This window comes from Ictalurus punctatus, chromosome 9, assembly GCF_001660625.3.
Source record: "Ictalurus punctatus breed USDA103 chromosome 9, Coco_2.0, whole genome shotgun sequence".
NCBI classification, from domain to species: Eukaryota; Metazoa; Chordata; class Actinopteri; order Siluriformes; family Ictaluridae; genus Ictalurus; species Ictalurus punctatus.
Window position 1 is genome coordinate 11,077,690 of NC_030424.2, and position 72,089 is coordinate 11,149,778.

The 72,089-nt window shown below is 39.9% G+C and overlaps 2 long non-coding RNA genes across 3 annotated transcripts; both read left to right on the forward strand.

Moving 5' to 3' along the window:
* The first annotated feature begins 24,944 nt into the window (after positions 1 to 24,944).
* On the forward strand, positions 24,945 to 27,417 carry LOC108269664 (uncharacterized). Its single transcript, XR_001813509.3, has 4 exons — positions 24,945 to 25,086; positions 25,165 to 25,244; positions 26,633 to 26,812; positions 26,893 to 27,417. It is a non-coding gene; the product is annotated as an uncharacterized LOC108269664 (long non-coding RNA).
* Positions 27,418 to 28,349: 932 nt separating this feature from the next.
* On the forward strand, positions 28,350 to 38,173 carry LOC128633610 (uncharacterized). Of its 2 annotated transcripts, none has more exons than XR_008397053.1 (3): positions 28,350 to 28,743; positions 32,968 to 36,075; positions 37,411 to 38,173. It is a non-coding gene; the product is annotated as an uncharacterized LOC128633610 (long non-coding RNA). The 2 variants fall into 2 exon arrangements; XR_008397054.1 differs by having other exon boundaries at positions 32,968 to 33,065.
* Positions 38,174 to 72,089: the final 33,916 nt, after the last annotated feature.

Consider the following 72,089-nt stretch of genomic DNA (forward strand, 5'->3'; position numbering starts at 1 on the left):
GGTAGCAAGACAAAAGCCTTTATTAACCAAAAAATAAATAAAAACACCTCCAATCTCCCAAAACCATGTGGAATAATGTGTTATGGTCCGATGAGACAAAGTTTAACTTTTGGGCCATAATACCAAGATATATCTTTTGCACAAAGACACCCCCCACACACAAAAACAAAAAAACAAAACAGCACATCACCAAAAGAACACCATCCCCATGGGGAAACATGATTGTGGCAGCATCATACTTTGGGGCTGTTTTTCTTCAGCTGGAACTGGGGCTTTAATAAGGGTGGAGGGAATAATGAATATTTCTAAATAGCAGTCGATTTTGCCGCAAAACCTGAAGGCTAAAACACTTAAGATAAAGAAGACTTTCACCTTCCAGCATAACAACAACCCAAAAGCAAACCTCCAAATCAATAAAGGAATGGCTTCAGCAAAACAAGTTGAAGGTTTTGGAATGGCCCAGACCTAAATCCCATAGTCCAGACCTAAATCCACTCAACAATGTGTGTGATGACCTGAAGAGTGCTATGCACAAGAGTTGCCCAGCCAGTTTAACAGTGATAGAATGTTTTTGCAAGTAAGAATGGCTAATTATTGCCAAGTCAAGATGTCAAACTGATTGACTCTTACCCAAAAAGAGTGAATGATGTGATAATATCTAAAGGTGCCTGAACTAAGTATTAGTTTAATAGTGTGCACACTTATGCAACCAGGTTAATGTATATTTTTTATTTGTCATTTATTCCATTAAAATGATTCTTATTGTTTTTCACTTTAAAGGTAGAAAATAAAGGTAGAAAATGCTGACATGAGTTATCTTGGTTTCATTCTGTACATGCAATTTCAACAGGGGTGTGTAAACTTTTTATATCTACTGTATACCAAAGTGACAAATATAGCAATATTTTACAAATATGCTAAATGATAGCACCTTTTATATTGACTTAGCAAAAAACATCTTACGTAATGATTTTATCCTGATCAGGGGATCTGGAACTGATATGTGTGCAGGGGACCATGTGCATGCACACACACACACACACACACACACACACACACACACACACACACACACACACACACACACACACACACACACACACAAACACACACAAACATTCATACCTACTGTACTGACAATTGAATATGGCTAATCCAAATACTGCCATGTTTTTGGCAAGAAACCAGAAAACCCGGAGCAACCCACACAGAGAACATGCACAAAAAAAACCCACTTGCTTTATTATATGACATGATTGGTTGGCATGGGGTATGCCTGTGGGTTTGAATAGCTGACACTTTGTGCTGCCTATATAAGCACTTCAGAGAAAACAGTTTAAAGTCATTTCCTTGAGAGTGAACTTTGCTCTTTTGTTTATGCATTTGCAACTCCCTTTTTGCCAAAGTTACTTGCTTGTGATTTACTGTCATAATATTTTCTGTACAATCAAATGGCTGAAAGGGCTAAATTAATTTGATAGGATGTCCCAAAGTTTCATCACACACTGTGAAGCAAAAAAATAAAAATAAAAATAAAAGGTTGCATATACTATAGCAGTTACACTTAATATAACCATATTGGAAGGTAACAGTCACTTAGTCTTCATATAATGAGTTATTTTCAACTGCAGGGTGAACAAAAGCGAGAATAAATGGCTGTTTTCAAATCCAGCCAACTTCAATTGATTTCCCCTTTAAACTGAACTGTAATTTTGAAACAGCCATAAGGCAAGTGATGGTTTAGAGAATTGCCCTGACAATGTTTCTAAGATTTTGCTCCTAAGACATCTCGATACTCCTTCGACTGTTATCCAAAGCATTTTACAAGTGAGGCAGAGTGCAATCGAAATTAGTAACCTTGAGAGAGAATTCTGGTGATTGGATGCTCTGTGACAGCAGTAGCACCAACCAAACTCTGCATTCTCTGTAGATCCCCACATGCGAGTGGAAACATTCGTCAGATTCTGTGTATTCTCCTGTTGGATTCAAGCCAGTTTCCTCCCTTTCTACACTGATGTACACTAGGAGTGTAACACAGTGATTTGGTTCTGTTCACTGCTCCAAATATCTATCTCTGTATCTGTAGTTGGATTTAAATATGAAGTAGGTGTGGCCTCAATCTGAAGGCAATTTTGCCACCTGCCAATTCCAATCCACTAGCCAAATTTCATCAAATATATACAGAGATAGAAAAAAGTATTTGTATCCCCTGCTGATCTTGTACGTTTGCCCACTGACAAAAAAATGATCAGTCTATAATTTTAATGGTAGTTTTATTTGAACAGTGAGAGACAGAATAACAACAAAAAAATCCAGAAAAATGCATGTCAAAAATATTATAAATTGATTTACATTTTAATGAGGGAAATAAGTATTTGACCCCTCTGCAAAACATGACTTAGTACTTGGTGGCAAAACCCTTGTTGGCAATCACAGAGGTCAGATGTTTCTTGTAGTTGGCCACCAGGTTTGCACACATCTCAGGAGGAATTTTGTCCCACTCCTCTTTGCAGATCTTCTCCAAGTCATTAAGGTTTTGAGGCTGACGTTTGGCAACTTGAACTTTCAGCTCCCTCCACAGATTTTCTATGGGATTAAGGTCCTGGCTAGGCCACTCCAGGACCTTAATGTGCTTCTTCTTGAGCCACTCCTTTGTTGCCTCGGCCGTGTGTTTTGGGTCATTGTCATGCTGGAATACCCATCCACGACCCATTTTCAATGCCCTGGCTGAGGGAAGGAGGTTCTCACCCAAGATTTGCCGGTACATGGCCCCGTCCATCATCCCTTTGATGCGGTGAAGTTGTCCTGTCCCCTTAGCAGAAAAACACCCCCAAAGCATAATGTTTCCACCTCCATGTTTGACGGTGGGGATGGTGTTCTTGGGGTCACAGGCCGCATTCCTCCTCCTCCAAACACGGCGAGTTGAGTTGATGCCAAAGAGCTCCCTTTTGGTCTCATCTGACCACAACACTTTCACCCAGTTGCCCTCTGAATCATTCAGATGTTCATTGGCAAACTTCAGACGGCATGTATATGTGCTTTCTTGAGCAGGGGGACCTTGCGGGCACTACAGGATTTCAGTCCTTCACAGCATAGTGTGTTACCAATTGTTTTCTTGGTGACTATGGTCCCAGCTGCCTTGAGATCATTGACAAGATCCTCCCGTGTAGTCCTGGGCTGATTCCTCACTGTTCTCATGATCATTGCAACTCCACGAGGTGAGATCTTGCATGGAGCCCCAGGCCGAGGGAGATTGACAGTTCTTTTGTGTTTCTTCCATTTGCGAATAATCGCACCAACTGTTGTCACCTTCTCACCAAGCTGTTGGCAATGGTCTTGTAGCCCAATCCAGACTTGTGTAGGTCTACAATCTTGTCCTGACATCCTTGGAGAGCTCTTTGGTCTTGGCCATGGTGGAGAGTTTGGAATCTGATTGATTGATTGCTTCTGTGGACAGGTGTCTTTTATACAGGTAACAAACTGAGATTAGGAGCACTCCCTTTAAGAGTGTGCTCCTAATCTCAACTCGTTATCTGTATAAAAGACACCTGGGAGCCAGAAATCTTTCTGCTTGAGAGGGGGTCATATACTTATTTCCCTCATTAAAAGGCAAATCAATTTATAACATTTTTGACATGCGTTTTTCTGGATTTTCTTGTTGTTATTCTGTCTCTCGCTGTTCAAATAAACCTACCATTAAAATTATCGACTAATCATTTCTTTGTCAGTGGGCAAACGTACAAAATCAGCAGGGGATCAAATACTTTTTTCCCTCACTGTAAGACAGCTACCAACTGTGGTGGGTGAAGGCTAACACAAGCATTATCTGCCCTCTTCCGCATAAATGAGCTCACAGACTTCCAGGATTGGCTAGTTGCAGTGGAGAGAGAGAGAGTATGCCATCCTTCCCACCCAGAGAGCACAACTGACATTTTCATTCAGAATTTGCTGGTATACTTCAGAATTCATTGTTGCCAATGATGGCAACAATGTCCAACAATGATGGCAGCTGTGTCCTGGCCCTGATGCAGCAAAATAGCCCAAACCATGATACTATCACCACCATGTTTCACAGGCATATTGCTGGAATAGTGTGTTTTCCTTTCTCTATACATAATGTTCCTCATTTAAATCAAACAGATCTATTTTGGTCTCATCCATCCACAAAACATTTTTCCAATAGCCTGTTCTTTTTGGAGCAGTGGCTTTCTCTTTGTAACCCTGCCATGCTCACCACTGTTGTTCAGTGTTCTCCTAATGGTGGACTCATGATCATCAACATGAGCCAGTGTGAGAGAAGCCTTTAGTTGCTTAGAAGAAGGAGTGCTGTGGCTCAGGTGGTAAAGTGGGTTGTCCTCTAATCATAGAGTTGGTGGTTTGAGTCCCGGCCCACATGTCTCCACATAACGAAGTGACCTTTGGCAAGACACTGAACCCCAAGCTGCTCCCGATGGCAAGTTAGCGCCTTGCATGGCAGCTCTGCTACCACTGGTGTGTGTGTGTGAATGGGTGAATGAGACACAGCGCAATGTGCTTTGGATAAAAGCACCATATAAGTGCAGACCATTTACCAAGTTACTCTGGGTTCCTTTGTGACCTCGAAGACTATTACACATCTTGCTCCTGGAATGAGCTTTGTTGGTCAACCTCTCCTGGGGAGGGTAACAATGGTCTTGTTCCATTTGTATAAGATCTGTCGGACTGTGGACTGGTGGAGTCCAAACTCTTTAGAGATGGTTTTGTAACTTTTTCCAGCCTGATGAACATTAACAAATCTTTTTCTGCAGTCCTCAGAAATCCCCTTTGTTTGTGCCATTATGCACTTCCACAAACATGTGTTGTGAAGATCAGGCTCAGATAGATCCCTGTTCTTTAAATAAAACAGGGTGCTCATGGGGATAACATGGGTAGAAATGCCAGCACTGTCAGCATTGTGTGTTAATTCTGGCTCGGACAGTTCAACCTCAGCTACATCATTCATAGTTCATACGTGATTGCTGTTGAATATAGACTCACAGTTATTATATTTGTTTGTACCTGCTAGCGATATGTGCATACCAGAAAAGGATTAGAGACTACAATTCCCATCAGCCACTGCACCTCAACTAATCATGTCACATGACTATCTGCACCCGATTCACATTTGGGGTTAATGATCACTTGTACATAAGCCAAGATTGCATTGTACACATTGTCTTTTGTTTGTCTTATTTTGCTGTTGGTTCCTGTTGCTGCATTATGGTCATTGGTTGTTGTTTATTTCCTAGCCTTAGTGTTTTTGCCACTAGTTCTATAGTTCCCGTTTTGCTTTGATTAATATTAAACTATCTGCACTTGCATCCCTCTTTGCCTCCATTACCCACCGCCCTGGAGAATCTTCAGCCTGATAAACGTAACTGAATGAGTGAGTGAGTTACATGCCTGGTCTGTGAGGTGTTTCATATATATAAAGAAATCAGGATACTGTGTCAAATTCACATAAGGAACATTTCAGCAAGATTTGATTTGGGAATTATAGGCAATTTATATAATTTCTCTGGCTTGTTGAGTGTCTCTCATGCATGATACAAAGTTCTATCAGTCTTATAAAATGATTGCAAGAAGCAGCGGATCAAGTGAACGCACATGCTAATGGTAAATAAAATGAAGGATTGATGACAAACACTCAAGTTCAGTGTATCCCTGACACAACATCTTAATGATACAAGTTGTTCATGACAGTCATGTAGCCCACTCATAAATTATTCCCTCAAGGCCAGAGTGTATCTGTATGTATTTGTCCATTTGGGATCTTTGTGAGACAGGTCTGCAGTGGAAGGTATGTGTTTAGATAAAGCTATAAAGTGGCTCATAAATTGTGTATGGATTCCTTTACTGATGTGCACACGTGGACTGATGTCTTGTTCAAGGCGACTCATGGGCTGTGGGAGATTCACAGAGCAATTTTGTAACCAGCATTTTTCAAACACACTCTCAGGCCACTGCATGAAGAGTGAGCATCGCTTCAGCAGTAAATAAAAAATGTGAGATGTCAGTGGGCCCCCATCAGCATACATACACTCTTATTTGTGACCCTGGATTGCATTTTGCATTATGCTGCCCTTACTGAACACCAGCATCAGTGATCTCTCTTTATTACTCAGTTAGTTCTCTCTGTGCATAATCTAGTCAATAATGTTTCACTAGTTGCTGGATGTCGATGAGTCAGGGTGGTGGAAAAAACAATGCCGCAGATGGTAGAGAAGGCACAAAAATGTACCTTGATAGCTTGAAAGTATCAGACTACATGAAGTCAATTCTACAGTGAACTACACAAGAGTACACTGGGAAAAGTCTTTTTTTATTATTATTTCTTTTCTTTTGATTTAATTCTTTAATGCACACTTTGTTCAGTGGTGCATGCCAGCTCAAAGAGGCCAATATAGAGGTCGGAGTAGAACCTAGTAGAAAAAACTCTGAGATAATGCTGTAGACATCGCATCCTTCATCCATCATTAAGCTATAAGGAGTTGTGACAATGCATACACTTGATCTAACTCTAATTACATTGTTTTTGAGCCAGCGAACTGTGATGAGTGATGTATATTTACCTCCTCAAAACAGCAAACTGTATAGTCAGTGTTATAGATTTACCAGCTAATATGTCTATATTTTTTTAATCTAAAGCAAATACACGGCAGAACTCATTTAAAGGTAAGACATTTGCTTAACTTGCAGTTAAGGAGACTGCCTCGAGTTCAAGAGCAGGAATTCCAAGTTTTTCTCATTGGAAGTCAGAAATTACGAAGAATAACCTGTAATCGAATGCAGCAACAGTTTCAGAATCAATAGTCTCAGCTGAGCTATTAGCTCTTCCACATTTTAACAATTGGTATGTCCTTAAATAGTGCAATATGACACACTTTTATTATTTTGCACATTTATTATTTATATGATTTCATTGATTTATTTATGTTTTGTTGTTAACAGTAGCCCAGTTGACTACTTTTATGAATTATTGATTGACTCAGTGGTCGAGCAATCACTACCCTGTACAAGGGTTAATTATTTACAGTACAGGATTACTTATTTGCTGTAGAAAGACTGTGACTTGAATGTATGCATGCTATTTTTTCTCCATTCCCAGGTGCTTGATCTGAGATGAGACATGCTCAACTCTGATTCAGAAAAATATGTATATGGTGCAGATATTATTTGGAAGCAGAAGCTGCCTGGAATACAAACCTCCTGATGCTTATTCAAATGTCTAGCATGTGCGTACATGTGTGCTGTGCACTTTACTATTTATGAAAAAGCTCTCTCCTCCCATCTCTTTGTGTGAGAGTCTTAAGTGACATTCCTTCTGCCAAATCTACAGTTTTACTGACACTCCTAACAAAGGTAAACAAATCCACTGAGCTCTGCCAAGACCATATCTGCATGACACATTTGCATGTTCACATCTGGACTCTGGTCTATTTAATGGGCTAGTTCCCTGTGTACTACTCATCTCATTCTCTGCTCCACCTGAAACGTTTTGTACCAATCTCAGCTTACACTCAACATTCAAATGAGAGATGGGTACCTGGGCTAGCTTCGTACGGATTATAGAAGCTTTTGGTTATGGCAGATGGAAGGCTTCCTCTGTTTGTTTTTTTTGGGGGTAATGTTTTGGTGTTTGTTTATTTTTTATTTATTTTTTTAAATAATTTTTTTGGGGGTGGGGCGGGGTGTATGATGATCTTCAATTATCCAGAACAAGACTGCTCTTTTGTTTACACACTTGAAACCCCCTTACTGTCAAGGTTATTTGCTTGTGATTTACTGGAATAATATTTTCTGTACATTTCAAATGGCTGAGAGGGTTGACTGAATTTTATAGAACATCCCCAAGTTCTAGCACACGCTGTGGTTCAAAACATCAGAGCAAAAAAGGTTGCATATATTATAGCAGTTGCACTTAATATGACCTTATTAGAAGTTTACAGTCACTTAGTCTTCATATAAGGGGTTATTTTCAACTGCTGGGTGAATAAAGGCAAGAATAAATGACTGTTGTTTTCAAATACAGGCAACTTTCAATGGTTTCACATTTATACTGCTACTGCACTGTAATTTTGAAACAGCCATAAGGCAAGCAATAGTTTATAGCACTGCACTGGCAATCACTCCAGCTCCTTAGATTTGAGGCTTACTTTGGTGTATAGAAAAAACACAGGAATTATTTTTAATCCTTTTGCCAGATACTTTTATCCAAAGCTTTTCATAAGGGAGGCAAAAAACATTCCTATTCCAATATTAGACTTACGTGTACATATATATCTCACATAAGTGAGTACACCCCTCACATTTTTGTAAATATTTGTGTAACAGTGTAAATTTGCTGTCCCCTCAAAATAACTCAACACACAGCCATTAATGTCTAAACTGCTGGCAACAAAAGTGAGTACACCACTAAGTGAAAATGTCCAAATTAGGCCAAAAATGTCAAAATTTTGTGTGACCACCATTACTTTTCAGCACTGCCTTAACCCTCTTGGGCATGGAGTTCACCAGAGCTTCACAGGTTGCCACTGGAGTCCTCTTCCATTCCTCCATGACGACATCGAGGAGCTGGTGGATGTTAGAGACATTGTTCTCCTCCACCTTCCGTTTGAGGATGCCCCACAGATGCTCAATAGGGTTTAGGTCTGGAGACATGCTTGGCCAGTCCATCACCTTCACCCTCAGCTCCTTTATCAAGGCAATGGTCATCTTGGAGGTGTGTTTGGGGTCATTATCATGCTGGAATACTGCATACTGCTCATGCTCTGCTTCAGTATGTCACAGTACATGTTGGCATTCATGGTAGATGTGGTAGTGGTTGAAGTGTAGACCTTCAGCATTAATTCAAGGGTTTTTTGTTTGTTTGTTTGTTTTTCAGATTCCATGGTCCACATGCCCTAGTTACACAGTCAGGATGTGAAGTCCTCCCTGTTACGCCATGGCCAGCAGAGGGCACTGTGGCTCGGCTCCTGACAAGTCATGTGACATTGTTTTTGTTTGCTCGCGTCCGGATTGAGCATTTCGTAGTAAGTGACTTTAATTTGCCCCAGGTGTCCATGCTTTGAGTTAATCATGTTCTTTATTTAAATGCCTGGGTGACGGAGCACGTCGCTCAGTATTATATCGTGTTTTTAGTTGATCCTGGTTAGTATTGTTTGGATCAGTAGTCTCGTTTGTTTTCCATGCCTCGAATTTTCTTGTTTCCTGGTGAAGACCGCGTTTACTTTAATCGTGAGTTTTGTGTCTAATAAAGACTGTGACCTGCACCTGCATCCGCCTCCAGTCTACATTTCGTAACAGAATACTGAGCCCAAAATGCGGAAGCAGCAGTTAGCCATGAGCGCCGCCGAAGAGGCCAGGATTTGGGCGCTTTACCATTCGTCCCTGGAGAAGAGCAAACAGCTCGAAGAGGAAATTGCTCAGTGCAAAGCCGAGCTGCTCGCCACGTTGTCCCTCGCGCCATTTACCCCGTCCCCGCCGCCGAAGAGCAACGCCGTGCAACGCAGCCAACAAAGTGACTTGAGCATCTGGGGCTTCCCATGGCAGGGGAACTGTACAGTGCCACGCAGCCAGCAGAGTGACATGAGCATCTGGGGCTTCCCACTGCAGGGGAATTGCACCAAGCTGCGCAGTCCAGAGGTGAAGGCTGCCCCAGAAATTTTTTTTGGGGGGGCAACGAGGACAGCAAAGCTCCAGCCTGAGGCCTACGGGGAGGTCTCAGCTGTGGAGCTCCCACCTGAGGTCAACATGGCGACCTCAGAGCAACAGCTTGAGGCGGCTGAGGAGGCCGTCCCGCTGCCCTGCCCGGCTGAGGAGGTCGTCACGCTGCCCTGCACAGCCGAGGAAGCTGTCCTTATGTCCAGCCCAGCCGAGGAGGCTATCCCGCTGCCCTGCACAGCTGGGGATGCCGCCCAGCCCTCCAGTCCTGCTGGGGATGCCACCCAGCCCTCCAGTCCCGCTGGGGACGCCGCCCAGCCCTCAAGTTTCAGAGCCACTGGGGACGCCGCCCAGCATTCCAGAGCCGCCAGGGGCAGTGCCCCAACTTTCAACACCGGTGGGGGTGCTGCTCCACCCCTCTGCTGCCCGACGGAGGCTGCCTCGCTTTCCGTGGCAGCGAGAGACAGCTTGCACAGGGGCCCAGGACCCCCGTTGGAGGGGGGTTTCTTGATGCTCCGGGACGAGCACCCTTTGGAGGGGGGTTCTGTTACGCCATGGCCAGCAGAGGGCACTGTGGCTCGGCTCCTGACGAGTCACGTGACATTGTTTTTGTTTGCTCGCGTCCGGATTGAGCATTTCGTAGTAAGTGACTTTAATTTGCCCCAGGGGTCCATGCTTTGAGTTAATCATGTTCTTTATTTAAATGCCTGGGTGACTGAGCACTTCGCTCAGTATTATATCGTGTCTTTAGTTGATCCTGTTTAGTATTGTTTGGATCAGTAGTTTCGTTTGTTTTCCATGCCTCGAATGTTCTCGTTTCCCGGTGAAGACCGCGTTTACTTTAATAGTGAGTTTTGTGTCTAATAAAGACTGTGACCTGCACTTGCATCCGCCTCCAGTCTACGTTTCGTAACACTCCCCACATCATCGCTATCATTATGGTGAAGGAAAAAGCTCACCGGAAACAAGCATTTGTGCAGTCTGAATCTCCCACCCAGAGAAAATAACACCTGAAGATGAAAGACTAAACACCACAGTCATGGATTCTAAAGCCAATACTAAGGTGAAGTTGAGCAAAGACAAGTTTCAGGCTTGTTGGATAAAAATATATCCATGACTAGCAAAACTGATGGAAGATCATCTGGGTCTATAGGGGGAACAGAGAGCTCCATCAACTCCATATCTGGGAACCCATGTGAGTAACGTGGCAACTTCTACATTGTCTTCAAGTTCTCCCTCACCACACTATTGCTATACTCTCTCCACTGGCTTCCTGTAGCTGCCCGCATCAGATTTAAAACACAGATGCTTACCAACAAAGTCAAAAATGGACCAGCACCCACTTATCTCAAAAAAACACTTATCACACCCTGCACTGCACCACGCTCCCTCCGACCCTCTAGCACTGCTTGACTGGAAGCCATCCATCAAGACTCTTCTCTGTTCTGGTACCTAGGTGGTGGAACTTCCCTTAGATGTCCAAACAGCTGAGTCACCCTCAGTCTTTCTGAAGTACTTAAATTAGCACTTTAAAAAATTGTGTTGTCTGTCTGCTTTTCTTTCTATATTACCTCCCAACAGAGTTTTTAGACTAATGGTATTCTTAGTTAGTGACCTAGTGAACCAGTATCAGGATGTATTTATTGATAGAGACTTCAAAGCACTTCTGCAACTTGCTCTGGATAAGGGTGTCTGCCAAATGCCATAAATGTTAACTTCTACTAAGCTGGAAGTACCACAACACCTCATAGCTCTCGCTTTACCTGAGAATGATGGCTAGCCTGAAAAATACAAAGGTTTTCTCATGCATTGTGCCATCATGTTTGCTAGTTCATCCACACACTTCTCTAGGGCTGTGAATCAAATTGGCCAAGTGCTCACGCTGTTAATGAGTAGACCGCTTACCTGGGCCAGAAATACCTTTGACATCATGACACTAAACCAAACCTACACTGGCTTCAAAAGAGAGTTTTGCAATGATTTTGATCATCCCTAATCTGGAAAGGATGGTAGGGAAAGACTATTTTTGCTCAAGCAAGGTAGACAATCAACTGATTATGCACTCACATTTTGCATGCTTGCAGCAGAAATCAGATGGAATGAACCAGTGGTGAAAAGGTTTTCTGACGAGGCCTCAATGACACACTCCAAGCAAGTTGGACACCTCTGTGAGTGGGGTCAGTGCCATATTGTCCCAGTGGCAAGTTAACCCAGCAAATGTATATCCATATGCTTTCTTTTCTAGGGAGGTGACCCCTGCACAGAGATAATACGACACAGAAAACCGGGAACTGCTAGCCATCAAGACTGCCTTGGAGAAATAGCAAATTTGATTGAAGGGAGCAAAGTTTCCCTTCCTCATGTTCACAAGAACCCAGAGTATGTAAAGTCAGCAAAATGGCTGAATCAGGTGAGCACTTTTCTTAACCAGATTTTTCACATTAACATATAGAACTGCCCTAAGAATGGTAAAGCTCATTCCTTGTCCAGAATCTTAAACATGGGGGAGGCTGACTCTGTCATGAAATGACTGTCATTTCACCACCGAGCTGACAAAGGCACCCTCCCCCGAATTATAACTGTCTTTTTTGTTGTCATTGTCATTTCTTGTTCAAACATGGGCTCTAGCCACCATGTGAAGCTCCATCAATGTTCAATCTGAGCCCCATCAATCTGAGCCATGCTATTGTGGAGAGATTTACAGTGTCCTTATCTAGCCTTGTCTTTGCTTTAGCCTTGACCTCCAGATGTGTTAGCCGAGCTGATCTTTTGTGTACTCAACCTGCCTTGCCTTTTGAACAGTTTTCTGGACTGTGTTTTGGGTTGTTTTCGGTTCAAACAGAGAAAATCTCAGAACACAATGTATTTTGACCCTGAACATTCTTGCTGTGTTTAATAAACTTCTTGCACATGGATCCATACAGGGTGTCTGAGTGCCCAGTGTTATAGGCATATTCACAAATCTAATTATTCTACTAGAGATGCTATAACTCTGGAGATAGCCATAGTTTACTGTTGTTATCAGAAGAAATAATTAGTGTGGATGAATCAATGAATTTCACTAGCATTAGAGGCAATATTGTGTACTATAAAACCTACCTATAAGAGATTTTTGTCCTTAGGCAACCTTGGTAGAATCTGTATAATCGTGTTGTTATACAGTCTTAACTAGTATGTAGACCCTAAAGGGGTGTTGTCTCCATACTCTTCGATCTTTATGTTTTTTTCAGTGTAGAACCCAACATCAAATATTACTAATGAAATATATTCAAAACCGATGTCTGGGGCCGATATTTCTTTATCATAAATTTGATGTTTGTAGTGTGAAAATTTACAAGAACGCAACTCTTACTCAGAACTTACACTGAATGAATATAATGTTTAATTTTAGAACATAAAACATAAAGTGCTTGAACAAAGACTGTGGGAAAAATATATTGACCACAGTCATCATCTGAAGGTGTATGCAAGAATGAGTGAACAAAATTGTATGGCCCAATGAATTGTGCTTTTTGCCTATTGTGTTGTTCAACCTCTTACCTACCCTCTCACTGTGGAAGTGAACGCATTCCAAAGTCATTCCCATGTTTCTCACAAACATCAAAAAACACATTTGACTGGATTTACTCAACATGTGGTCCACATTTCTACCAATCCAATAGTGCTGTGGGTGAGACATAGAGACAGACTACAGAAGTATTGGTTAGTTGTACTTGATGCATCATCCACATTTTAAGCAATCCAATAAAGCCATGGGAGGGACATTGGGCAAAACTTTTTGATGCTTTTTTGATTGTGGTTGCATCATATACGTGCACACACAACAAAAAAAAAACAAAAAAACAAAAAAAACGCTTTCATCAGCAAGGAAATAAGTTCAAGTACAGATTTCGATAATCAACCATATTGGTCAAAGCTTACTTCATATATGGTTTTCAACCTGAAGGCCTACAGTTTTCTGGTACTTATCCTGTCACATAAGTGTGCAAGACCTGTATCGTTGTCGCAACCTTTAAAAGGACTAAGCCATTTCATTAAAAAATAATAATAAATCACACATTTATGGCCAATTTGTTAAATATGATGAAAATGTTCGTGTAAAAATGCTGGAATTAAGTCATCCAAAGAAATCTTGTAGTCCAATGTTCCACTCAGTTATACAGTAAAAAGAGCAAAGTAAATGTGGAATTATCCACATCTAATCCGAGACACCCTGGTGGTAGAGTAGGTGAAGTTGCTGCCTCACAGCTCCAGGGTTCTCAGTTCACTCTCTGGAGTTTCTCTGCATTTTCTCCACATTTTCTCCCTGTTTCCATATGGGGTTCCTCGTGAACATATTTTTAAAGTGTTCAGTATTGTACTTTGGACCAATGACCTGTGTTTCAGTTTATTTATATGTTATAGCTGTTCATGTAAACAACAAAAGAATATTGTCATTCATTCAAAACGTAGGGTCTTTAAAATGGTCATTAGACAGTTTTGAATGCTGAACAATGTTTGTGAACAAATCTTTAACATGTACTCACAACATGAGCAGTGTTTGGTAGATCAAGAGACAGAGAAGGAAAGAGTACTAAATAGATTGACAGATAGTTCAGCCGACACTCAGGGAACCTCCAGGAAAGTGTGCAGAGTCTGTCAGTGGGGAGAGATAGTATCTTTATTATACACTATATCACCCACTCCCGCACTACTAAAACCCACAGCAGTACAACAGACAGTCAGCAAATTTGAATGGTTATATAATGTAATTTATAAGTTATATATGTTTAGAATTATCAATTGTTTACATTATTTATACACCAGAATTAGCTAATCCACAAGGTGTTGTGGAAGCTGGGGATATGCCCCGTTTGTTCCAGGGTATAAGTTGGTCATTCAGTAGTACAGCTAGTTAGCTAAAAATGTTGTTGTTTTCATGACATTCATACATTAATTCATTAACCACTTTATCTTGGTTAGAGTTGTAGTGGCAATTGCATTCTAGATGGGATGCCAGTCCATTACAGGGCACCATGCATGCACATACTCATTCATATCTACTGGAAATTTTAGTAGCCAATCCACCTACTAGCATGTTCCCTTTCAAAAGAAACTCCACATTGGGTTAGCTGAACGCTGCTGGAAGCGCCCTCGCGCGTGACCAGTACCTGAAGCTTGTGTAACATCATGCCTATTTATAGGACTGTAGTGATCAGGTGACATGGCAATTAAGCGCGTCGCATGATATATAAATGACACCTGTGAACCAAGTCGTCAGCCTTATTATCTTCAGTGAGACTGTATGTTGGTCGTTTGTGTAACGCTCGCAAAAAGCCTCTTCCTTTCCTCTCTATCTTTTCCAAAAATAAGGAAAAATCTCTTTTATTTTTTGTCCCTTGAAAAAGGGAGAAAAGTATGAGCGAGAGAATTCAGGAAGTTGCTCCCATTTCATCACGGGGAGGACTTCACACTTTCTGTGTGAAGTGTCTAGGGTTGGAGCACGCCACGGCAGCCCTCGAGCTATCTGACTGTGCGCATTGTGAACGCCTTACAATTAGGCAGCTCCGCTCCCGACTCGATCTCTTCTTGGGCGAAGCAAGTTGGGTTTCAGAGCCTCATGGATCTTTAGAGGCCATCTCAGGTCCTGGGGATCTCGTATGGATCTGGAAGAGGAGCCGGAGACGAGCACTGTTCTATTTCTTGCTCTGTCTTCCGGGTCCAGATCTCTGTTGGATTTTGGAGCTCGCATCCCGACTCCTCCTTCCGCGATGGAAAACCACTGCAGAAAACTCCCCCTTTTTTTCCAGTAGTGGGTGACAAAGTATCACGCTTCTGGGGAAAACCATGCATAAGCCATATTTATAATGAATGGCATGGCTATTTAGATATGCTGAAGGTGGAGGAGGTGCTTGCGAGCTACCCCTCTCCATCAATGGCAGGTAATTTCAATTCCCACCATGGCCCTGTGTGCGGAGGTTGCATGTTCTCCCCGTGCTGCGGTGGTTTCCTCCGGGTACTCTGGTTTCCTCCCCCAGTCCAAACACATGCATGGTAGGCTGATTGGCATGTCTAAAGTGTCTGTAGTGTATGAATGGGTGTGTGAGTGCGTATGTGATTTTTGCCCTGCAATGGATTGGAAACCTGTCCAGGGTGTACCCTGCCTTGTGCCCGATGCTCCCTGAGATAGGCTCCAGGTTCCCCGTGACCCTAAAAGGATAAGCGGTATAGAAGATGAATGGATGGATATCTCAAGGTGTAATGTAACATCCGTTCATCCATTTTCTGTACAGCTTAAATGGTAAATAGTCTGCATTTATACAGCACTTTTAAGTGCTTTACACTGTGTCTCATTCACCCATTCACATACACACTCATACACCAATGGTAGCAGAGCTGCCGTACAAGGCGCTAACTTGCCATTGGGAGCAACTTGGGGTTCAGTGTCTTGCCCAAGGACACTTCAGTATGTGGAGTCATGTGGGCCGGGAATCAAATCGCCGACCCTATGATTAGTGGACAACCTACTCTACCACTTGAGCCACAGCCGTCCCTTATCCTACACAGGCTCACAAGGATCCGGGAGCCAATTCCAGGGAACTTGGGGCACAAGGCAGGGGACACCCTGGATGGGGTGCCAGCCCATTGCAGGGAACAATCACACATAGTTTCAGACATCCATTCACACACTATGGACAATTTAGAGGCCAATCAGCCTACAGTCCATGTCTTTGGGCTGGGGGAGGAAACCGCCGAAGCACAGGGAGAACATGCAAACTCTGCGCACACACAGAGCAGAGGCAGGAATCAAACCCACAACAGTGGAGGTGCAAGGCACACGTGCGTACCACTAAGCCACCGTGCCCCCCTCAATGTGTAACACCTTACATTAAATATGATACTTAACAATATTCACTGGAATGTTAAATTTTTATTGCCAGTGGTTTACAGTGCCCTCTGCTAATATTGGCACCCTTGGTAAATATGAGGAAAGAAGGTTGTAAAAAATTGTCTATTGTTTAACCTTTGGTTCAAAAAATTCACAATATTACTCTGCTCTCATGGATATAAAATAATCTCAAACAAAACACAGGTTTATCAAAAAAATAAATCTTTGTTAAATATATGTGTGCAACAATTACTGGCACCCTTTTAGTCAATACTTTGTGCTACCTCCCTTTGCCAAGATAACAACTCTGAGTCTTCTCCTATAATGCTTGGTGAGGTTGGAGAATACATGGCAAGGGATCTGAGACCATTCATCCATATAGAATCTCTCCATATCCTTCAAATTTTGAGGTCCATGCTGGTCGACTCTCTTCTTCAGTTCACCCAAAAGGTTTTCTATGGGTTTCAAGTTAGGGGACTGGGATAGCCATGGCAGGACCGTGATTTTGTGGTCAGTAAACTATTTTTGTGTTGATTTTGATGTGTGTTTTGGATCACTGACCTGCTGGAAGATCCAACCACAGCCCGTTTTAAGCTTTCTGGCATAGGCAGTCAGAGTTTCATTTAATATCTGTTGATATTTGATAGTCCATGATGCCATGTATCCTAACAAAAGGTCCAGGTCTGGTACAAAAACAGCCCAAAACATTAAAGAGCCACCATCATATTTAACCGTGGGCATTAGGTACTTTTCCATATGGCTACCTCTCTGTGTGCGCCGAAAACACCTCTGGTGTTTATTGCCAAAAAGCTCTACTTTGGTTTCATCTGACCATAGAACCCGATCCCACTGGCAGTTCCAGTAGTGTCTGGCAAATTTAACACGCTTGAGTTTTTGGATGAGAGTAGAGGCTTTTTTTCTTGAAACCCTTCCAAACAACTTGTGGTGATGAAGGTGACTTTGGATTGTAGTTTTGGAGACTTTCTGAGCCCAAGACGCAACTAACTTCTGCAATTCTCCAACTATGATCCTTGGAGATTTTTTGGCCACTCGAACCATCTACATCACAGTGTGTTGGGACACACGTCCAATTCTAGGTTGATTCATAACATTTCCAGTGGACTGGAACGTCTTAATTATTGCCTGAGAAATTATTACATGAGAGCAGAATATTTTTGTGAATTTTTTTTTAACAAAATATCAAAAGGTTAAACAACAGACAAATTTTCATAGCCTTCTTTGTTCAAATATACCAAGGGTGCCAATATTAGTGGCGGGCATTGTATATACATTTCACTAGCTACAGTTTTCATGGAGTGATCCAACACCATGTTACCCAAAACCTACATATTATAGGTTTATTAAATTACTTTTAAATAAAGACTATTTTCCCCTTCACATATTCTGAACAAGAAGACAAATGTAGAGTAACTTCTACAAACAGACAAAGCTCTGACAACTGAAAAGAGAATCGGCCTTTTAACCGTTCTGTAGTAATAGAGTAGATAGAAAAATAGATACAACTTGAGTGTCATTTCACAGTACAGGTACACAGCAACAAAATGCAGTTTAGCATCTAAAAGAAGTGCAAATAGTATTATTGTGCAAATTAACAAAATACCGGTTGAATACAGTAAATAAATAATATGGGCAGTCAATATGTGCAGTAGCTATTGAGTAGAAAACAATACGAATGGTAATTGCACTATGTTTAATAGAAAAACTCTAATGGTTATAAAAATAATATGCAAGTATTAGTCATAAAAATATGTAAGAGATCTCGTAAGAGATGTAATGGTTAGCATTCTAGATTCTGAATCCAGCGATCTGAGTTCAAGTCTTAGTGGAACCTACTTGCATTTCTTTATAGGGTCAGTGGTAGCTCAGTTGTAAAGAAGTTGGACTTCTGATCGTCTGTTCAAATCCCTGCACTACCAAGCTGTCACTGCTGGGCCCTTGAGCAAGGCCCTCAACCCTCAATTGCTCAGTTGTATGTATAAACAAAAAAAGTTCCTCTTGATAAGGGTGTCTGCCAAATACTGTAAATGTATACAATGTATATGCAGATATACAGTATAAAAATAACCTAGGATATATACTATGAATCTACAGTTATATAGAGAAAATATAGTATCGAATATCAGGATGCAGTAAAACATCAGTGGCCTAACAGTGTAGAGTTCAGCAAGGTAATGGTTTTGGGGAAGAAGCTGGCCCTGAGCATGCTGATTGTGGTACTGTCCTGTATCTTGTCTTGGAAGGCTGGTGAACAGTTTTTCGCTGGGACAGGGAGAGCCCCTGATGTTGTGTGCTCTATGCAGACATCTACAGATGTGGCCATTGAAAATGCATGTCAAAGGAAAAGGTATCCTATGATTTCCTGTGGTATCACGCGGAATCACACGCATGCTGTGGGCACTGGAAATACAAGACCAGTAGGGGGCAGTCATATTTAATTTGAATCAACACGGTTTGCTTGGGCCACGGATCTGGAAAACCTCTCTCATTTTGCAACAAGCAGCAGAGCACATTAAACGTTGTCGAGCCTGAAAAACATGGAATCTGTGGTTGGTTAGATTTAAGAAAAAAGATTACGTATGGTTTACATAACAATATTATGTTTCTCATCAAAACTTATGATAAACCTAATGTAAAAAAAAAATTACAAGACTGAGTGTGATCGAGGTATGTAGTACATATACAAAATGTAGTCTGAAATTCAGGATTTTCCTTTCATTTGAATCAGATCCGAAGTAACTAGTAACTTGCTACTTGAGTCATCTTCTCATTGTATACTTTATTACTCTTACTCAAGTACTCATTAACATTATTACTTTTACTGTTACTTGAGTAATTATTTTTACAAGTAGTTTTACTTGTACTTGAGTAAATGTTTTGGCTACTCTAACCACCTCTGCGTATAGTTGTGTATTTGTATCATTTTGTACAGATGCAGGTTGTAATATTGTGTTTATGTTGTATACTAATCTGATTAATCTCTTATAGGATGTGTTTGGGTGAGTCAATTAACCAGCTAGTAAAGTGCTTTAGTGTACTGGTTTTCATTCACTCAGCTCAAGCAGGTCATATGCTGATATCTATATTACTACTTTCCACCACGTCTTTATCCCCACTGAACAGTTGCCCTACAAGGGTTCAGCTCTACCGACCAGCCAGCCTACATGTTGGATGTGTGAAAAGGAAGGTGTGAAAGCCTATTGGTCAAAACAATAGCAGGAATGATCCACTAGGCCCACACAAACCCCCTAGCACTGAAGAGACCACTAGAGATCCCCTAGCACTGAAGAAAACAAAAAACCCCATCAATACTGTTACAGCACTGATACGAGAGAAAGATTCACAGTGCTGGAAGGGGAACTGGTACAGCTCAGAGAAATGATCATCTCTCTATACACAGCCCAAAGCCCAGAAATATTTGGTTTAATTTTGATCGATTCACACAGTACAGGTACTATAATTATAGTATTTAAATTAATATGGGTAAACAGTGTGTGGTAGAATAATGCAGTGGTAATGTGGCCGTTGCAGAGCACCAGCAACCGGGGTTCAATCCTCAGCACAGGTGAAGTTTAATTCTATTCAGGGCATTGAAAAGATATGATCAAATCATGTCTGATGTACAAAAACAAATTACGTTAATGTAACTCAATTCAATCATGTGGAACTGATGTACAAATTTGAATTAAGTAAATTCACTGGGCTTTTTTCCCCCCAGTGTTTGGACTTCTTTGTTCACTTTAAACCAGTTTTTTTTTTTTTTTTTTTTTTTTTTTTTTTTTTAAATAATACAACTTTTAATCTAAGAAAAGAACAAAAAGTTTACATGGGTAAGAAAAGAGAAGATTAAATTCATTCCATGTTACTTTGAGGAACTTTCTACAGTGAAAAAAAACCCCCACTAATTTAAAAAACAGTAAACTGTGTTGAGGCTTAAACGCCAGACGCTGGCATACAAAGCCGACATGTTTCAATTGCACTATTCTAGTACACATACTAGACCACATTAATTGAAATACTATAGTTATTGTACCTGTACTAGGTGACTCAATCATGCTCACTTTATATAATTAACTCTTGTAATTAGAAAGTTGTTTAAATTAGGTTTATCATAAGTTTTGGTGTGAAATGTAATATTTGAACCAACTGACCAGGCATGCCATTTTTTATTGTAATGTGTTCAGCTACAGTATGTTGTTACATGCGCCACCTGGTGGTTATTGTGTGAAGCACAACAAAATTTTTAATTCTAAGAACCGTGCCTGCAGGAGACCCCGCGATTACACATGACAATTAGTGTGAAAACTTGTGAAAAAGCGTGCATTTTTAAAGGCCAAATCTGTACTGTGATGTTATATGGCTGGGAGTTGGGTACCACTGATTCTTTGAGCGGTTTTCAGCACCCTTTGCAGGCTTGTCTTTTAGACAACACACATTATTATTATTATAATTATTATAATTATTATTATTATTATTATTATTATTGTTGTTGTTGTTGTTGTTGTTGTGTTTACAATTTTATTAATCCCATAAGGGGTAATTAGCAATAGGGCTTAATACAACACACAACTGACACATTAAAGGACATGTCTAAACATAAACATGCTAAAACATCCAGAAAACATAGTTCAGTATGCTTGAATATAGATTCAGTTACTCATAAATACCTAATAAATAACAAATAAAGAATCACTTGAAATTTCAAGTTGCATAAATGGATATACTCTGGCACAAAGTTAAACTTGTAGCGGTGGTCATACACCAGATCCTCCAGATCTGCCTGCCTGCCCGAAGCCATTATCTCAAAATATATGTGCAGGGGGTGCGTATCATCACCCATATTACTCCAGGCCTTCCTTATAAATTGCTGCTCATAATACTTGGTTAAACTTTTTACATTTTTGAACAGGTCCTAACTATGGTTTGCAGATGATTCTTACTCTTGAGAGAAGGTGATGTAAACAGCATATAATCACAATCTCAATAAAAGTGCTATAAAATGTTTTCAATATAGATCTTTTGACACAAAAGGAATTTAGTTTTCTCAGAACACAGAGCCTTTGATAAGCCTTTTTAATAATGGCCTCCATGTTCTGCTGAGGCATATTGTAGTATCAAAAATAGTTCCAAGATATTCATATTCCTCCACTCTATCAACCCTCATATCATGAATATATACCTGGGAGCATTTTTTTCACCATATCCTTTTTTTTAGTTGTTAGAAGTAGTAGGAGTTGAAGCTGAATACAACTTCTAGAAAGGGTATAGCTGAAAATACCTAATGCATTCTTGGTTGTATATACAGTGGTGCTTGAAAGTTTGCTTGAGACCTTTCTGCACTTCTGCATAAATATGACCTAAAACATTATCAGATTTTCACACAAATCTTAAAAGTAGATAAAAGAGAGGCCAATTAAACAAAGTAGACAAAAATGCTATACTTGGTCAATTATTTATTTAGGAAAATGATCCAATATTACATATCTGTGAGTGGTAAAAGTATGTCAATCCATGATACTACCACCATCATGTTTCACAGATGGGATAAGGTTCTTATGGTGGACTGCAGTGTTTTCCTTTCTCCAAACATTTTGCTTATCTTTTAAACCAAAACATTCTATTTTGGTCTCATCCATCCACAATTTTTTTTCCATTAGCCTTCTGGCTTGGCCATGTGATCTTTAGCAAACTGCATATGGGCAGCAATGCTCTTATTACAGTAGTTTCTACTTGCAATCCTGCCATGCACACCATTGTTGTTCAGTGTTCTTGTTGGCTCGAATTTAGCCTATTACCCAAAAACATTTAAAATTCAACTTAGAAGCCAATACTCACATCTACCTCTGAGACCAGTTGGAGATAGAAAAAATACACCAGCCGTGAGTGAGAAGAAGCAAGGGTCCAGCTTTATTGTTTCATTCCACCACACGAGATCCACACCGATGAGAATTCTCAGAAGTGATCCCAATACCCTGAGCTTAAGCTCCAGTATTTATACTGTATTTACACACTAGATAACCCATAGGTTTCCAGAAAAGGCCTATTTCACTTACCCATAGAATTGAAACCAGGGGTTTTACTTTACACATAAAATCAGAACCCAGGCATTTCCAACAACCCAGGAAACAAAAACCCAGGGTTTCTAGTTACCTAGGTTGTCAAAAACCAAGATTCCCATTTACCTAGGTTTTCAAAAACCAGGATTCTCTTTTACCTAGGTTTTCAAAAACCAGGATTCTCTTTTACCTAGGTTTTCAAAAACCAGGATTCCTATTTCCCTAGGTTAAAAAAATGACGTAAGCAAGACGACTAAACAACCGGGAGGGACCTTGGTCTTATCGTTATCTCGAGGGGGGGGCGGGGCAGCCACCCTTATAACTGGCTTTCTTCATGGTTCTCTAAAAATTAAGGCTTTCCTTGCGAGACGAGAATCTTCACCATCTGAATCATGAGTAAGTTATATTTTCCTTTTTTTCCTGTATTTCTCGTTTATAATTTATTTTCATATTTGCACTATGTTTCTTAGTTTATATATATTTATACTACTTGAAAAGCGGTTTACTGTACTTCCAACTTCTTAATATCATTACAGTTCTACTGTCCTGCATATCCTACTATTCTGTTTTTTATAGAGTTTCTCTATTACTATAAGATATTATTAAAGTTATTCATGTGTGTTTATGTATGTTGTGTCTACTTGCCCGCCCTTGACTGCACGAGTGTGTGTGTGTGTGTTTTTAGCACTCCTCAGCTCGTACACTTCTTTTTGACTTTTTTTTTTGACTATTACTGCTCTTAAATTGCTCGTAATTCCAATCTGTCAATGTCCGCCTAATCCCGCTTCTACGTGTCTAGGTGCCCGTTTTTCCTTCTTCTCCCTTATGTTTATTTTATGACATTTTTTATCCACAACATTCTCCTGATGGTGGTCTCATGAACATTAACATGAGACAATGTGAAAGAGGATTTAGTTGCTTAGAAGTTACTCTGGGTTCCTTTGTAACCTTGTGGATAACACATCTTGCTGTTGGAGTGATATTTGTTGCCATCCACTCCTGGGGAGGGTAACAATGGTCTTTAATTTCCTCCATTTGTACACAATCTGTCCAACTGTGGATTGGTGGCATCCAAACATTTCAGATGTGGTTTTGTAACCTTTTCCAGCCTGATGAGAATCAGCAACTCTTTTTCTGAGATCCTCAGAAATCTCATTTGTTCGTGCCAGGATACACTTCCACAAACATGTGTTGTGAAGATCAGACTCTGATCGAGCCCTCTTCTTTAAATAAAACACGATGCTCACTCACACCTAGTTGACTTCCCATTGATTGACATCACCTGACTCTAATTTCACCTTCAAATTACTGTGCTAATCTAGAGATTCACATAATTTTGCCACTCACAGATATGTAATATTGGATAAGTTTCCTTAATAAATAAATGACCAAGTACAATATTTTTGTCTCATTTGTTTAACTGGGTTCTCTTTATCTACGTTTAGGACTTGTGTGAAAATCTTATTTATAATGATGATTTAGGTCATATTTATGCAGACATATAGAAAACTCTAAAGGGGTTCACAAACTTTCAAGCACCAGCCTTCAAACCAATTATTGTCTATTGTCTCAGCTACTGTGTGACATAGGAACAATAGTAGATCAATTTAGCTGTAAGCTTTTTAGCTGCTCTCGAACACTGAAATAACAATAGAACTCTGTTACCCAATCATCAAGTTTTTTTTTTTTTTTTTTTACTACACATTACCTTCTCGATTCTTTTTCTCTCTGGGAATGTTAAAAAATATATCTTTGTGGCTCCATATCTCACAAAGCCTAGTCTGCTGATTAGCGTATACAGTACAGAACATGGGTTGTGGCATAATTACTACAATTAGGCAAAACTGTTCTCCTGATTTGGAATGTGTTCCTTATCTGTTACAATTCTACACTTGCAATGAATATTTTAATTCCATCAGAATGCATTATGTTGTCAGCCAGCAGCAATGGTGGCAGCTGCAGGTTAGAACTCTTTACTGAAAAGCTGGCAAATAAATACAAAATGTTAGGCAAGATCTTAGTCACAAAACAGGTAAGAGTCAGGCAATGTACAAACAGACTAAATCAGGTCAGATATGACCCCCCCCAAACAAAAAAAAAACCCAACCAGATCTAAAACCAGCATAACAACACCTTGGCTATAAGGCTTGGTAAAGTTATACAAGAATACACTGCACAGATACTTCACACCAGAACAAATAAACACAAGGACATAAATACACAGACTAATCAAGGGAAGAAGTAAAAACAGGTGAGAGTAATCATGACACATTAGGAAGACAACCAATGACAAGACCAGGGAGGAGACAAGACATCAACCAAAGCAAAATGCACATGGCCATATAAACAAACGCTGGTGCTGAGAGCTGCAGTGCACCCCAAGAAGTACAGAGCGCACTGAGAAGGGGAATACATGACATGTGCTTTCTATGGAAATTAGATGCCGTATATTTTATTTAGCAGGTAAGTCTTTAAACTCCCAGGAACCATCAGCAGGTCAAAAATAGGGATGTAACCAAATGCATTATTCTTATTTAACAGATCATTCTAAACAGATACAGGAGCAAGACTGGAGGTGTGCATTGGGACAAGGATCAAGGGAGGTTTTTACTACTATGCATGTGTGTGCATACAGTCTGATTTGAAGTTTGCAGGACAAACAACCAGACCACACTGTGCAATTTATTTACATCGTGTATTCATTCATCCTTAGTTACTGCCTGGTGAGGGCTATCGATGTTTAAATGACTAAATTGTTTATATTTTGGGAAATTGCACCAACTAAATTTGTCAGACAATACTGCAAGTGGGTACAAACAAAAATAATAACTGCAGGAGCAGGATTGCAAAAAAAGAAGAAAAAAAAGAATTTCTAGACCATGCTTACAGTGCTGGTATTTCTACATCTAAGTTTTCGCAATTGTTGTCCAGTGTTTCCAGAAGCATAGTGGTAGGGTTCGTGTTTAAGAAAAAAAAAAAAAAAATCTTCTTTAGGTCATGCCCACTTTGAGTTTAAATCCAAACACAGATACAGATACAGATACCCATATTTGTAGCTGAACAGACACAGTACATTATGTAGACACCTGACCATCACACCCATATGTAGTTCTTAACCAAACTGTTACCATCATATTGGAAGTGCACAATTGTGTAGAATGTCTTTTATGCAGCAGTATTACAATTTCCCTTCACTGGAACTAAGGGGAACAAACCTGTTCCAGCATGACAATGGCCCTGTGCACAAAGCAAGGTCCCTGAAAACACGGTTTGCCAAAGTTGGAGTGGAAGAAATAGAGTGGCCTGGACAGAGCCCTCAACTCAACCATACGGAGCACCATTGTGATGAATAGGAATGGTGACTGACAGGCCCAACATTAGTGTCTGACCTCACTAATGCTTACATTAAATAAGCAAATGAGCACAAATCCCCACAGCCACACTCCAAAATCTAGTGGAAAACCTTCCCAGAAGAGTGGAGGTTATTATAACAACAAGCGGGAACTAAATCCAGAGTGGTATGTTCAGAAAGCACACATGGATGTAATGGTTAAGTGTCCACAAACTTTTGGCTATATAGTTTACAATAGTGGCTGTCACATATTCCCCTCACTGCTCATGGCGCACTCCCCAGCAGGTTACACATTATTAATGTTTTGGTTTCCAATGTTTACGCTTCTTTATTTACACTGATGTTCATTTGTTTTGATTTGTGTAGTGTCTCTGCCCCATCTTGTAATTGGGATTGATCCTTATTGTTCTTTCCTGTTTAGTTACCATTGTGTTTGTCTATTTAGCCCTTGTTGTTTCATTGGCTCAGTGCGATGTCTTATTGTGTAATTATGTTGATTAATTCCAATCCTTGTTCTCTGTGTTCTTGATTTTGTTATTCTAGCTCCACCTGTGTTTTGACAAGTACCTATTTTCTGACTCACAAATATGGATTATTCTAGTTTGTTTCAGCCTGCCATGTTGATTTTGCACACCTGCTTTTTGTTTCACTCACCAGCACATGCCAGTGAAGGACATAGCGATTCGGCTAGGGACAGAGCAGCACGATGTATAGGTCAGTGCCTTTTATGTGGAACAATGAACTGGCACCACTTGTCCCTCCCAAAGTCATCACTCCCAAAGCCTCCACTCCAAGAGCCATCTCCGAGCCCATGGAGCTTTGAAGAACAAAAGTCCAGTAAGCTGTGCCCCCTCTCTCATTCTATGCCAGAATATCCATATGGCTTACCTTTTCCATATGTCCCTTCTCTGCATCAGGGCCCTATGATGGAATGGAATGTCCACATCTGTTGAACCCCAAGCCAGACAAAAGAGAGAGGGTTCATGCTTTAAAGGAAAAGCATGGAAATGGGCCACAAATATTGATGCCCAAAGATACCCAAGCCTGGATAACACAGAGGAAAATTCCATCCTTATGAAAAGAGTGGTGCCATTGTCTACAGAAAAGCTTCCTACTTGCATCCTGCTTCACTCACCCAAACAATATAGTGGCATTGCCTTCCACGCCTAGTCCAGACTTGCATTCCTTGCTCTTGCTACAATGCTAGTGCTCATAGTAGTTACTTAATAAAATGCTTTAATATGAATAACAACACAACTTTACAGTAAGCTATGTTTGTTTTAAATATACATAACATACCAAACAATATAATATAAGTAATGTAGCCTAAGCAACTTGGAATCAGTGAGGGATGGTTTAATGTGAAAGAAACTTTCCAGATCCAGTGATAAAGCAAGTCCTACCTTATGTATAAGATATTCATAAAATATATTTTAATATAGCTATACTGTAGCTAATTTAAAAAAGATTATCCAGTATCTGCATAACTTGAGGAGACTGTAAGTGGTATTTTTACAGGTAGTGAATGTACACAAGGTTTCTAAGTAGAAGTGACATGGCTCCATGTATCTCTATCCACAAGGAAGCAATACTGAAAACTGTACTGTCAATCGCAAGGACCTCTGGGAATGATGCAAAGAGAAGCATGCTCTCTCAACCGTTAAGAAGACTGGGCCATTTCTACTGCCTCTGTGTCTTTTGTCCTTGCCCTGTATCACCATGTTGTCTATTATCACAAGTCATTAATAAATGAGATGAATTTGCTTTTCAGTTCTAGTAACATACAACTGCATGTATAGTAATAGATAATATACATTTCACAAATGGTGAGATAGTCTCATATAGTAGATGAAGCACCTTATTCTGTTGTATAACTACAGTCTTCCCAGAGTTCTTTTGGAGACGCGTGGGGTTCAAGCGTCAGGACTGCAAGGGTTTTCCTAACTAAAATGTTTCCTAGCAACCAAGCAATCTTCTACACCTCCTCAGAAAAAAACACAAAGTCTCTTAAGAAATTCATGAGCTGCATGGCCAAGTGTGTGAGTCTGTGTTTGTTAGTCTGCATGCATGGGTAGATAAAGAACTTTAAAAGTTGTCAAAGAAGAAAGATACAAATATAAACGTGTATTGCTATAAGATATCCATACTACCCTGTATGAATTCTTTCCTGTATTGTTATGGTAACAAAGGGCCAGAATGACTGTTAGCTGATAAACAAAAGGCTCATTTCTTTCATCCTTCACTAAATACATTAGGGTTGTGCCAGTAGACGATGATATTGGGGATGCCGTTTTCACGATATCTCGAGACGACACTGGGTTCGTTTTCCTATTAATATATTTGTGGCCGCGGGGGCGTGGTGGAGCGTCGGCTGTGAATGGAGAGGAGGCGGGTGGAACCGACAGGTAACGCGTGACGATTCTCACCTGTGTGTAATTAGAGAGAGAGAGAGAGAGAGAGAGAGAGAGAGAGAGAGAGAGAAGCAAGCAAGCAAGCAGCAAGCAGCAAGCCGACCAGCACCGAGCCGTGTGTGTATAAAATCGAACCGCTGAAAAGTGAACGTAAAGGAATAAAGCGCCTTTTGAGTTGTTTCAAGCCTGCCTCCAGCTTCCTCATTCCTTCCCCGAACTTGGGAAATGCTGCTTGGGAACTCGGTACGCCCTTAGCGTCTGGTTTGAAACCAAAATATTGCCAAATAGGCGACGTGACATTTTTCTTTACCACCAAAGATTATCATTTTCCGAACATCATTTCCCGCGATAATGGAAGTAAGTAAATAATTAAATAAATAAGTAAATAAACAAGTTTATTTACTAAACAAGTTTATTTTTTAATTTTTAAAAATGTATTTATTTACTAAACAAGTTGATTTATTTTTGATAAATGAGTAAATAAGTGAGCTTATAAGTAATAAGTAATAAATTAACAAGTAATAACCGTTGCCCCGCCCACAATAACATTGTGTATCGTCGATCTTGAGAGCATGATCTGTCTACGGAGAAGACGGCAACACATTAAGATAAAACCTATAATCACTCATTTCAAGGTAAAAACCTGCCATGCAACAACTAACTAAACTAACTAGACAAATCAAGTGATATATCTGTGCAAACGTTAGGCTGCTTGAGGAGCCAATTAAAACATGAAAGTGCAGCTGAAATAAACTCTCTTTTATACCTTCTTTTTTACGTGCGTTTTTTTTGACAGGAGTTAAACCTTAAGTCACAATTAGGTCAAAAGAAGCAATGCTAGCCTATATGGCTTTACAATAGATTGAGACCATTTTATGACACTTTTCTTGTTCTGTAATTGAAGCTATAGAGGGTTTTTTTATAATTATTTTTAAATCAAATTTACATTCACAGATAAATAAATGTCTGCATTTGAATATCAAACCATGACCTTTGCCTTGTCCACTCAGTGAGCAGTAAAATTCATTTTGTATTATCATGGGAGTGGCCACTTTTGACAAAGTTCACTGGGAGTGCGCCTAATCTGCTAGCGCATGGAGTTGTGCATGATGACGTGTAAAATCGCGATCTCTCACACTGGTAAGAGAGCAGTTTGTTTTCTTCAAACTTGAACACATTACCGTACAAGCATATGTTTGTGACCGAGGGTATATTTTGCTGTCTTAATAATAATGCAGACTGACCAGTGGTTAATTAGACTGTAGGTTTCAATTTTAACACTCAACTCTTTCAATTTGTTTCTTTTATTCTGAGTTGTGTTTTTGCAGTGTCATCTGAGTATTCTGAACAAATCGAAGATTTTGTTAGTTTACCTGTCGTTTTTGCACCAAGACACGAGATGTTGAGGGGTAATGTGCTGCACTGTAGAGTTCATAGCAACGAACAGCATTGTTTTTTCAAATGTTGCCTGCTAACAGACATTTTGTACTTGCGCAGCTTTTAAAGCTCATTTACATCGGGTTCACAATCCAGTACGTTTACATGGACAACAATAATCCGATAATAACCTGATTAAGACAATACTCTGATTAAGAAACTAGCATGTAAACAGCGATTATTGATGACCTTAATCTGACTAAAGTCATACTCGAAGCAAACACGAATCGAATTAAGACGTGGAGTATTCCTATTTCAGTCGCATTATCGACGAGTATTATAAACATGTACACACCTTAATCATACTATTAATGTTGTGTGGGAGTTTTCACCGCATTTTGTGACAGAACACGTACACATACCATTTGACGGCAAACAAGAGAGCATGGCTGTGTCCGAAACCGCATACTTACCTACTATATAGCATGCTATATACATGTATTTCAGCTACTATATGGTAGGTAAGTATGCGGTTTCGAACACAGCCCATGGCTTCAAGCAGTCGTCTATTTGCATGTATAGCATGACAAATAATTAACTGCACTTGAAGCTTTCATAAAATTAAAAATTAAAAACACCCAAAACTGTATGCGGTACCATAACGAAGACGAATTGTATGTCGATACGTGAAATTCTGGAGGGGACGTCGAAGGGCGTGGTGTGGGGACGTAATGACGTGTGCCATTAATCGATCTATGTTCTATAACATGTCAAACAGGAACATGAAAGGAATATTCTAAATGCAACTCATGTAAACACCTGAGAGTATTGTCTTATTCACAATAAGGTCAATAATTAGATTATCAAATCCACGAGCCATCTAATCTGTCAATAATCTAATTATTGAACATACTCTGAGTAAGCCAATATTGTGATTAAGGTGTTTACATGAATTGCTTTTATAATACTCCTTTGATGTACCCGTTTTACATGTTCTAGAACATAGATCGATTAACAGCACACGTCATTACGTCACCACGCCGTCCGACATCCCCTCCAGAATTTCACGTATCGACATACAATTAGACTTCATTATGATACCGTATACAGTATTGGGTGTTTTTATTTAAAATTTTTACAAACACTTTTTTTTTAAATTAAAAATTGCCGTTTACATGGTAGTTTCTTAATCAGAGTATTGTCTTAATCGGGTTAATATTGGATTATTGTTGTCCATGTAAACATACTGAATGAATCTGCACCCTCTGTTACTGGTAGTCTTTGTTACAGATTTTAAATGCGCTATTTCGTTGTGTGACCACCAATTCTACACTTATATGCCACTTAAAAGAAGAATATAGTAGAGGGGCAACCTGTGGCATGTCCAATAACAGGTTGTAAAAATACTTTCACTGTGAAATCATCAGTGACTACGTTTACATGGACAGCAGTAATCTAATTAATGACCTTACTCTGATTAAGATGATAATGTGATTAAGGTGTTTACATGAGTCGCTTTTAGAATACTCCTGTCATGTTCCCGTTTTACATGTTATAGAACATAATTAGATTAACAGCCCATGTCATTACGTCGCCATGCCATCCGACGTCCCTCCAGAATTTCACGTATCAACATACAGTCCGTCTTCTTTATGGTATCGTATACAGTTTTGGGTATTTTTATTTAATTTTTTTTTACGAATGTTTTAAGTGCAGGTAATTATTTGTCATGCTATACGTGCTAATAGACAACTACTTGAAGCCGTGGGCTGCGTCTCAAACTGCATGCTTACCGTCTATATAGTAGCCGAGATACATGTATTTTTCCCTACTACAGGCCTATAGTAGGCAAGTATGTGGTTTGGGACGCAGCCGAATTCTCTTGTTCGCCATAAAATGTTGAGAACTGACGTGTGATTGTGCAAAATGCGGTGAAAACTCTCACACGACGTTCATAATGTGATTAAGGTGTTTACATTTCTGTAACACACGTCCATAATGCGACTAAAACAGGAGTACTCCACCTGTCTTAATTCGATTAGAGCTTAATTCGAATGTGACCTTAATTAGATTAAGGTAAGTAAAAATTGCTGTTTACATGGTAGTTTCTTAATCAAAGTATGATCTTAATCTGGTTAAGAGTGGATTATTTTTGTCCATGTAAACGCAGCTATTTACTGCTCATATGTCCAGGAAACATAGAGCATGTTCTGTTGATAGCATAAGTGACATTTACATGGAAACTATTTCTCACTCTAATACTGTCATTGCATGTGAAGATGCTTCCCAGAGCTCAAATGATGCAACAAATGAAAGCATTGAATTGCCACAGAATATCAATGAGTCCTTTCTTAGGAATGTAATTGCCGCACTATCCGGCACTAATTTTTAAATTTGGTCCCTTGATTAGATTATGGATGATGCGAAAGAAAACACAGCTACTTGAAGAGATATGCCAGGCATTTGAAAAACTTTAAAAAAACATCTGCCTTACTTTATCCGAAAGACATCAGATATTTCAGGCATATCTTTCAGCTGGGCCAGGATGCAGTCAGCTTCTGCAAGACAAAGACAGTTGCAGTTTTTACCCCAACTTTTACAGTGACACAATTAAACATGTAGTGAGAGAATTTAGCATTTCAGAAATCAATACTAATGTATCCACAGACATAGTGTATAAAGGTACATCATATAAAAATGGTCATGTCCTTGTGTCAAAAAATGATGGGTCCATTGAGTTTGGAGAACTTCTCATTATTTTAACTCAAAATTATGCCGTTGTGTATTTTGTGATGGAAATACATAAAGTTGACCATCATTCTGAATAACATCTGTACTCTCTGACCAAACAGAGCACCATGTTGCAAAGTCTTAACATTAACGACTTGGTAGATTTTTATCTGTTACTATTATACATTAAGTGGCATCAAGTCATTCCACTGAAACACAGTGTTTTGTCGAAATAAAGATGTCTTGGCCACAGTGGTGGAGAAACCATACTAAAAATGCTTCTGTATGCTTAGTAAAAATGATAACATACAATTTGAAAGTAAAAGCAGTTTAAAAAAAAAACAAAAAAACTTTTAGATCTACAGAAATAAAAAAAGTTTAAATCCTCACACACATTATGCACTCAAAAGAATAGGCTCCTGTTATGTGCAGTGTTACCTCACTAAATGTCTAATTGCTACTTATTGATTCCAGGAATGACTGACTTGGAGAGAACATTCTACACACCACCATCACTGAGGTCTTGCCTGTCCCTCCAGAGGTAGAAGATATATTGCCCTTGCAATCCCATGGTGTGGTGACATGATTTTAAGTTTACTTTATTTTTCTTTTTTACTCTTTCTCTCATCTTTGTTTCCTTCCATCTCTTTCCCTCCATCTTTCCTCTTTCATGTCCAGTAAGATTATCATTAATCTGTCATATGCTCTCTACTGTATTGTTTGTAAACAAAGTACATATTATGAATTTGTATGTTGAGAAATGACCCAACTAAACTCATAAAATCTCACAGGCAGACAGAAACAAAAATAACTGCGTGAGTGAGATTAAAAAACTCCCTTCTGGTTTAGGCCACACTCACTCTGGGTTTAAATACAAAACATCACTTTACACGTCGAAAAGAGTGACGTGTTTTTACCCTTAAGTCCTGCGTTCAGATCATTAAGTCAGCTGAAAATGTCAGCTAGGTAGGTAAAAAGGGCAAGCCATTTTTTAATCAGAAAATCTTGGCGCTAGCAGGGAGTCATTGAGAACACATTACTCTAATGTTTGATATAAATATTAACTGAAGCTCTTGACCTGTATTTGCATGATTTTATGCACTGTCCTGCAGCCACATGTTGGACTGTATGAAAGAGTAGGCATACAGGTGTTCCTAATCAAAGTGTTCAGCGAGCGTATACACTATATGGTCAAAAGTATGTCAACACCTGAAATTCACACACACGTGGTTCTTCCTCAAACTGTTGCCAGAAAGGTGGAAGCACACAAACATCCTTGATGAGGCCCAAATCTGTTCAAGCACGATAATGCCCCTGTGCATAAAGCAAAATCCATTTGCACAAAGCAAAACCATCTAAGACATGGTTTGCCAAGGTTGGCATGGAACAACTCAAGTCGCCTGTTTAGATCCCTGCCATCAACCCTACAGAACACCTTTGGGATGAATAGGAATGTCGAATTCAAAATCTAGTGGAAAGTCTTCCCAAAAGTGTAAGTGGAGGTTATTATAACAGCAAATAGGGGACTAAACCTAGAATGGGACATTAGTAATACAGTGCATGAGTGTGATAAATGGGTGGCCATATTCTTGTGGCCATATAGTGTGTGTCATGAAAAAGTTGAGACAGATGCAATTGCAGAATTTTAAAGATTTAATAAAAGTAACAAATAAAATACAAAGACACTAACTAAGGCAAAACACAGTGGCAAGGACTAAACACAAACACAGCAGCAGAGACAGAAACATAGAAAGACAACATGAGACAAGGAAGCAGTGGAAACAGTGGCTATATATAAAAGCGTGCTCGTTAACCAGGAAGTGAATTCAGGTACTCATGTGACTGATGAGTATGGTGCAGTGGCTGCTGGGAACTGGAGTCCAGAGTTCCTTCCCTGATACATGATAGAACCACCCCCCGGGGCGCTTCTCCCTGAGCGCCAAAATACACTCCCTCACTCTGGCGGTCATGGCCCCCTGTGCAAAACATCCCCAGCTGAAGCAGAAGACTGAGCAGCGTCCTCAGCTGGGCAGGAAGGCAGTGCTTGGTTGTTTGTGTCAGCAGATTCGGGCATGATATCCCCGGTCCGGCATGAATGCAGAGCGAGGCTGACTGATGTTCTCTGTGGACTGACTGGTTCGTTGGACTAGACCACAATAGGTGAGGGTGGGAGATGGTTCCACCTTGGTAAAAAGGCTCCCACTTGTACAGGGACTCATGGACCCTGAAAAATTCCATTGCATCCATGTGTCAGTCTCATGTTCTGTCACTAAACGAAGTTGAGACAGATGCAATTGCAGAATTTTAAAGATTTAATAAAGTAACAAACAAAATACAAAGACACTAAGGCAAACCACCATAGCATGGACTAATCACAAACCAAAAACACAGCAGAAGAGACAGAAATATAGTAAGACAACGTGAGACGAGGAAGCTGTGCAAACAGTGGCTATATATAAGCATGCTCGTTAACCAAAAAGTGAATTCAGGTGCAGGTTCATGTGACTGAGTATGGTGCAGTAGCTTCTGGGAACTCCAGAGTTCCTTCCCTGATACATGACTGTGTGTGTGTGCGTCGGCCTCACATATTTGTCATACTTGTGTATATGTGGCCAGGGACCAGGATGAAAGAGGCTGCATATTTGATTACTTACTTTTAAAGTTCTTTCTTACTTCTCTTTCTCAGTCCCCAGGAGACAATCAAACTGGACCTCTGAGATTTGACCTAATAAGTCACTGATCTCATTTGCATCACCAAATTCCTACAAATTCATGAACTATAAACCCTACAAATCCACGAGCCATAAAATAAGGCTCATATCAGAATCCACATTTATGTAATATTCATCCACACATCCAAACTGATAAACTGCTGTCCAATTGATGTCAGTCACAGGTATCTGGACATTAACTGGGTAGGGGATGCCGGGCAGCCCTCTGTCCTCCTGCAGGGTGAGAATTTGATTTGGATAAGGATGTAAATGAGGCAGAGTGTAGTCATTTAGCTGCAGGGGCTGCGGAACGTTAAAGATTTATGTCTGATGAGCCGTTCGTACTATTAATAATCTTTTGAAAAGCATTCGTAATGGATAATGGGTTTGTAATGGGTGGATGGGTTTCTTCTGATGGATGAGACTCCTGATGATGAAACTTGACCCAGAGAGAATGTCTTACTCTTTAGCTTTCCTTGTATCTTTGTATCACGTATTGGGATACCTTAACAACAATTTAACATGATAGATTATACAATCCAAATTCCAGATTAAACAGTTTTGGGTTTGTTTTGGGGGGGTTTTTTGTGTGTGGTATCAGTTAAAACTGTGTTTTTTCTAATCAGTGCTATAAACAGCACTGTTTTTTTTCCTCTCACTTCAAGAACCTGCCTTCAATTGACTTTTAGGATCCTGAGATTTGACCGCTTGATCTAACTTGTGCTACAACAGGGGGGAAAAGAGCACATTGTATGATGCCAGATGCTGGAGCTGACCTTTGCATTCATCCTGTTGAAATTAAATGGACAACAGCCGCAGGTTTCGGCTGAGGACGGCATGAGAACTGTCTTCCCTCCTGAATGCTAATAAGGTCCAGCTCACTTTCTTCAACGCTTGATTCTTTCCTGCTACAATCTTCCTCTTTTAAATGGGCAAATCAGCAAGAAGCCCTCAATAAGTCTATTTGGAAGCAGCTGCTGTGTAATTGGATTTGTTATTAGTTGAACTGTCAGTAAATTAAAAATTGATCTTGGGGAACCATTTGGAAAAAAGGCAAGACTACCTTCAGGCTCAGAAGTTGGAAGGAGCACTGAAAATAGATCATGAATAATTTCCAGCAGATCTCTTCTAGCACCATGTCAGTGAGAACATCCGCTGATATGCACACATACCAATAAGCTCCTTGCCGCACACCCTCATGGTAATTTACTGGCACCAGGAGGGACATTCGTCTTCAGAACACTTGTCAGTGTTGATGCTAACAGTGCACCACTTCCCAAGCCTTTGCCGATAAAGTCATTACACCACGTGCACACACATTACCAACTAATTAGCACTACATGCCATTTAGAGAAAATGAAACTTTTAGCCATGAGGAAAAAAAAAAAAACAGACCTACACAACTAACTTTCTTCACTAGCAATATAATTTCTATGCACAATATTTATTATAGTACATCTTTGCACATGTAATGATGTGACAAGATACAGGCTGACTTCTGTCTTACCCATGATACCTTGTCACATAATTAACTGCATTGTTCTGCTCAGCAATGAGCAAACTATTGACATAATCTGCATGGTGTAATTAGGAATCATGGGAGTTTGCGGCAGCTTTGGGCAAACTGCTTTGCTATTTTTTTCTCCAGAAGAGGAACCCAATCTGAGATCAGTCCATGTAATTTAAAGTGTTTGTGACTGAAAACACAGCTTTCCTCCCATTCTGAGGAACCTGGCTGGAGATAAAGTCATTAACTATAGCCCACTGCACCATACAGCATTACCTGCTCATGGCAACAGGTGAAAGAGTGATAGTATATTAAGCTTTTTCTTACATTCCAAAGACAAGTAGAATCTACAGTGATACAACCGTGCTATACAAAACAAATGTTAGATAGCTAGATACAGTCAGTACTCCTTAGACTTTGCTAAGCATGTAATAAAAAAAATTAAACACAGGGTTATGTTTACATCTTTTAGCCAATAAAAATGCACAAAATTTTTTTCGATGAAGTTTTGATGCCACCACATTGGGCCTTGAGTGTCCCTGAGTCTCTGACTAAGACTGAATAATTCAATATTGCATTGACTCCTGCATTCCCATTGCAATGTTTGCACATTCCTGCATTGACTCTGTTGCATTTTTGCTGCTAATGTATTATAAAAATATCCATCCATCCATCTTCTACTGCTTACTCCTCCTTCAGGGTCATGGGGGAACCTGGAGCCAATCCCAGGGCACAAGCATCAGGCACAAGGCGGGGTACACCCTGGACAGGGTGCCAGTCCATCACAGGGCACAATCACATACACACTCACACACCCATTCATACACTATTCAGACACTTTAGACACACCAATCAGCCTACCATGCATGTCTTTGGACTGGGGGAGGAAACCGGAGTACCCGGAGGAAACCCCGCAGCGCGGTTTCCCGGCGGGAATCGAACCCCCGGCCCTGGAGGTTTGAGGCAAATGTGCTAAACACTAAGCCACCGTGCGCCCCTATTATAATATGTTTTTATTATAATATGTACATGGCTTCTACCACAATAACTGACAATAAATGATTGGTATAAGCTAATCTGCTGAAGAATAAGTCATAGCATGTTATGTTCACATTTATACCATTTTTAAATTATATTGTTACTCTTTGGCACCTATCTTTTGCACTACTTGTTATATCAGACACTTACACACTAAAACTGTTGATGACTACTGGTCGATGCTACACTGTCACTTACTGCACCTATTGTCCTGTTTTAGTAGTATTGTATGGTCTTGTGTTGTTAGCACATGTTTGCATGTGCACTTTATGTAAAAATGTGTAGATCTTATTTAGTTCTGTGTCGTCTCATGTGGTTAGTGTGTTATGTAGCACCATAGTCCTAGAGGAACGTTGTTTCGTTTCACTGTGTACTGTACCAGCTGTATAAAGTTGAAATGACAATAAAACCACTTGAATTTGAACTTGAAGACATTCATGAACAGGTGGATTGGTCATCGAGGTACAGTAGCATTGTTTGGCTGCCTGCATCACCCAACATCACACCCTCAACTTCTTTGGGGATTCGTCAGAGATTATGTATACAACACTAAGACCAGTGAGAGACCAGTCCCTGAAGGATTCAACCAAAGCCATCTTCGATTAAAATGAGTACAGCTTCATTTACCAACAAACATCACTGCGAAAGACCGAAAAATATAATGTCGTGGAAATGCAATTTTGCCAATTCAAGTAGTTGCCGCAAAAAAGCACATTAACTTGTGACACAAGTTGTATCACAAATTGAAAAAAAGCTGCAGCAAAATCAAGCATTTTTAGCCGCAACAATTACAAAAAAATAAAATAAATCAGAGAAATCCTATATGAACTGACAGACATAGGCTACGTCTACATTAATCCGGTTAAAAACTGCATTTTCGTTTTCCCTGTACTGTGCATGCGTAAAACCGTAAGAAGCTTTAGCCTGCATCATTTCAGGCGTTTATTTAAAAATGCAATCTGAAGGCTGTACAAGTGACATTCATCTAGCTATCAAACTGGATAGCAGGCACAACAACTGCAATACAACATTTTCCAAATTTGTGTTCAGTTGAATAGGTCACATGACTGCATCACATGACTAAAAATACATCATCGTTTTTAAATATCTCCGTTTTCTTGTTCCACACTACAACAGTAAAACAGCATTTTCAAAATTATTCACTTGGGAGAGCGTTTTGGAAAAGCTCTGTTTTCTATGGACAAAAACACCATCTCAGTGTGGATGGATTGCCAAAACATAGAGAAAAAGATCCGTTTTCAAATTTATCCGGATTAATGTACTGTAGACGTAGCTATAGATGAACTGAAGGCAAGAATCACAGTTGTTACTGAAAACATTGATGTGGATATGTTGCAGCATACATGGCAGGTTTTGGATCATCTCCTGGATGTTTTTGCGCATCACAAATGGTGCTAGTATTAAATTTTTATAACATTATTACATTAAGAAAAAAAAACTAAGGTTTAGGTTTTGTGTGTCTAAATTTCTAAATTGATCATCCTATGCGTGCTAGTAAATGTTTAATATAGTGTCAAAGTTGTAAAGATAATTTTCACACACATTGTTACAGTGAGACAGAGAGAGTGAGACAGAGTGACAGAGTATCATTAATAATTTTTTTATTTAAAAATGTAAAAATGACTTTATACACTATCTCACAAAAGTGAGTACACCCCTCACATTTTTGTAAATATTTGATTATATCTTTGCATGTGACAACACGGAAGAAATGACACTTTGCTACAATGTAAAGTAGTGAGTGTACAGCTTGTGTAACAGTGTAAATTTGCTGTCCCCTCAAAATAACTCAACACACAGCCATTAATGTCTAAACCACTGGTGAGTACACCCCAAAGTGAAAATGTCCAAATTGGGCCCAATTAGCCATTTTCCCTCCCCGGTGTCATGTGACTTGTTAGTTTTACAAGGTCTCAAGTGTGAATGGGGAGCAGGTGTGTTAAATTTGGTGTCATCGCTCTCACACTCCCTCATACTGGTCACTGGAAGTTCAACATGGCACCTTATGGCAAAGAACTCTCTGAGGATCTGTATCTTGGCAATCTATAAGAAGATTGCCAAGACCCTGACACTGAGCTGCAGCACGGTGGCCAAGACCATACAGCGGTTTAACAGGACAGATTCCACTCAAAACAGGCCTCACCATGGTCGACCAAAGAAGTTGAGTGCACATGCTTAGCGTCATATACAGAGGTTATCTTTGGGAAATAGACTTATGAGTGCTGCCAGCATTGCTGCAGAGGTTGAAGGGGTGGGGGGTCAGCCTGTCAGTGCTCAGACCATATGCCGCACACTGCATCAAATTGGTCTGCATGGCTGTCATCCCAGAAGGAAGCCTCTTCTAAAGATGATGCACGAGACGAACAGTTTGCTGAAGACAAGCAGGACGTGGATAACTGGAACCATGTCCTGTGGTCTGATGAGACCAAGATAAACTTATTTGGTTCAGATGGTGTCAAGCGTGTGTGGCGGCAACCAGGTGAGGTGTACAAAGACAAGTGTGTCTTGCCTACAGTCAAGCATGGTGGTGGGAGTGCCATGGTCTGGGGCTGCATGAGTGCTGCAGGCACCGGGGAGCTACAGTTCATTGAGGGAACCATGAATGCCAACGTGTACTGTGACATACTAAAGCAAAGCATGATCAGTTTGCAGTATTCCAGCATGATAACAACCCCAAGCACACCTCCAAGACGACCACTGCCTTGCTAAAGAAGCTGAGGGTGAAGGTGATGGACTGGCCAAGCATGTCTCCAGACCTAAACCCTATTGAGCATCTGTGGGGTATCCTCAAACGGAAGGTGGAGGAGCACAAGGTCTCTAACATCCACAAACTCCGTGATGTCGTCATGGAGGAGTGGAAGAGGACTCCAGTAGCAACCTGTGAAGCTCTGGTGAACTCCATGCCCAAGAGGGTTAAGACAGTGCTGGAAAGTAATGGTGGCCATGCAAAATATTGGCACTTTGGGCCCAATTTGGACATTTTCACTTAGGGGTGTACTAACTTTTTGTAACTTTTTTACACTATCCATTGTTACCCAGATGAGGATGGGTTCCCTTCTGAATCTGGTTCCTCTCAAGGTTTCTTACTCTTAACATCTTAGGGAGTTTTTCCTTGCCACCGTCGCCACCGGCTTGCTCAATTGGGATAAATTTGCACATTTAAAATCTGTATACCGTGTTTATATGTTTCTGTAAAGCTGCTTTGAGACAATGTCTATTGTAAAAAGCGCTATACAAATAAAATTGAATTGAATATTTGGTGTCAAAATTGTAAAGATAATTTTCAGACACCTTGTATGTTATAGTGGGGAAAAAATAAGGAAAGGTGAATGGTTCCTTGAATGTATGAATGGGTTAACAGAGCCTCATGCATAGGTAACACCAAGGCCAGATCACCAGCTATTCCCTTTCAACACATCAGACAGCAACACCATCTAGAATACTAACCAAAACACAAACAAATGCATGTGCATCAGGCTGCCATACCTCTCTGCCAGGCAGCTCATGGAGAGAAGCACAAAAGAGCTACTCGCAGGAAGAGAAGATATATGCATGTTTCATTTATGCTAACAAGACCTAACATTTCTCTCTCCTGTTCACATCTCCTGAAAAAGTCTTCCCTCGAGCATCACAGCTGAGCTTCCAACTGTCAACACAAAGAGCTCCCCTTACCCAAGTACTCTGATCACTAACACACCAAAACTGCACCATCTGCACTTTTCTCTCTCCCTCCTCTTGGGAGGGATCAATGCATGGTGATTTGTGTTCACACTAAGCTCTTGGGCCATGTCCACATCACACAGTATTTGAAGATCACTGTTGCTATACACTGTTAGATAGGACTGTACCAAATTGTATCATCCATGATACATTGGTACAACTCCTCTCCATGATAAACGTTTGCCATCCCATGATATTGACTATATAGTTGATGACGTTTACGTGCAATGACGTTGGCATCTCACACGTAGAACGAGAACAAGCATGGCAGAAGGTGGAGTCCCTTCCCTTGTAATGTAGTTTAAGAATAAAGTCGGATTCTGTGTTTACATTTCAAACTTGGACTGGATTTGAATAATTATTGTGTTTATATACTTTTTTGATGTTTTGCAGCATAGTTTAAGACTTGTTAAGGTTGGACTATTTAAAAATTATATGCACTTTTACAGATGAAAAGTATTTTTACGATGGCTTGTCACTGCCAGAATGCTGTCTGGGCCTGTGTTAAAAAAGCTTATGATAACTATTTCCAAAAATAATCTGAGAAGTCTACTTAAGACCAAAAATTGTGTTGGCTAAAAACTAGGATTAAAAGTGTGTTATAAACGTTCTCAGTGCAATGCTTATTGAGGAGTATGTGTTACTGCTAGAATAAATTGTAAGCATGAAGTGCAACAGGTGCATCACTATAAACTGATCAACCACACCTAACTTCTGTAATACAGGCCAATAAAAGTGCACAAAAATAGACTAAATGCATATGAAAATATATAAATGCTTAAATACCACATGATTAGCATAGGCTAATTGTTAAATACGTTTGCACATTATTCGAGAGCAGTTTGACGAATCACCATGAATCGATTAACTTTTTGTCTGCACAATCTGAAGATGATCTGATTTGATTTTCGTGAAAATCGGACAAATGTGTTTGAAAAGGTAGGTTTTCAAACATTTCAGAATGGCAGACAGCCAGTTCAGCTGACCATGGCATAATTGGTATCAATGATCTCAGTATGACCCAAGGAATCTATGAAGATCAGTGTCATGAAAATAGACAAAAATAATCAAATGTTTAAAAAAAAAAAAAAAAAAGTAACTTTTTTTTTTAATTGCATTAAAACTTTTTGTGTGCCTTCTTGTCATGGTGTGATTTCATGGAATATCTTAACATATGACAAATCATTTATAAAATACAGAATTTTAGGACTAAATTCAAAATGGCAGACACACAAAACAGCTAATCTAAGAACTTATCATTTGACTTGGAATGCCTCACAGAATCTAACGAGACCAGTATCGTGATTTTAGGACTAACCATTATAACATTATAACATAACATTATAAGCAAAAATGTGCTTTTTTCATATCTTGTGAACACTAGGTGGCACTGTTCTGAAACTGTGCAGTTACCCTCAAGTCATGAATGCTATGACAAGTACTTACAGTGTGTCCCAAATCACACACTCATACACTGTTCTACACCATTTTATAGTATAAATAGTGTGATTAGTTCACACTGAAAACCCCCAAATACATAGTGCACTTTAAGTTCCCGGATAATGCACACATTCAACCGAATGTGTGATGATGGACACTTCATGCACTCAACGGTCTCAGCTTTCCTTATGTAGTGGATGGGGAGGGGCTATATCAGGCTCAGATGCTGAACAAAAAAAAAAAAGAAGATGTTTACAGTGCCAGCAGCCATAGCCAAAATCACAACTTACTATGTTGATTTTAAACTGTGCAAGCAAAATTCACCTGTGGAGATGATTACGCCACTGTCTCACGATGACTAAGGTCTTGTTGGGCATAAAAGGAAACATTAACATAAACAGTAAAATGTACCAATTCATTATCTGTTTGGCTATTTCGCTAATGCTAGTGCCATAACATTATGCACACGTTTGATGTAATTTGCCCTCGACCGGGAAACAACATATACTTCTGTTTAGTACAATACCGAAAGTGTGCCATTTGAGACAATACTACCCTTCTAAAACTCATACATTAGACGGCAATGTGAATAGTGTATAATATGTCATTTGGGACACAACTTGAGTTTGGTCTGAATACACTAAAGAGTTACAGAGATATAGACTCATGACTGTTTTGGCGTACTTTGAATTCGTTTGTGTGTTATTTGAAAATGGTTTTTTACAATGGTCATTGTCTCAAAGCAGCTTTACAGAAACATATAAACACAAGATACAGATTGTAAGTGTGTGGATTAAATCCCAATTGAGCAAGCCGGTGGCGACGGTCGCAAGGAAAAACTCCCTAAGATGTTATGAGGAAGAAACCTTGAGAAGAACCAGACTCAGAAGGGAACCCATCCTCATCTGGGTAACAACAGATAGTGTAAAAGCAAATGAGTTGATGAGAGCTCCATCCAGAAATGGAAAATAACGTCATAATGTCTTGAGGAAAAAATTATTTTGTTTCTAGGCCTTATGGTTGAAAAGGGTCAAACTTTGAGAGGTTGGTGGTGCTAGAGAGTTTGAGATAGACACTACAAATATGGTATGGTTAATGTTGCGACTGTCCTCTACCTTCCAGACTCTTGTGATCTCAAAACTGGGCTACTGCAACGCACTACTCTCGGGCCTCCCAGCCAGCTCCATCAAACCCCTTCAGATGATTCAGAACGCAGCAGCACGCCTTGTTTTCAACCGGCCCAAAAGAACCCATGTCACACCCCTCTTCATCTCCCTTCACTGGCTTCTTGTAGCCGCCCGCATCAAATTCAAGGCCTTTATGCTCATGTACAAGACCTTGTCTAGAACAGCACCCCCTACCTCAACACTCTCCTGAAGTCTTATGTTCCCTCATGCAATCTGCGATCGGTTAATGACAAAATGCTTAGTAGTGCCTACTCAGCGTGGCAAAAGTTCCCTTTCCAGAACTTTCACACTAACTGTCCCTCAGCTGTGGAATTAACTTCCAACCTCAATCCAGACCGCAGAATCTGTCACTATCTTCAAAAAACAACTAAAGACCCACCTCTTCCGTGAGCACTTAACTAACCCCTAACCTGCCAACCCCCACATTATTAAAAACTAAATAAATAAATAAAAAACTACACTGGCTCTTACACCTCTACTCTGTGCACTTTGCTTCTCTAGAACCTAATTAAAACTCTTGTATTGTAGCACTACTTATAATGTTCTCCGCTTGACATATCACTTTGCTTGTTATTCCACATTTGGATAAAAGCATCTGCTAAATGAATAAATGTAAATGTACTATATGTCAAATTTCATAACTTTCCTGCACACAGTTCTATAGGCTACCATAGACTCAAGAGCGGAAGAAGAAGAAGAAGAAGTAGAAGAAGAAAACTAACGGATACAATAAGCAAGAACAACAATAATAATAACAATAATAATAATAATAATAATAATAATAATAATAAAAGCCGCAAGCTGCATTTTCAGGGGCCAAGCAGCCAGACTCAGTGAGCCGCACATTCACAGATGCGCTAAAACTATTACATAAGTAATCACAGGAAAGCAGAGCCATAGGCAAAGGGATTCAAGAATGATTTTTAGTTTCACACGTTTGCCAGTCTGTTACAGGAGAACAGTTTTGAAAATCAGAGTTCATTTCATAACATTTGTTTAAACATGCCTCGAGATGACGTGAGTCAAATTTGGTGAAGATTGGACAAAATTTGGAGGAGTAGGAAAAATGGCACTTAGATGGAAGCTTACATCTTTTCCTTATATTTACATCTAGATGTGTTAAACAACTTGACTTGGCACCATTTGTTTGAAACCATCTCATTTACAAATGATAAAAATATTAACCAATTAATAGCTCTGAACATCTACTCTTGGTTTGAGCCTTGGGAAGAATGTATCTTTAGATGATAAAAAAAATGATAAACCAACATAAAGAACAACAGCAGTTGATGACAGAAACATTGTGAGAGAAGTGAAGAAAAACCCAAAAAACAACAGTCACAAAAGTTCTGGAACCAATATTAACCTCTCCCAAAGTGATGGAAAGGCCAAAGTGCGGAGAAAGAAAGGATCTGCTCATGATCCACAATATACAAGCTCATCGGTCAAGCACAGTGGAGTTAATGTAATGGCTTAGGCTTGCATTGTTGCTTCTGGAATGGGCTCATTAATTTTTATTGATGATGTAACTCATGATGGTAGCAGCAGAATGTCCTCCATGATGACATCACGGAGTTCGTGGATGTTAGAGACCTTGTGCTCCTCCACCTTCCGTTTGAGGATACCCCACAGATGCTCAATAGGGTTTAGGTCTGGAGACATGCTTGGCCAGTCCATCACCTTCACCCTCAGCTTCTTTAGCAAGGCAGTGGTCGTCTTGGAGGTGTGCTTGGGGTTGTTATCATGCTGGAATACTGCATACAGATCATGCTTTGCTTTAGCATGTCACAGTACACGTTGGCATTCATGGTTCCCTCAATGAACTGTAGCTCCCTGGCGCCGGCAGCACTCATGCAGCCCCAGACCATGGCACTCCCACCACCATGCCTGACTGTAGGCAAGACACACTAGTCTTTGTACTCCTCACCTGGTTGCCGCCACACACGCTTGACACCATCTGAACCAAATAAGTTTATCTTGGTCTCATCAGACCACAGGACATGGTTCCAGTTATCCATGTCCTTAGTCTGCTTGTCTTCAGCAAACTGTTTGCGGCTTTCTCGTGCATCATCTTTAAAAAGAGGCTTCCTTCTGGGATGACAGCCATGCAGACCAATTTGATGCACCTCCTGAAGAGGAGACTGAAGGGAAAAAACCCCTGAAAACAAACAATAACTGAAAAAAGCTGCGCTACAAGCATGAAAAAAACATCACAAAAGAACAATGCAACAATTATGTGATGACAGTAAATTATGGCAAGCAAGGGATATTCAAAAAAAATATTAAGTGTTATTTACTTTGATTAAATATTGGATGGTCTGCCACCAGAGGTGGCATATTCTAAGTTGTTTAATACATCTAGATGTAAATATCAGGAAATGAAAACTGAAACTCTGATCTGTCATCTCATATTCATCTCACAGTCCCTTACAGTCCCCTTCTGTCACTTTCAGTGGGGACTGTACATTTAGATCCCAAACAATTAGGCATGAGACAGAATATCGTTGTCTCGAATATCATGATACAAAATACTGGCAAGACAAATTTTGCTTCTCTGAGGTATACACCTCATGGAAATGGAAATTATATTTCCATTTCATATTTATTATGAGCTTATTCATTATCTTCTTATACACTAGGCGGCAACAGCAGAGGTAATAGCATACAGAGCACAAAGTTGTGAATGTGCACCTAACTGCCTTGAAGCATGATTACTTAATAATCCAGAAAATTAAGCTAATCAGAAGGAAGGATTATGCCATGTGACAAGCACAAGGCCTGCAGTCTTGCAGTGGCGTAACCAGAAATGACAGTTTACAGTTAAATTGACGCTCTCATGCATTTCGGGTGGATGTCAACTAGAAGTAGGAGGGGTGATGACACTAATTTATTATTTAACCTAATCATTTAAGGCACAATCTACCAGCAAACAATCATTCTATATTAATAATGCTGCCATGAAAGACATGTATGACACTGAAAAAGGATAAAATAAGGTTAATAATTGGCAGGATAATTGGGGGTGCCTCATATCGTGGGTTACGTGTATCATCTCACTAGTGGTATTGCGATTCACTCTTTTTCTCCTGCTGATCCATAAGCATCGATCTTGAAGTAGGAAATAATAAGGAATGCATTGTGATTAATTCATGTAGGTTACAATATTTAAACGAATTATTACTAGTGTTGGGTCCGAGTCCACCTTTGTAAAGTTTGAGTCGAGACCAAGTTCTTAACCAATCAAGTCAGTGTCTAAAAGGGGCCGAGTTGGACTCAAGTCCGAGTCCTTAATGGCCAAGTCCAAGTCGAGTCCAGAAAGTAATTCAGTTTAAAAAAAAAATTTTTTATTGCAATTGTAAACTCAACCCTTCACTATTATTGGCACCCTTGGTAAATATGAGCAAAGAAGGCTGTAAAAAATTGTCTTTATTGTTTAACCTTTTGATCTTTTCCTGTGTGAAGTATCTAGGGTTAGAGCATACCGGGGCAGCCCTCGAGAGGTCTGACTGTGTGCATTGTAAACACCTTACAATTAGGCAGGTCTGCTCACGGCTCGCTCTCTTCTCGGTCAAAAGTAGTTGGGTTTCAGAGCCTCAGTGGTCTGGGCAGGTGATTGCCGAAGGCAGCCAGCGGGCTCAGGTCCTGGGGGATCTCGTATGGATCAGGAAGAGGAGCCGGAGACAATCGAGGCGCTATCTCTTGCTTTGTCTTCCAGGTCCGGCTCTCCACCGGATTTTGGAGCTCGCGTCACGACTCCTCCTTCTGCTATGGAAAACCAAGAAATTTTTTTTTTAATTCTTCTCCTACTCCTAGGAGACAGAAGGGTGTGCTAAAGCGGAGAACAGCTCTCAAGCCTATAAAGAGCTACTTAAAGTAATTACTAAGACTGGACAAGCTTTTTCTCCCAGTGAAAATAAATCTCCCTCACAAAAACTCTCCTATTTTTTTCCAGAAGTGCCTGACAAAATATCACACTTCTGGGGAAAACCATACATAAGCTGTATTTATAACGTCCCCTTCTCTGTGAGCCAAGCAGGCCTGCCAGACCCAGGTCTGGGCCGCCAGTTTCCTATGCTGGAGTCTCTGAGCCCTCACAGGAAACCCATGTCCAATCCCATCCAAGTAACAGGGGGACGGGAAGCTCGAGGATGAGTCCAACGAGAAGTCCCGCATAATGACCTCGTTGGCAGTGTGCAGTTCTGGCTGTAGCCACCACTTAGCATTGCAGAGCAGTGAGTCCTTCTGGGCTCGAGGATGGAGGTGGGATGGTAAGTCCAGCAGTGGAACTCTGTCACCGCGATGACAGGGGACAGGCCACAGCGGGTGAGAATTTCTCCCTTCTGAGTCTTGTAATCAGCCGTGTCCGCTGCTGGGAGTGAGTAGGCTCGCTGCGCCTCCCCCGAGTGAAATGGAGCGAGGATGTGAGCATAGGTCTCCTCCTCCCACTGCTCACAGAGGGCGATGCACTCGAAGGTCTGCATGTAGGGTTTGACATCGTCTTCACTGCAGAGTTTTGTGAGCAGATGCTGGGCTTCCCTGCACGGGTGAGGGAGAGGAGCTAAGGTGCATGAATATGGCCTCTTCTTGAAGTTCAACAGTTCCTGTGTGGTGGTGCGGAGGCTCTGAGCTAGCTCCCGGGTCACTGCTTGCTGCTGGATGTTAGTCTCCAACAGGTGCTGTAGCATGGGGTCCATAGTGAGGTGTAGTTGGGTCTGTATTTCTATACTCCCATTCTCCACCAGTGTAGCTACTCAGCATTTAAGGCAGGGTGGAACACAGACACACCAGAGGCTGACGTCGGGAAAAACGTGCTCTTTTATTTGCAGTGAGTGAAAATGTGTAGGCGCTGAGAGAGTGAGGAGTAGAGAAACTCAGCGTGGTCTTCCTAGCGTGGGAAGGATTGTTAGGGGTGCAGCAGCATCAAGGTGGTGTCCAGGGCGTGAGGAGCGGAGTGAGGGCGCCGGCAGAGAGTGTGGTGCAGCTAGGGAGCATTGTCTTCGTCGGCAACGGCCTCTGTTTGCGAGAGAGATGGCTTAGGAAATGAAGCATAGGAAAACTTGCTCAACCCTGCCGGCTAGATACTTTTATACTTTTATACCCTTTTATACTCTCCCGGCTTCTCCTGGATGGTGAAGGGCGAATGCTCCACTTATTGGCTGCCAGCCGTGTGTATTTCTGCTGCCCCGCCTTGGAGCCATGTGCTTCCATGCTGTCCAAAACATTCAGGGTGCTGAAGTGGTGCTGTCTGTTCAACACCCTGCTGGCAGGTGCGCAAGGAGTGCATAGTGTTTTGTGTGTGCGGGTTGCAGGCCCGCCGAGACAAAATAAATGAACACTGATATAAAATCGTGGTCACATCACAAAAAGATACTTCTCCCAGCTTCTGTTTGACTTAAAATATTATAAAATGTTTCCTCAGTTGATAATACCCATTTCAGGAAATTGTTTCTTTGGTCTCAAATGCAAGCACTTTTCTGTGAACTATACCCTCATTTAGCAAATTGTGAAAATTTTTGATAACATTGAAACACTAACTCCAAATCCATCAACACATTTGTTTTACTATCCTTACTATTCCAGTTCCACTGACATCATTATTAAAGTAGATAATAAATGCTATATGTACATGTAGACCTAACTAGGGCTGCAACAAACAATTACTTTGATAATAGATAAATCTAACAATTATTACAACAATTAATCGATTATTTCGGGGACTAATCAGTAGGCTTTGAACGATTATTCAGCTTTTGAAATTAATTAAAACATTCAGTTATACTTATTCCAACTAATAAATCAAACAAGAAAATCACTTCAGCTTTTGAAAAAGTCTTTTTAATGAACTTTGAGCCAACTGAACAGGTCAATCTCTTCAGGTTTTCTGATTCTGTCCAATTTAAAAATTACACACAAATGCTCTCTAAGCATTGATTTAATTATTTTGTTTCCTTTAAATAGAAACAAAAATAAATAAATAAATAAATAGATAAATAAATAAATAAATAAATAAATAAATAAATAAAAATCAGCTGCATTACAGACAAATTTTTTTTTTATGTTTGAATGTAAACAAATCAGTAAAGCAGCAGCATTCTGTTTAATGACAAACCATAAGTAACAGTGTCATTTCTGGACTGGCTTTTTTGGATTGTCAAATAAGCACCAAATTAAAATGAAGAAAGGTCAGTATATCAAATGCTCACATGACAAGCTTGCTCTTTTTTGTGAGATGTTTCCTGCAGCAGAGAAGATCTGTTCTGCTGGAGTGGATGTATCGGGAATGTAAAGAAAAGATCTCGCAAGCTTTGATAGGTTAGGGAAACGTCCCTCATTTTCCATCCACCAACCTAGGGGATCTTCTTGTTTGGGTATTTGTGATTCTGAGAAGTATATTTGTACTTCCTTTCTCACCACCTGAATCTTTTGGTCCTCATGTGACTCCCCCTCTTCACTGAGGCTGTCTGTGTCAGACTGCAGGAGGTTTTCTAGCACTGACTCTTCCTCTCTCCTTGCACAGTGACACCCTGTCCCTTCCCTACTTCTGTAGGTTTCCAGGAGTCTTTTCCTGTTTTAATAGCCAGGACTTCAACAGTGCTTTGAACCTCTATTATCTGTTCATCAGACATAAACTTAAGTTTTCTAAATCTTGGATCTAGGGCTGCTGACAGAAGACAGAAAAACTGTGCAGTCTTTGTCCTTGAGGAAAGTGTTGATATTCCCCCAGATCTCTGTTAACTCTTTAGAAACTTTTGCTAAAAAAGCTTTTCCAGGTGTTGTTTCGAAGCTTAAGGATTGCACAGACCTCTGTAGCCCTTTTGCAAGTTGAGAAAGGCATGACAATATTGCATACTCTTGATGACTAAGAAACTCAGTGGCACATTGAAAAGGTTGCAGGTCCTGGGCCAGCTCTTCAAGCAGTGACCACTGATCAGGCTTCAAATCAAAATAACGTTTGCCCCTTGGTGTCACTTCAGGATCAGAAAGTGTGGCGGTAATGGGCCAGCACTGCTCTAGTAGTCTCTCCACCATAAAATAGGTGCTGTTCCACCGGGTACTGACATCTTGGATCAGCTTATGCTCTGGTGTGTTCATCTGCTGGTGCTTTTCCTTCAGCTTAGTATGGGCCAGTTCACTTCTCTTAAAATGTTCAACCAAGGTCCTTGCCGCTCCCAAAGCTTTGCAGATGCTGGTCTCTTTAAGGGAATTATTCACAATAAGCACACATTAAGAGTGTTTCCAGTACAGTGGACAGAGCCCCAATTATGTTTGTCTGCCAGTAATTTCATTGCAGCCCCAACATTGGATCCATGGACCAATCCAAGCTGGCGGCTATTGTAAACTGGCCCAAACAGTCAAAGACATTAAGTTTGTTTCCAAATTAGCCAAATCCATGATTCATGGATTTAGCTAATTGCCACCGCATCTTCATCTGAGGTTTCAAATCCTTCGCACACCCTTTGACCTCTCTTTTCCATGGAAAACTAAAGCACCTTGCATGGAATCCGGCCGGAGAACAAGCCCTAAACCAGCTCAAAACTGCATTCACTAAGGCTCCCACCCTCAAGCACCTAAATCCGTTTTTGTAGTGGAGGTGGATCCCTCCAAAACAGGAGTGGGTGGCCATGCTCTCCCAGCATTTCGAGGATAAGACCAAGATCCATCCCATAGTATTCCTTTCCCTGGAAGAGTGGCTCGAGGATGCCATTCACTCGTTTGTCATCTTTACTGATCATGAAAATCTGGAATACCTGCACTCAGCCATGTGTCTAAACCCCAGGCAAGCTCGTTGGTCTTTGTTCACTGCCTGATTCCAGTTCACCCTCAAGTACCTCACCGATTTTAGAAACACCAAAGCCAGCCACACATACAGAGAAATTGTTGGGACTCAGAGACAGTGGGACTCCAGCCACAGGAGGCCCAGGATCACCAGATGTTTGTCTGAAACTGTGACCCGCAGTGTCACATATTCAAAGTGGACTGCACCAACTTGGAGGAGGTTGTGTGCAATGTGTGATGGTGCTTCCTTCCATTCCATTCCATAGGAACGGTAAACTGGAATACCTCATGGAATGGGAGGGGTAAAGCCCTAAGGAGCAATGTTGGGTACAAGCGCACAACATCCTTGACTCCAACCTGGATCATGACATGCTAGTCATCCTGAATGTCCTGGCCCACAAACAAGAGGAGGGAGGCCCAGGAAGAGAAGTGCTCCCACAGTGAGCCCTTTGGGTATCGAGGAGGTTGGGGGCGAGCGGGCTCTGTCACATCACAGCAAATCCAGGAACTCAATTTTCCAGCAAACACCGGGCCTAGAAACATGGCCACTCTGGACTACACTTACCAGAACGCACACACAATTCCCCACTCACAATCACTGAGCTTCAGCCACACACACACTCTTTAAAAGAGACTTTCATTCATTCACACACTGCAACGTATATGTTCAGTTTTGTCTTTGTGCACCTGACTATACCAAGCCATTGTTCTGACTGTGTCTCTGTTTTACGTTGTTTGCCATTGCCCTTCCTGGTTTACTCTGTTTGCTGATCACCTTACTTTTTGCCCATTTTTGAGCCAGCCTTTGGAACTGTTTGCCTGTGTTTTCATTAAAGACACTACTTAAACTGCACTTGCATCCGTCTTTGCCTCTCATTATCTGACACAAATAAACAAATAATAATCACAACATAACTTAGTTGATCATGCAGTGCAAGCCTTCTTTCTACTCTTCCTCCTCCTCTACATCTTACTCAGCCTCTTTTTTCTTTCACTCTATTCCAACTTTCTCCATTTGTAAAGCAGTAACCTTCATTACTGTTCTTATTCATGTGTATATGTACAATAGCCCTGTTTGGAAGCCCTTTGGCTGACCTTGGCTGGCTGTAGTCCTTTCATTGGATAAATAATTTTGTGGTGTATTTGATTGAATGAACAATAATAATGCATAAATGAATTATACTTTCTTAGACCCTTGGGTCCATCTCTGCCTCACTGTTTTATATCATCTGCAGAAAATTACTTTTTATTTTTTCACTCAGTACTAAATGTGTTCTGGAAAGTTCAGTTTTCGTGTCCTCAATATTTCACAAATATTCACAAAGGTCACTAAAAAGAAAATCTACAGTTAAGATTAGAGCTTTGGGCAGGGTTTTTAATGTATACTATACTCCTTAAATATATACACTCACTGTCCACTTTAATAGGAACACCTGTACTCCTGCTCATTTATGCAGTATCCCATCAGCCAATAATGTGGCAGCAGCAAAAGGTCAACGGGTCAATTCAGATAGTGACCTCTTTCAGTCATGTGACCTTTTTCTCATAGCCGGCATATAGTATTTATAATCATTAATTGTCTGTAATTACCCAATCCACATCCCCTGCATGATTTGCACCACATGTGTGCCATTGTTGTTTATGCACACACACACACAGACACACACTTTATGCTTTACAATTCTGCCTGATCTGTACCACACATGTGCATCATTTCACGACATTACAGGACATTTTCTGACATTTCAAAATACCTCATCCGGCATTCACTAAATTCCAGGGGGTTCAGTACCGCAACGTAAAATGGTTGTTTCTGGAGGTGTGGCGAAGATGCCCCCTTACGGAAAAATTACAGGAAAGCCCTGTGATCACAGACAGGTATCTAAAGTTATAGCAGAATTAATGGAAAAGGATATTTGGCACGAAACCCGCGTAATCACGGACAGGTATGTGAAGATATAGCAGTATGAATGTAAAAGGGTATTTGGACATGAAACCACTGTGATCACGGACAGGTATCTGAAGATATAGCAGTATGAATGTAAAAGGGTATTTGGGCATGAAACCCCTGTGATCACGGACAGGTATCTGAAGATATAGCAGTATGAATGTATAAGGGTATTTGGGCATGAAACCCCTGCGATCACGGACAGGTATATGAAGGTATAGCACTATGAATGGGAAGGGTATTTGGAAGAAACCCCTATGATCATGAACAGCTATCTGAAGAGATGGCAGTATGAATGTAAAACTCCTGTGATCGCGGACAGACAATTATCTGCGGCAAATGGCTTCTTCTTCTTCCCAAACTGCGCATGATCCTTGGCTTTTGCAGATTCTCAAAATAGGCCACGACTACCTGATGATGCAATATCTGTTATGCTGTCCTGAAGTCCCTGGGGGAAAAAGTGCCTGTCTAGCTCATCCACCATATGTAAACGTACAGTATATTAACTGTTAGATACAGCATCAATCACCACAGCAAATTCTCATTTAATAACTGGAGTATTTACCTAATGGTTAAAAATCTAAATGAAAATAAAACTTCTGCTGATGGAAATTGAGTACAAAAATGGAAAGAAATAGTCCATATTAAGTAATGGCTACGCAAAAGTTCTCTTAATCGCTTCATCTTAAATGTGTTTTTCAAGGACGCAAAAGTAAGGAAAATTAAACCACCACACTTAATGTTATTCGTAATAACAGAACTTTTTAAATATTATGTTTTATTATTTTTTTGTTATGATAAAAGATTTGAATTTGAATGCTGTAATCATTGCACTCAAGTGTCCTAACATGTGACGTGTGCGCATTGACGCAGATTAGGCATCAGCATCGCTACCTGATCCTCATCCCCTGCCCAATTTGCTAACAACGAAATGGATGCCGAAATGGCATGCAATGGAAAGCAAACGAAATGGAAAGCAATGCCGAAAAAAATTCACCCCTCACATTTTTGTAAATATTTGATTATATCTTTTCATGTGACAACACTGAAGAAATGACACTTTGCTACAATGTAAAGAGGAGAGTGTACAGCTTGTATAACAGTGTAAATTGTCTGTCTCCCTCAAAATAACTCAACACACAGCCATTAATGTCTAAACTGCTGGCAACAAAAGTGAGTACACCCCTAAGTGAAAATGTCCAAGTTGGGCCCAAAGTGTCAATATTTTGTGTGGCCACTATTATTTTCCAGCACTGCCTTAACCCTCTTGGGCATGGAGTTCACCAGAGCCTCACAGGTTCACTGGAGTCCTCTTCCACTCCTCCATGATGACATCACGGAGCTGGTGGATGTTAGAGACCTTGTGCTCCTCTACCTTCCGTTTGAGGATGCCCCACAGATGCTCAATAGGGTTTAGGTCTGGAGACATGCTTGGCCAGTCCATCACCTTCACCCTCGGCTTCTTTAGCAAGACAATGGTTGTCTTGGAGGTGTGTTTGGGGTCGTTATCATGTTGGAATACTACATACTGAATATGCACAAGGTCTCTAACATCCACCAGCTCCGTGATGTCGTCATGGAGGAGTGGAAGAGGACTCCAGTGGCAACCTGTGAAGCTCTGGTGAACTCCATACCCAAGAGTGTTAAGGCAGTGCTGGAAAATAATAGTGGCCACACAAAATATTGACACTTTGGGCCCAACTTGGACATTTTCACTTAGGGGTGTACTCACTTTTGTTGCCAGTGGTTTAGACATTAATGGCTGTGTGGTAAGTTATTTTGAGGGGACAGCAAATTTACGCTGTTACACAAGCTGTACATTCACTACTTTACATTGTAGCAAAGTGTCATTTCTTCAGTGTTGTCACATTAAAAGATATAATCAAATATTTACAAAAATGTGAGGGGTGTACTCACTTTTGTGAGATACTGTATATATATTAAATTCCCACTCATATAACATATCTAAAAAGTAAATACGTCCTTACCTTATCTAAAACAGGCCAAGAAGTTCTTCTTTGGAATCAAATTTCTCCTCATATGATGCCATTGTCCCAAATTTCTCAATCACATCAAGTGTAATTCTGACAGGTTTTTCCACAAGCCCAAAGTCAAAATCTTCTGTTCAGTACAGAGTTCACAGTTCTGAAAGCTGGATGCTGCCAAAGTTTGTTTTTTTACAATGTTTAACTGACTGAAGACTCTCTCCATGTCTGCGTTACTGTATGGGAGTGTCAGATTTGTCACAGGTAGGTTACATAGTTCTTTAAAGGGATTCTCACCTGCTGTGTCTCTGTACAAATTTATTTCAGTCCACAATTTCTCTGTATTATCCACATTGTGCCAGTGTACGTAGGGAAGGTTCTGCCATTGACTACATTTACATGGACAGCAGTAATCTAACTATTGACCTTATTCTGAATAAGACAATACTCTGATTAAAGTGTTTACATGAGTCGCTTTTAGACTATTCCTTTCATGTTCCCGTTTTACATGTTATAGAACATAGATCGATTAACGGCACACGTTATTACGTCCCCACACCACGCCGTCCGCTGTTCCCTCCAGAATTTCACGTATCGACATACAGTTCATCTTTGTTATGATACCGTATACAGTTTTGGGTGTTTCCTTTTTTATTTTTACGAAAGCTTCAAGTGCAGTTAATTATTTGTCATGCTACACGTGCAAACAGACGACTGCTTGAAGCCGTGGGCTGTGTCCCAAACTGCGTACTTACCTATAGTAAGATAAATAGTAGCTAAAATTAGAGATGTACCAATGTTAAATTTCTCAGCCGATACTGATAACCGATTATTCAGTGATATCAGCCGATACCGATAACCGATACTGATAGTTCTGCCTTTTATACCTTCTTTTAAATCAATAATAATTAATTCCACAATTCTCAAAAAAAAAAATGCAAATAAAACGTTATTCTCTCCAACAATCAACAAGTTGTTTCACAGTAACTGGTCTCATAAAAAAAAAAAACACATTACTCTAATTAACATGAGCACACAAACTAAATTCTGAAGATTAAAGTAAGATTACTGAACTTATTGAATGTTATTAACATATTTCATATTACCATTCATATTAAGATCGATTGAATTCTAGAAAACCTATAGGCTCACATTCACTCACCACAAACGAAAGCATTTCTACTTTATCATTGAACATCAAACTGGTAATATATAGGCCTAATATAAACTTCTTTTTTTGATGATATTAACTCATATTAACATTAACTGGATATGAAGCATATTACTCTACAAATATATTTTTCTGTGCAATACATCCTTTTTTGTCAACCCATCTTCATTTAAATCTTTAAACCGTGTACTGGTGCTTTCATTCGGTGTGAGCAGTGTGGGAAAAAAATTAGGCTCGATGCAGAAACTCCCATTTCACTGCTGCTCACTTCCACTGTAAAATTTTAGCAGTGCAGTGATTACAGGGCTTACAAGCTGCACTTTATTCGTCATTCCACACAAGAGACATCTTCTTTACACACAGCATGAAATTGATGTGTTGTCCCGCACTCTTTTGATTGACAGGATATAATCCGCCCTGATCATCGGATGTTTTTAATCTATTGGCCGATAGTGGGAAAAATAGCTTTTATACATCGGTGCATCTCCATTAAGCATTATATCCATATCCACAGTTATGTTAGCCTATGTTTATTACAAATAGAAACTTGGTCAGTAGTTACATAGAGAGACATGCCATGTTTGTAAAGGGTTTTAGCTTTCGTTTATATAGAATCTCAAGTCACTGTGGGATTTTACTGTACCACTTAAATTTGTTATTGTACTGGCACTCTTATTTTTGTTGATAGTAAAAAAGAAAACTGAAAAAAGTACAGGTTGGCAAATATACCTAGTATCTAAGACTGATCTTTTTTCATGATATGGCCATTTTAAATAAAACAGTAGATTAAAACAGTAAATCCATCAATACAAATGGAAGTGCTAATGCCCATATCATAGTCAAATCTACATGATGTGCATTCTATATCATATGCTTGTGGTTCATAGAACAGTTACTAAAATATATATTTTTTAAATCCTCACAAATAGATATTGTCCCTCTTCCCCAAGACCCTGTTTTCAAGGCCTCAAGTGTATTTAGAACAATTGACTAAAATGCTCAGGATGTATACTCAGTGGCAGAGTTTATGCATGTGTGTGCTATTAAGATAGAAATAAGTGATATCATGGCCTTGATATCATGGACCACCAAAACCATGAAAATAATGGCTTAGACTAAGAACTTGATGTTTTGACAGATATAATGTTCTATAGATTTGCTCACCTTTCTAAATGTTGCTCAATCGTGGAATGGTGTGTAGGCTCTCCCATTTAGTTCCACATAGTTCTTATTACACCTAGTGGTCAAAAATAAGAACTGCACCAAGCACTAATAGAGGCTCACTGGGGCAGGAATTGTGCTGCCCCATGTTAGCTCTGTCAACATTTTCACATTGACAGAGGAGATAGGACAGTTAATGGCAGGGTTGTCAGATTGGGCTCATTTAAAATACTCTGCAGTCACCAATATCTCATTTTATAGGGGTGGGGGACCCAGAGATAAATCTAATACACTTCTGCAATACAAAGGCAAAGTGTAAGTACAAATTGTGTCTATCCTCTACATAAACATTTCTATTGTAAGATATAGTGCAAAGATTGGGAGAGGGAAAGGGGAATTTTGGTGTGGAAAATGTTCTGTATATGAGAAAAGCGTGTGCAAAAAGGTGAGCTTGTTTCCCATGCATGAGCTGAAAGAAAGAAGAAAAATGTCACCTTTTTTAATACCTGTTTTTTTGTTGTTGTTGTTTTCCTGCTCCACCAAAATGTATGATCACAAGCAGCTGGTGACTAAGTGTTTGAGAAATTTGATTAAGATCTTTTATTAAGACCACTCTCTATACAGAAATTCTAGCCACAGACTTCCTCAAGTTATATTAACTTAATGTAACTTCAGGTGATATGAGGTTGTTAATTACTTTTTTAGTAAAAGGTGCCATGCCAAAAGGGAGATAATACATTACCCTGACAAGGTTATTTTGAAATGTATATAAACCTTCCATTCCACAGAGATGGATGGGAAAAATCCAATTAATATTTTGAATTGGGGTCATGTCTTAACTCTATCTTAAATATTTTTTACATCAGTATTATCATATGTGTTTGTTTCACATCATACAACTTGCGACCTTGATATTAGGTACCTTAGTTTTGATCTGGGGGATAACTGAATGTGATAAATATTATCAGAAATATTTAATACTAAGGTCATATATCTTCATTTTCAACCCTAATATACCTTACATGGCTTAGTGGTTAGCACATTCGCCGCACACCTCCAGGGTCGGGATTCGATTCCCACCATGGCCCTGTGTGTGCGGAGTTTGCATGTTCTCCCCGTGCTGCGGAGGTTCCCTCCGGGTACTCCAGTTTCCTCCTCCAGTCCAAAGACATGCATGGTAGGCTGATTGACATGTCCAAAGTGTCCGTAGTGTATGAATGGGTGTGTGAATGTGTGTATGTGTTTGTGTGCCCTGCGATAGATTGGCACCCTGTCCAGGGTGTATCCTGCCTTGTGCCTGATGCTCCCTGGGATAGGCTCCAGGTTTCCCTGTGACCCTGAAAAGGATTAAGCGGTGTAGAAGATGGATGGATGGAAATATTATTGTTCCTCCGAGAACACTTCATTCTCTTCAAGTTGAGAGGCATCAAGTGTATTACAGAGGGTACTGTAGTGACTCCTAATTATGCCATAACACTGGCATCAACAAATACACTGACAGTTTCATTCTGTACAGGCTGCGATTGAGCCTAGCATGGCAGGACGAGAGAAGGCCAATCTAAGAAGAGGTTCCATTCTAATTCATTGTAATATTATTTGGACTTTAAAAGGAAATATCCAATCTGTATTCAATTCCTTACATATTTTCTGTATTTTTCCATTTGCTTGTACAATCCCCAAATCTTTTTTTTTATTTATATTTCATAAGCGCAGATCACCAACAATATTCTAAGCAGGGTTGTAATATATATGCACAAAAGCCCTCATATTCCCATGGAAAACTTAAACCTTAAATTTTTATTAAGAGCACATAGAACAATAATAAAGAGGTAGCATACTAAATGTTAACCTCTCTCTGGAGACTGCTAGTCCTGTAAAATGTTTTTCCAGGCCTCAGTAAATATCTCACTGTCCAGGCACGAACTGCATAATCTCTCTCACACTCTCTCTCTCTCTCTCTCTCTCTCTCACTCTCTCAGATAAGTGAGCTAATCTATGAGCTGATCTTTGGTGTACTGTATTTTTCAAATCTTTGCTTAGGAATGTAGGTGTAAGAGAATTTGTCATGATCCCCCCCCTTTTTGTGAAAGATAGAGACACAGAGAAGACAAACTGTATAAAGTCATGTGAAAAAAATAAGTACACAACATGAAATTTTTTAAAATTATTTTTTAAAATGTTGGGGTTTTTTTTTAATTTTTTTATTTTATTTTATTTTATTTATTTTTTTTTTACATATTTGGACAAGCAAACATTTGATCATCATGAAACAGTGCCTATTAATAAAGTTGATACACTCTATCAAATGATATATTTTATATTTTGTGCTCAGTTTCACATTTTAAATGAATAAAAACAAAAATCAGATCAGTCACCTGGAAAAAGTAAGTATATCCCTACTTTTCTCACACTTTCAAATCCATAAAATTAGAACCAGGTGTTCAAGATTGGGTGTCAGTGATTAGAATGTGCTTAGGGAGTGCAGATGGAACCTGTCTTATTTACACCCCTCTCATATCTAGTGCCTGGTGTTCCCTTTGCTGTTGTGTGTGGTGTCATCATGCCAAGATCTAAAGAGTTCTGTAAGGCCTTCAGAAAAAAAGGTTGTGGACGCCTATAAATCTGGCAAGGGATTTAAAAAGCTCTCCAAATTATTTGAAATACAGCATTCCACTGTAAGGAAAATAATCTACAAATGGCACAGATTTCAAACAACTGCCAATTTGTCCAGGACTGGCCATCCCAGCAAATTCAGCCCAAGAGCAGACCGTCTGATGTAAAAAGAAATTTCCAAGAACCCCAAAATTTCCTCACGGGATCTGCTAGTAAGTCTTGCAACTGTTGGTGTCAAGTTGCATGCATCTACAATCAGAAAAAGATTGCAAAAATTTGACCTGCATGGGACACGTGCCATCAGAAAGCTTTTGCAAGACTACAGTTTGGCAATGAACATATAGGCAAAAACCAGGTCTTTTGGAATTATGTACTCTGGACAGACGAATCAAAGATAGAGTTGTTTGGTCACAGTAATTGCAGACATTTTCGGCGCAGACCAAAGACAGCTTTTCAGGAGAAGCACCTCATACCAACTGTGAAGCACGGTGGTGGAAATGTTATGGTTTGGGGTTGCTTCACTGCCTCAGGTACTGGACAGCTGGAATTTCTAGATTCAACTATGAATTCTGCATCATATCAAAGAGTGCTTGAAGATAATTTGAGGCCATCTGTCCTAAAGCTGAAGTTGAACCGAAAGTGGACCTTTTTACAGGATATTGATCCTAAGCACATTATAAAATCCAATCCAAGGAATGGCTCAAAAAGAAAAAATGGAAAAATATGGAATGGCCTAGTCAAAGCCCAGATTTGAATCCCTTTGAAATGTTGTGGGTGGATTTGAAATGGGCAGTACATGCAAGAAAACCCTCAAACATCTTGCAACTGAAAGAATATTGCATGAAAGAGTAGCCAAAATTTCCAGCATGCGTGATGGACAATTATGCAAAACGCCTATAAGACATTATTTCTGCTAAAGTGGGCAATACTAACTTCTGAGGCCAAGGGTGTACTTACTTTTTAACAGAATAATATCACATCTGTTGATATTTCTGTTGAATAAATGATTGAAAAAGCTAATTTCCCTTGTGGTTTTTTTCAAGTATATCAACATTATTAATAAGCACTGTTTAAAGATAATCAATTGTTTGCTTGTGCAAATATGTAAAAAAAAAAATCCCAAATTTTCCACCCTTATTTTTTCAAATGACTGTACATGCTGAAACTTTTCTCCTTGACATACACTTAAATATGTTAAACACATTATAGTTATATACAGTATTATGTACAAATGAATTATATTTCCATGGCAGTGTAGAAATACTGACATCAGTCCATACAGGATTTCGTTGAGTTTTTGTATTTATCGACCCAGACAAAAATGCTTGATTTTGCTGCAGCTTTTTTCAAAATCTGCGATGCAGAGTTTTTTATGCCTTTTTTTTTTTTTTTAGCAGAAAACTACTTGAATTGGCAAAATTGCAATCGCACTAAATTGTTTTGCACGGTCTTTCACAGCGATGTTTGTTTGTTGGTAAATGAGACCTTTTAGCTGTATTCATGTTCGAGACACGTGACTCAAAGTAGGCTTTGGCTCAATGAGCGTTGTGATGATGTCACATGATGCTTGTTGAACCAAATCTGTGGAAAATTTTCGATAATTTTGAAAAATAGCAAGCTCCTTCGAATATTGCAGAGTTTCCTTTTTTACTTTAATTTCTGTGATCGCAAAATGGCTAAATGCTGGAGGGACTATGCGGCGTTGTTGTTGATTCAAAGTTACTAATTAGTTTCATGGATTGTGTAATAGAAAAAATATATATTTCAGATTATTTAAGTTATTTCAACACAATCCAGTGTTAAATGTTGTTGAAAACCTTTATCAACCTGTAGCTCCACTTCAGACTTTTCTCACTTCTAATTGACATAGAAATACAGAGAACTGACAGAACTGTGTCTGTGTGTGTGTGCGTGTGTGTGTGTGTGTGTGTAAGTGAGAGCGAGAGGAATGATATGCTGTGATAGTTCCACATGGCTAGGTCTGCTCCATTGGTTCTTCCAGACCAGAGCTTGACAGCATGCTACAATGCAGTGATACTGAGAAAAGGAAAAATCTAGCAAAGAAATAATCATACAGGCTTTCATTTGGACCCTGAGTCAAAGCCGTCTCTTGACTGTGGCAGTTTCATTTCTGTGCCATTCTTGTTCTTGATACATATTTATGTAATTTTTTTTTCATAGCCCTACTTTTACCAGTAAATCCATAAATTCTACTTTTCTGTCAGAAGGATTGAGGATTAGCTTGTAATCCTAGCTAATCCTTAACAGGCAGAGCCTACATTTGGCTGACTGTGTTCGAAACAATTTATCTTGTAATTTAGACTTTCAGCATTGTACTGTGATCAGCACTGTCAGAGAGACATACAGTGCAGTGCATACGTGTTTGGACAGTGACACTGTTTGGGGGGGAAAATGGTTTTGAGATTAATGTACATAATAACTTGTTTAATAGGAGAGTATTTTTTCTGTGCTGCCCCATTTTTATCCATAGCTACCTTTCAGCAGACATAAGCAGACAGTTTGTGCATAAGCATTTAGACAATAATGTTATATAAAATGTGGAATAGAAACAAAAGACAACAGATGTGCATCTCATCCTTGGTAATGCAGTCATTTTTAGCACTACCTTTTTTGTAGCTTGCAGTCTTGTCTTCAGTAAGTGAACCATATGCACAATGGGGCATCAGTTTGGGTGAGTAACTTAGCTAGTAAAGAACATTTCACTTTTTGGCAGTGAAAACCCCATAACAATAAAATTTTTCCATCATTGTCCATCTGTAAGATGAAATGCTGTCCAAAAAAGTTTTGAGTCATTTGGGTGTATATATATATATATAGTATCTAAGAAATAAAATAAAAAAAATAATAAAAAAAACAGCAACAACAATTGTGCTGTAGGCAGTCAAATCATTGGGACAAGTAAGCTAGTTCTCATGCAATAATATTTCGCAGATGAGATGCTTTGGACCATAAGCAGTTCCTTTTTCTTTCCCCATTTCATCAGTCTGGGACAAGTTAATCTTCTGTCCATAAGTCATAATCCAGAGTGCTTGAGGCTTTTATTTGTTTTTTTCTTTTGTTTTGTTTTTTTAAAGGTAGACTGGCTTTTCCACATTTGTGGCTTAAAAGGTGTTTGAAATATGTGGTGAATCCTCTGAGATCATCCTGGTTAATATGTTAATAATCATTAACATCATCATATATAATCATCATATGTAATTAAGTCAGTTAATCATTCATCTTTAGTAACCACTTTATCCTGGTTAGGGCATTCACAGATTCAGTGAAGGAAACTATAGTAGTTGAGAAACCCACTTTTCTAAGCCGGTCTCTTGTGCATAATGACGCAACAATACAAACATAGTCCAGAAATATAACAGCATTATGGTCTCTGGCAGCATGGTGGTGCAGAGGCTAATGTTGCCACTTCACAGCTCCAGGGTCTGTTCGATCCTGAGTTTGGGTTAATGTCTGTGAAGAGCACTGCAGTACTATGGATGCAGGGCATAAACTCTGTACCCATAAAACTGTTTATGGATAATAGAAGCACAGAAACAGTTTAACAATAAGGTCTTCCTAAAGAAATGCCTGAGAATATAAAAACTACATAATATTCATAATCTGCATGTTCATGCCAAAGAAACTAGTCAGGGTTTTCAAAGCCTGATGATACACAGCTCAGCTTTATTGTTGATGTGAGGTATTTAAACCTTTTAATTGCTGTGATTGCTGTGATTGTTGATTAAAAACTCCTCCATCCGGTGACACCAAACCTCATAACATGGCACTGATGACCAGAAAACACCAGAATATCAGTAATTTCAAGAGCATGCATTTCAGCACCATGGACAGTGCACACGGTGCAAACCTTAACATGCAGTAGAGGCTGAAGTGAAGCACGTGCTGCTGGGAGCTACTCATCACAGCAGTGGCACACAGCAAGTGGCTTGTGCTATCGATTGCTCCTAACCTCTAATCTTTATCTGCCTCTTTCAGATTCTCCAGCAAAGCACGGTCTTCAGCTCAGTGGTGATCTCCCACTCAATGCCAAAGCTTTCCAAGCACTGAGACATCTTACTCTATCACTCTCTCCCTCACTCACCCCTTGAATTAAGCATCCTTCAAGACTCACTATGTAGGATTCATCTGTTGTTGTTTTTTCCACACTAGTCTTGAGATGGTACAACATCATAATGGTAAGCTAACGCAAGTCAACAGAGACAAACTTGCTCTGGCAGAAACCATCAGAATGGTCATAATTTCAATCAGTGTGCTCAGGGCCATTTTTGGTACAAGCAGCATAAACAGTCACCTAAGGTCTCTGAGCCACCAAGGGAGGTCTTAGGTGTTTGTTAAAAGGCGGGCAAAAGAGTAAAAATATATATACATATATATATATATATATATATATATATATATATATATATATATATATATATATATATATATATATATATATATATATCGGACCCGAGATTCTAGCAGTCAACATTGGGTATCCATATGAAATCCAAAATGCCAAATTATTTTGTGCAGTAGCATGATCATGATGAAGCATGCATACTTATCTGGAGCTGAGAATTAAAAATAATAATAAGACAGTAGATAGAGAAGCAGCCAGTTCAAACTAACTCATTGGATTTAGTTTTTTTAAATCTGTTTTTCTACTGTTAGTTAGAATTACAAATGAATAACTGTTCTTCTCTGCTCTCAAGACACATGATTTACCAACGCTACCGGCGATGAACTGGGTGTGTGAGAACAGGAAAAATGGTCAAATGAGCAAGACGGGGTACTCCAGTACCAGAAGTGGGAAACTATTCTGTAGAATATCACATATGTCTAGAATATTTACCGTGGCTCAGACAAGTAAGCAAGAGCACTCTCATACACCACACAGCACATAGGAAACCATCTACACACTCTAGGGAAGAGGCGAGTGCCAACCCCTTCACTTATGTTAGCGGGAGAAGACCAGGATAGTTAGACATTTTGGTTTCTAGATGAATGTATCTAGGTGTGTGTATGTGCCTAGCTAGGTGTTTCCTTTTCACACTTGTAAACCACCCATTACTGACCCTGAGTCACCCCATGGCACATCTTGGGATCATAAAAAAATATAAAGCTTTATGCTAACCTCACATGCAGAAATCTTTCTGATTGAGTATTTAAGTATTTGACCCCCTCTCAATCAGAAAGATTTCTGGCTCCCAGGTGTCTTTTATACAGGTAACGAGCTGAGATTAGGAGCACACTCTTAAAGGGAGTGCTCCTAATATCAGTTTGTTACCTGTATAAAAGACACCTGTCCACAGAAGCAATCATTCAATCAGATTCCAAACTCTCCACCATGGCCAAGACCAAAGAGCTCTCCAAGGATGTCAGGGACAAGACTGTAGACCTACACAAGTCTGGAATGGGCTACAAGACCATTGCCAAGCAGCTTGCTGAGAAGGGGACAACAGTTGGTGCGATTATTCGCAAATGGAAGAAGCACAAAAGAACTGTCAATCTCCCTCGGCCTGGGGCTCCATTCAAGATCTCACCTCGTGGAGTTGCATTGATCATGAGAACAGTGAGGAATCAGCCCAGAACTACACGGGAGGATCTTGTCAATGATCTCAAGGCAGCTGGGACCATAGTCACCAAGAAAACAATTGGTAACACACTACGCCGCGAAGGACTGAAATCCTGCAGCGCCCGCAAGGTCCGCTGCTCAAGAAAGCACATATACATGCCCGTCTGAAGTTTGCCAATGAACATCTGAATGATTCAGAGGACAACTGGGTGAAAGTGTTGTGGTCAGATGAGACCAAAATGGAGCTCTTTGGCATCAACTCAACTCGCCGTGTTTGGAGGAGAAGGAATGCTGCCTATGACCCCTGGAACACCATCCCCACCGTCAAACATGGAGGTGGAAACATTATGCTTTGGGGGTGTTTCTCTGCTAAGGGGACAGGACAACTTCACCGCATCAAAGGGACGATGGACGGGGCCATGTACCGTCAAATCTTGGGTGAAAACCTCCTTCCCTCAGCCAGGGCATTGAAAATGGGTCTTGGATGGGTATTCCAGCATGACAATGACCCAAAACACACGGCCAAGGCAACAAAGGAGTGGCTCAAGAAGAAGCACATTAAGGTCCTGGAGTGACCTAGGCAGTCTCCAGACCTAAATCCCATAGAAAATCTGTGGAGAGAGCTGAAGGTTCGAGTTGCCAAACGTCAGCCTTGAAACCTTAATGATTTGGAGAAGATCTGCAAAGAGGAGTGGGACAAAATCCCTCCTGAGATGTGTGCAAACCTGGTGGCCAACTACAAGAAACATCTGACCTCTGTGATTGCCAACAAGGGTTTTTAAACCAAGTACTAAGTCATGTTTTGCAGAGGGGTCAAATACTTATTTCCCTCATTAAAATGCAAATCAATTTATAACATTTTTGACGTGCGTTTTTCTGGATTTTTTTGTTGTTATTCTGTCTCTCACTGTTCAAATAAATCTACCATTAAAATTATAGACTGATCATTTCTTTGTCAGTGGGCAAACGGACAAAATCAGCAGGGGATCAAATACTTTTTTCCCTCACTGTATGTTTCTTCTTGATTTGCATTCCATAATTAAGCTCGCAGTTACATCCAACTGCTTCTGCTTCATGGCAGTAGTTAAAGTGAGGAACACAAGTCTAAACACAGCAATGGTTTTCTTGGAGTCACAGCATGCTATGTACTCATGTTAGCTAGCTAGTTGCAATGATTGGGATATTGCATCTGTACTCTGTTTGTCTCTTACTTTTCAGGTACAATGTCCTTTTAAACAGCCAATTTTAGGTTCGTTATAGTTGAATAAAACTAATTGACAGAGATCAGGCATAACATTAAAACCACTGACAAGTTCAGTCAATAATGGCAGGTCTTGTGCGGTGTTCCCAGTATGCAGTGGTTAGTACCTAACAAAAGTTTTCCAAGGAAGGACAACAGGTGAACCAGTGACAAGGTCATGGGCACCAAAAGGCTCGTTCATGTGCGTGGAGAGTGAAGGGTAGCTTATCTGGTCCGATCCCACAGAAGAGCTACTGTAGCACAAACTGCTGAAAACAGTTAATGCTGAGTGTGATAGAGAGGTGTCAGAACACACAATGCACTTCAGCTTTCTGTATATGGGGCTGCGTAGCCGCAGACCTGTCAGAGTGCCTATGCTGACCCCTGTCCACCACCACAAGTGCCTACAATGGGTGCATAAGCATCAGAAGTGTACCATGGAGCAATGGAAGAAGGTGGCCTGGTATGACGAGTCACATTTTTTTTTACATAATGTGTATGACCTGGTGCGTGTGCATCACATAACTGGGGAAGAGATGGCACCAGGATGCACTATGGGAAGAAGGCTCTCTCTAATGAAATCTCTAATGTCAGTGGCCTCTTTCAACAGAATAATGCTGCCTGCCACACTGCAAAAATTGTTCGGGATTGGTTTGAGGAACATGACAAAGAGTTCTAGGTGTTGATTGGCCTAAGATTGGGGCCTTAGATCCTAGCATCTGTGGGATGTACTGGCCAAAACAAGTCCAATCCATGGAGGCCCCCCCTAATAACTTACAGCAACGTTTCCCAATCTTTTTTCCAGCCATGCCACCCTTTGAAAATGTAAAAACATTTGTGGCACCCTACACATACACTAATGCTAGACAGCATTAGCTACATGAGGATGAAGTTGATGGTCCAGAAGCATCTGGAGGTTTTCTTTTACGAAATCTGTCCATATTCCATTGCACTACACACGCATCTTCACACGCTGATTATTAGGATGAAACACATGCATGCGTTATGCATACTGACGTTGACGTGCAGCTGACAGGTCAGCGAGAGGGGTTGATGGGAAGGGAATTATTTTATTTTTTTATTATTATTGTTATGTGTGTGTGTTTGCCTGTGTTATTATTTTAGACATCACATATTTATTATATATATATTAAATGTTTTATATACATTTTAGCATTTTAGAAATGTTTGAAGGATTTTTACACAGCACCCCTGCTTTCATCAAACGGCACCCTGGTTGGGAAACACTGACATACAGGACTTGAAAAGAATAGCTGCTGTAGTCTTGTTGCCAGATACCAAAGCACACCTTTAGTGGTCCTGTGGAGTCCATGCTTCGATGGGCCAGAGCTGTTTTGGTGGCATAATTGGGACATACACAATATTAGGCAGGTGGTTTTAATGTTATAAATAATGTCAATTTGGATGTAGCATGTTTTGTTAGTGGAATAAAAAAAAAAATGTATGGCTCCAATAAACATCCAATATATTATTGTGAACATTAAACAATGTGCCTAAAGTTTGAGAACCACTGCTATAAGTAATGATTATAACTACAATTCTTTTTAAATACTCCTATATCTTATTTTAAGGGCAGTAAAATACAGCTAATTTCCTGCATATAGTTATTTATTGCCATAATTGTTTGTTGTTACTGTTTTTGTTTTAGTTACTAGCTATTCTTGCATAAATAAAAACATGATTGAGCTGGTTCTTGAGTGTACTTCCACACTTCAGACTTTAATTAGAGGGTATACATACATTTGGTGCTCTCAAGATTCATTAGTAAAATTTATGTATTTGGTGATTAAAATACTGTGTTTTATGGATCCGTTAACTGAGATATTTCCATGATGAATAGATGAAAGTTAGTTTGCTTGAAAAATTAATTCCTATATAATGTTGTTGTGCATAGGTTTTTGTGCCATTTCAGCATGCTCTTTTTCCAACAATTTGAACGCATTACAATTGGGCAAAGTGCTTTAAAATTATTTCCCAAAAGACCTTAATGCTTTCAGCACTACATATTGGCATTATCTAGATTAGGAGATTTGTGTCAATGGCAAGTAAAGCTTTCAATGCTCAACCTATAGAAAATCCATTTCTGAAAGACATTGAAGAAGAATATACAGTTACAAACTTATAATATGTGAGTGCCTTCAGGAATGCCTTACATCATTCATGTCAATGTCTAACTTAATACTCCATAATGGAAAGGTTCTCTTTGGCTTATTGATGTAATAAGATTTCAGGAGAAAATCCATGCAAACTTCATTTCTATTACCCATCTTTCACTTTGTTTGGGGTCTTGTGTCTTCTAATCGGCTACAGAGAATACAGGAATTCTCTTCTTACCGTAATAAGTAATAATGAAGAAAACTGACAGCTGTTTCATGGTGCTTGAGAACTGTGCTGCTAGTGCCACCAGTTTAGAATAGACTGTCCTGCTGGAGGTTTAATGAAAAATATTGAACCATCTCAATGACCCTCATGCTTCATTTGCTCCCCAGCCAGGCAGGTGGGTGGGTGAAAAGAGCACACACTCAAACCATCGAGCCAAAACACACATTTAGGTCCCACATGGTTTACTGAGCAAACATGAGCTGGAATACTGCAATCTTAACATCAGCTATCTTTCTGTGAAGTGTTATGATGATTGATGTTGCGCTTGCAGATATGAAACACCTGGTTCCCACAGATGGGTAGAGCTGAGGGTGAAATGGAATGAGAGCACAAAATGGCCGTCTGGTTTCGCTGACATTAGCAGGTAGCACAACTGTTTTTGGATGAGTTTTACAGCCAGGAACGACAACCTTCTTGGAATCGGTTAGATATAAACTGCATAACTGTGCCTTGCAGGATTCATGACAAATCCTGTGCCTTACTACCAACCCTGTCATCTGCACACTGTCCTGATGTATATATTTGAAGTATAGACTTTTTCCTGTGCCAGTGGCTTAGCTATAAATCAAGCTTTCTAAGCCTTACTACTAGGTGATTTTTCAAAAGCACCAAATAATGAAATTATGTGCATAGAGAAAGAGCTGGATGACTGTTTTCAAGACTCTTCTTACACTGTTGTAAGTATAGCCACCTTGCTATGGAGAGCAGAATGGCTGGTAGTGTAGTAGTGTAATTGCGCTAATCCTTTCATTTATCCCACATTCATAGACTAAAATATGGAAACTCGTGATGGTTTGTTTAGACACTTTTTGTGTCCTCATGTTGTGAGGCAAGATGGTGCATTTGTTCTAGAAATCTTGCTAACTATAGTTCACAAGGGCATTCTTGCTTCTTCCAGCATACCCATTCGTTGATACTGACACAAATTCTACCGTTGGTTTTATTTTAATTCTGTTTCATTCAAATATTCAGTAGGTTTACAAAGTATATGCCTCATGGAATGATGTTCAGAATTTTCTTAAAATGATAATTCTATGTCAAAAAATTTGGTTTCATATTACATATTCACCACACATTCACACTATAGACTGAACACACTTTACAGACTTTAATCGGTGTTAAACTCTAGACGCGCAATTATGCATGTGATCTCTTTGAGATCAGAACTCGCTACAGCTATCATGAACAAACAGCACATGTGAAAACCTCATTCATTTATTGTTCTCTAACCATGTGCATGTGATGCAGTTCACGCTATTATTCCTTATAAATCACCCACAACACACCCACTTCTTAAGGTAAATCAGGGCCTGAGTGTTTCCCTGTCAGAAAGGGTTCAAAGTATAGAACCTTTAGGAAGATAAGAAACCTTTACTATCCAATGAACCCTTGAAGGGTGTACAAGCATCTGTGTGTACTATATGGGAGTCCTAATGCTATTAGCTTCATGACAATAGCCACATATTTTATTTTTAAATGGTGATGTGGCTTATTGGGCACTGTGGAGATGTGAAGATTTCAAAAGGCCTACATGAGTCAGTGCAGGGTAAGCATTTCCCATTAGCACTGTCTTTGCTACCTCAAAGATTAACCTTTGCCTGTTGTTTCCATTAAACCTCTTCACCTTGCTGCACATTTTTTATTATACACCATTATACAAGGTTCATGGCTGAGCTTTTGGAAGCTGCCTCCTAAACATTTGTGGGAATGTAGGAGCAGGCTGGGGTGACTCGCCTTTACTTTTTACAGCTGTCCAAGCTCAAGCACTCCATCATTATTTAATGAGCTCTTAGGATGGCATGTAATTTTAAAGCAACATGGGGTCAGTGATTAAAATGCAGCCCAGCTGGGCTGTACCCTTCTCTTACATGCTGTTTTTGTTTTTTTGTTTTTACTGATGGTACTTCACTCCTTTTCTCTTTGTATCACTCTTTTGCTTTTGTAATTAATCCTAATGCTCAGCTGTAATTTGTTACAGTGGGAATGTTTGAAAACCTCTTTCCTCTGAATAGAGTGTATGACCTTGTCCATGCTGGGTGGGTGAGAGATCTCTCCCCATGTGTTAATTTGTGCTGTCTTTCCTCTCTCTATCTCTCT